Below are 57,914 nucleotides of genomic sequence, written 5' to 3'. Positions count from 1 at the left end.
CATCCTACGTACTTGTATTACAGGTATTATTATTATTATTATTATTTATATTATTATTATTATTATTAATATTATTATTATTATTATTATTATTATTATTATTATTATTATTACAGTGGCCCTCGGTTAACGAAACTCAATCCGTTCCAGAAGGTCGTTCGTTTTGACGTTCGTTAACCGAAACCATTGTTTCAATGGGTTTTTGGGTAATTGGTTCCAGCTCACCGAAAATTTCCTAAATTCAACAAAAATGGTAGAAAAGTTCACTTACTTTGAGGTGTGTATGTAGAAGGCTCCTGGATGATGATGATGATGATGGGATTTAGAATGGGGGTGGAGGAGAAGGAAGAAGAGAAGGCATTGGGGTGGAAGAGAAGTCACCCCATGGTGCCATTTCACCCATAAAATTTTAGCTCTCTGGTTTAATTCAAGATTATTTTCTTTAAATCAACGCTGCACTGCATTATATATTGTCAATATATAAAATATATTTCAAAATGACCAATAATTTGCTTGGAAACACAGAAAAAAAGCGTTTAGTTGAAGAGTCTCAAGCAAGATGTTACCTCCAGTGAAAACAGAGAGAGACTGACGCCTGTTTGCTGTGTTAAGAGGCTGGATGCCGCGCATTAAACTAGTCACTTTACCTTCAATTTTGTTCAATAATTGTTAAAATGACTAAAAAATTGAATATTAAACTTTTAAAATTATTGAATAGTATAAACTTCTTGATATTTACAAAAATAGTAAGGAATTTAAGCCCTAGAACCGATTAATGTATTGGCGGACTGATACTAAAGCTGGTTGCCCGGTCAGTGCAAGCGAAAACATGTTGAGGTCGGTTCGTAAGAAGTTCGTTAAGCGAATTTTTTTTCGTTAACCGAATTGAAGATCCTTATGGAAGGCAGTTCGTTAATCGAAATTACGTTAACCGAGGTGTTCGTTAAACGAGGGTCACTGTATTATTATTTTATAATCATTATAATTATTATTATTATTATTATCATTATTACTATTACCCAGTACTAATACTAAAAAGATGAAAACTCGAGTTAATGGAATGATGAAAAAATACAAAAGACAAGTAGATGAAAGATATGGAGAAAAATTGCAATAAAATTTTAACCCTTCAGTACAAAGTTCATTCTATTTTTGCATCTCATCTGGCCCATTTCAGACCTACACATGTACTTTGCACTCTCAGAACTAGAGACCTACAGTATTACCCCGCTTTACGCGGTTTCACTTTCCGCGATTTCTCATTTACGCGGTGCCTTGCCAGAACCGAACTTTCACTTTCCACGGTGCATCTAATCATATACACGGGAAGCGGCGCGGGCAGGATGCGCACAAGGTCGCCCAGTCCTCAAAACATTACCGAGTTCTTCACCCGCCACCCACCACAGCTGGCCTAAGTCAGTGATAGTGATAGTGAGGATATGGACTTATATGGACTTTGAGGGGTTTGACAAAGAGGCCCTGCAAGCCTATGTGGTGGATAGTGATACAATTAATACAAGTGATACAGGTGAGGGCCAATAATCTGCCCTCTGCCTCGGAACCAACCCCGCATCCCTGTGTGCCCAGCCATCTTTTCTACTAATGTAAGTGTTAAAAAAACTAATATTATTGATATTTCTCTTAATTATTAATTGTGTGTGCATACCATCATAAAATTAAGATGTAATTTTTACTACAACATAGGTATTGTGTCTGAAAAAGTGGAGTTTGGGGGTCGGGCCAGTCTCTGTTGGAATTAATCCCATATGTTCTGTTGTTCACTTTACACGGTTTTCACTTTCCGCGGTACCCTGTGGGTTCAATTGACCGCGTAAATCGGGGTACTACTGTATTTATATTCGAGATATAGGTAGAGGTTTTCTGCCGTTTCAAATATCGCAGAGGGGTCATTAGCCAGTTAATGATACCATATGTTGCCAGCAGTAATAATTTTCTCTGAAGGACATTTATTGGAATGTACATCTGGGTGGCTTTAGAGTGGTAACGATATATTTGGTAACCTGGAGAGTGATACCCATGCATTTAGTAGCCTGGAGAGTGATACCCATGCATCTGGTAGCCTGGAGAGTGATATCCATGCATTTAGTAGCCTGGAGAGTGTTACCCATGCATCTGGTAGCCTGGGGAGTGATACCCATGCATCTGGTAGCCTGGAGAGTGATACCCATGCATCTGGTAGCCTGGAGAGTGATACCCATGCATTTAGTAGCCTGGAGAGTGTTACCCATGCATCTGGTAGCCTGGGGAGTGATACCCATGCATTTAGTAGCCTGGAGAGTGTTACCCATGCATCTGGTAGCCTGGGGAGTGATACTCATGCATTTAGTAGCCTGGGGAGTGATACCCATGCATTTAGTAGCCTGGAGAGTGTTACCCATGCATCTGGTAGCCTGGGGAGTGATACCCATGCATTTAGTAGCCTGGAGAGTGTTACCCATGCATCTGGTAGCCTGGGGAGTGGATACCCATGCATCTGGTAGTTCAGAGTGATGCCCATGCATCTGGTAGTCTGTAGAGTGATACCCATGCATCTGGTGGCCTGGAGAGTGATACCCAAGCATTTGGTAGTCTGGAGAGTGATAATACCCATTCATCTAACAGCCATAACTGTAAACATAAATGCACGGCAAACTGAGAAGAAAGAGGCACAGTGTTGGTGGAAATTAGTAATATAGAGGAATTAATGATGAAGATGAAGTTTAGCTTGACTATACCTGTAAACAACCTGTCAGCACTTGGAGGTGTTGGAAAAATACATTAGTGACCCAGACTATCATACCTATCGGAGAACTGTTATCATATCTGAAGGTTGGACCCCAGTCCACACTGTAAACGTTCTTGGGTTGTTTTACCAATCCTCCAAGGCTTTGTATCTCTTTGGGGACCCAGTTTTTAATTTCATTCATCCATCCCAGTCTCTGCCTTCCTTGTCTTCTACCCAAAATTTGCCCATTAATATTCCTACTATTATTCCTTCATCCGAATTATGTGACCAAAGTATCTAATTTTTTCTTTTCTGTACATTTCCAAGTATTTTCTCATGAAGTTTTTGCTAATCTTAGTACTGTATTTCTTCATTTGTTTAGTACTACATTTCGAAGGCCTCCAACCTCTTTTTGGTTTCCTCTGAAAGTGTCCATGCTTCTGACCCATACACCAGTCCTGCCATATAAAGTCTTTCAGCAGCCTTTTTCTCAAATTGAAGTTAATGTCCCTTTTCATTAGGTCTTTAGATCATTAAATGTTTTTGTTGTTGGCCTTTTCTTGTTATGCTTTTTTCACACATCTACCATTGCAGCTAATGTTATATCCAAAATACACAAATGTTTTTTATTTCCGTTTCCAGTCATAATTTTTATTTTAGATTTATCCCCAAATTGGAAACAACCAATACTTTCATGTTTGCAGCATTAATTTCAAACTACATTTTTCACCTTTTCTCCCCTAATCTGTCAGATTTTTGTAATGCCTCTTCACTATCTCTGGTAGGAGTAGTATCTAGTATCTTCTGCATTGTGTATATTAGATATTACTTTACCAATAACTTTTAGTCCTTTACTATCACTTACAACTTCTCTCATTAAGAATTCTGAATATATATTATATAATATGGAGGTAGAACACTTGTCTTTCTTCTCTTCTGCTGTGAACAAATTAGTAATTTAGTATTTATTACACTGCAGCCTCCTGTTACCAGTGAAAACTCTTTAAAATTCTAATATTTCTCATTAATGGTATTTTTTTAAGATCTGAAGTTTATTGTGCTTTATAAAACTTCAAAATAAACAAAGCAGATAAACAAATTTCTTAGGACCTTTAAAGCTCTTTCCTCCAGAATTTTTAAACCAAATATACTATCTAGTTCCTTTTTCTTTCTAAATCCATTTTGCTCTTCAGATAAGTCTGACTAGTCTAAACTTTATTTTACTAGAAATTATGTTGAATAAAACTTTTAGGCATAACTTATTAGGTTAATTGCTCTAAATTGGGTGCACACTAAGGCTCCTGTTTTTAGGTAATACGTACTGTAATTCAAATACTGTACAGTGGTCCTCGGTTAATGAACACAATTGCGTTCCAAATGCGTACATTAAAATTGTGTTAACCAAATCTCTTATTTCATTGGGATATTGGGTAATTGGTTCCATCACAGAAAAGTATACAGTACATATAAAATACTGTATACCAGTAATAGAATTAACAAAACATTAAATATAAAACTAAATACAGTACATACTCTTCTGTACTGCAATATGCTGTATAATAATAAATAAAAGAACAATAGAATACTGTATTTTAAATTTACTTTTGAGGTGTGTATATCATATTTTGTTTACATATCAAACAGCTGAGTGTAGAGGTAGTCGATGATGACATGCCATATTCTTTACAAGTGCATTGGTTCTAACCTCTTCATGTTTCATAATAATTTCTGCACTGTATATATTATCAGTATGATAACTAAATTTCAGAATATTATAATTTTAATGTAAAAATGCAAAAATATTCAAGAGACCAACAAAATCAATGTTCACTCCACTGTAAACAAAGTTAAACTGAAGCGTTGTTGGGTGATTCAATCAGCTGATGGGTAAAACTGTTTCTGTACTGTCTATATTATCAATATGTTAACTAAATTTCAGAATGACCATAATAATATAATAAAGCAGAAATATTAAAGACCAACTTCTTGATATTTACTCCACTGGAAACAAATGTAAACATAGAACCAATTACTGTATTGGCGGACTAGCCGATCAGCTATCGCTAACAAAACTTGTTTGTCGTGGATTTCGTTAATCGAAGATTTGTTCGTTAATGTGACTGAAAATCCTTATAGACTAATTCATTAACAGAAATTTCATTAATTGACACGTTAGATTAACAGTGGTACCACTATTTGATTTGTTTAAATCACTGTGAAGGTCTCCTTAGTACAGTACAGTATATAGAATTACATATTTTAGTCAAACATTTTATCACATTCTTGTCCTTTGTTTTATAAATTCTGTGAAGATGATTCCAACAATTTATAATTTATAATTTTGTCTGGAGCCTCAACCTGGTTCCAGTGGCATTTCTGTGTTTATTTTTTATCATTTCTTCCTCTATCTATCCTTATCATTATATAGTTCTTCTACACTCTGCCCATCTCTCTTTACTTCTTCTGCCTCAAACAGGATCTTATTTGTTTGCTTTTAACAGTTCCATCCCTTTTATTTCTTTTTCTGGTTCATTTGTTTAATCATTCTGTAAATTTTCAATAATTATGCTTCTGTCATCATCTTCAGTCTCTACATTTCCTTTCTCAATCACCTTTCTTAGCCTGTCTGCATTCCATTTGAATTTCTTTGTTAATTTTATATAGCCTCTCTTCTTTTTCTATTTTCCATTTATTTTCTTAAATTTCATTTGTCATCCACTTTCTTTTAACCTCGTTCCTCCTATGCTCTATAAAGTTTTCCCCAGTTTCTAACATAACTTCTTTGTAATTATTAAATTGTTGCCTGGTCCTTGTTCATCAAAGTCACCCTTTGCATTCTGAAAATCTATTTTGATTTTTCAATATATTCTATCCCTGCCGTGTTTTGAGCTTCCCAAAATCCTTATATGAATTTGTCCAGTTTTCTTTTAATTTTTGAAGTTTTGGTGTCACTAAACTCATAATTGAATTGAAACAGTTTATTTAGCCAGAAAAGCACAGATACAGAGTGGATAATAATAATAATAATATTAACATGGCTGAGCCAGTTGAGAATCTGAGCTCTCTTTTAGGCACCTGATATATACTATACATTTATCTCAAGGAAGTACAGGTACTCCCGACTTCCGACGAGTTGGGACCGACATCCAGGTCGTAAGTTGAAATGGTCATGAAGTCAATGCTATAACACAGATAATCGAAAATTTGGGTCTCTTTTTCTTCTCAGCACCACAAAACACTCACTTTTAAGCTTGACATTTTTAAAGTGAATTACAGATTTGTCTGTGCTGACTTTGGGACTCAAAATACATAATTTGACCACATTTAGTACCTGAGGTGGTGCGTGAAAGTGCTGGTGGACGTAAGTCGAGTCGATGGTAAGTCGGACTACCTGTATTATGGAACATTTAGTAACATCTGGAATAGTACAATAGCTTGGTGGTAATAAGAACATTTCATAATGTTCCACGGTTATCACTTCAATATTTAATTTTATTTTCAGTAATACCCTTTACGAGGTTTCACTTTCAGCGATTTGTTCGCGTGCCTGCAGAACGGACTTTCACTACGCGATGCATCTAACCATATATCGCAGAGTGTCTGGCGACGCTATTTTTTAGATTGACCTCCGCCTTCTCTCGCCAATGGCAGCGCGGTAAGGTTGAGCAGTGGATGTCTCTGTTTGCGTTATCAGTGGCGTCATATGACGTGTCGGACTGTGATTGGGCCATGCATCTCCTCCCTGCTGCTAGCTGTGATTGGTTTAAGTAATATGATGTGTCACTGCGGAGGAGGAAAGATCGCTGACCTAGTCGTGTCAGTTTCATCCTCCAGCCCACCGTGTAGCGTGCATCCATTGTTCTGTAAAATGGCTTCCCGGTTCACCTGAGAAAGCAACCCTTACCTGGACCGCTGCCTAAGCCAAAGAAGATACGACGTTCCTAAGCTGAAGTGAAATACAAGATCATTCAAGATTTGGAAGGAACGTCAAGCTGATCTTCTTGGCGCCATATGAGTCAAGAATCTCGATTCGTGCTATTAGAAGGATGCAGCCAAGATCAAAACACAGGAGAATCACAAAGTCTGCAGGTGCTTCAAGATCAAGTATTGCCAGAACAAGTGCTGCTAGAGGTTGAAAATTGCTGGTGAGAGTTAACGTCGTCAGGCCGACTCAACATGGCGGTGGACATGGCGATCCGTTCAAATCGCCCGTGAACTGGCTATGCAGATGTCACGTGGGGAATTACAGAGCCCAAACCTTCAGTGCTTCCTCTGGTTGGCTGCATAGGCTAAGAAGAGAACAAGATCACCAACATCCATGTTAGTGGTAAGCTAGTGCTGACCGTCTGGTGGCAGATTTTCCTCCGTTCTTCGTGGTTATGGAGGAAGGACAGTACACCGACAACAGGTGTTCAACATGGACGAATCCGGTCTATTTTGGAAAAAGCTGCCTACCAAGACCTTCATTGTCCAGTCTGCCAGCAAGATTGGGGCGGAAGTTGCAGAAGGAGCGCATCACTGTCCTCTTACCAATGCCTCCACTTGTAAACTCAAGTTGTCATTGATCCACCCAGCAAGCCGCTGCGCCTACAAGAACGTGGACATGAGCAAGATTAATGTCCACTGGCTGACCTCACGAAGGCATGGATGTTCTATGCTCTGTCACTCTCCTGGTTTGATGACTGTTTAGTTTCGACTTGAAGAAATTCTGCGAGCAACAGAATGTTCCATTTAAATTTTGTTGCTCCTTGACAACTTGCCAGGACCTCGCCACTACTTATGGATCATCACCCCAAGGTAAAGTGGTCTTCCTTCCTCAACACTACGACATTAATCCAGCCCATTGGACCAGGGTTGATATGCAATGTGAAGCTGCATACTCTGCAAAAAGTTTAAGCTCTGAACGACTGTACCAACACCAAGGATGAGTTGTATAACCTGGGTGACACCGATAGCGAGCAAAAGCGCGAGGGCGAGGACAAGGAACAACAGGTGGTGAATCAAAAGTTCTCGTCAAACAGTTTTGGAAAAAATTAACGTCAAACAAGCTGTGGACTTCTTGGGTGGAGGCAGGATCAGCTGTCTGTAGCTATGATTCGTCACGCATGGAGGCATTTGTTGCATGGTATCCCAGGTGAGAGGCGAGTCAGCCTGCGGTGGTGAGCTCAGTCTGTTACAGTGGCATTGGACCTTGAGAAGCTGCGCACAGTATTGGCGAGCTTCTCCGGGCTGCAACGAACTACCAGAGGTGATCGGAGATCCTGAAATGACTGCCGGCTGAGATGTTGGAAGATGATCCGTCAGTGAAGAGGCAGGTGGTGCGTCAACCCCAGAAGACACAAGTTAACGATAGTAATGTTAAGGTGCCATCAGAGTGTGCAGAGAAATTGAAGCTCTTCCTTTCCAATGACCATGACGATGACCCTATGATTCTTCTCCCGGCTGGTGCAGGCGGAGGTCGTACATCAAGGTGTATCAAGACAACATCAACAGTAGCCGTCAAGCATGCGGTTCTTCACCCACAGCCAGCCAGGCCAGTGATAGTGACAGTGAAGGTGACTTTGAGATTTGTCGGAGGCCTTGACAACTATGGCGGATAGTGATAGTGATTCACCTAGTGATGGTGATTCACCTGAGGCAGTAATCTGCCCTCTGCCTGGAACCAGCCTCCATCCCGTATGCGACCTCTCTTCTGCGTAAGTGTTAAACAAACTATTTTTCCTACTAACCTCTATATTAATTGTGTTCCATACCATCATAAGTTAGATAATATTTTTACTATAACATAATTTTGTGTAGTCAAAAAGAGTGAGTTAGGGGTCGATCTCTATTGGAATTAATCCGTGTATGTTCTGTTTTCACTTCTGCGGTTTTCACTTTCCGCGGTACCCTTGGTTTCAATTGACTCGTAAATCGGGATACTGTATTTATTATTTTTTTAGTTTATTTATTTATTTATTTTTATATATACTGTACATAAATTACAGTGGATTGAAACATAAGTATAATGGGAGCAGTACAACCTGGGTTGTACAGTAATAAAGTTGAACTAGAGGACAGAGCTGTCGAAGATTATGTCTAGTTGGCAATTATGTTTACTGCAATGGTAATTACTAATCTATTTACATGATAATTTCATAAAATGGTTTTGATGGTACAATAAAAGCAGGTACTGAAAATATAGTAAGTGTTACAAAGTGTTAATACTTAGACAATAGATATTTTTTAAGAGGTGATTTGAAGGGACATAGGCTTTGTCGGATGGGTGTTGTTCAACACCTTCACACCGTGATATTTCATGGAGGTCTGGGACTAGTACTATGGGGCTGGTCTTAGTAGCTCTGGGTGCCGTAAGTTGTATCTCTAGTTATTCGAACTGGAAATAATTATTGTCACAAGTGATTGATAGATTTGTAAACAAAGAGGGCACGCAGTAGGTGTTAATATCTTTGAATTTTAAAATTTCAATATAGCAAATTTTTCATTTGTGATCTGTTTTTTTTTCATGGAGTCATTGTCCATGCAACTCTGCAGTAACTAGAGATTGTTTTTGAAGAGCCAGAGGCCCCATAGTGTGACAGTTGTATAATAAACAAGATCATAATAGATTTTTATTGCTGAGAGTGAGTGACTGTCGAGTGATATATGATACTGCACTGTTTATTGACTTCACTGTGAATAGCTTGTATGTGGTTTCCAGTTAAGTTTCTATCAACAATAACTGAGGAATTTAGGTATTTTGTTCTGCTTGAGGACTGTATTACCAGGTAAGAGGTCCAAGTCTGGGGGTAAGTTTTTCCTTCTGGAAAGATCGTGGTATTGGGTTTTCTCAAGGTTTAAGGTCAGTTTATTACGAATTGGGGTTCTGACTTTAGTTAATTCAGTGTTCATAGTTCTCATCAGGAATGGAGGTCTGAGTTGTAGTATAGAGATTACTATCACTGCAAATTAGTTGTATTTATGAGTGAGTCGTGGATTATGTCATTTATGTACAACAAAGACAGTATCTGTCGAGAATGGAACTTGGGGGATTGTATACAAGATTGGGTGAGCAGTTTGGTGATTATTATAGCAGACATAATACATCCTTGGATAGATGATGTAAACGAATGTGGGACAGTCTCACTTAATGATCAAGCTTTAGGGATGATATGGACAGTATTGGCTTTAGAGACGATTAAGAATATACCGATTATAACTGACTGTCATCAAGGAATTTAAGATGTCATTAGTAGAAGGATAGCAGAGCACTCCTAGTGACCTTCTAGTTCTAAGTCAAACTGGGAGTCTGTAAAGATGTTATTGGCATTGCAGAGGGAATTAGTCTATTGTGCATGCTAGCTTTTCCAGTACTGTAGTATCTTACCTGGGATTGAGACTGGAAGTGTAATTCTTGAAGAGACCTTGTCCCAGATTTTATATGTTGCTTATACTTTGGTAATTTTCAGTTTACCCGGAAAGACACCACTAGTGGGGAGAGTTATAAATGTGTAGGAGAACAGGTAATAAGGCTACTTTCTTAATGATGCTCATTGTATTGTCGTCGGCTATTACTGCATCTTTGGACATTTTATGGTGGCGTAATTCATCTGCTGTGACGTGGATAAGAACAGCTCATTTTGCTTTTCGTTTTGCAGGTAGGCTCTAAATTCTGGTGATCAGGATGCTCTCACAAGATTTTTGCCAGCATTAATAAAATATTCATTGAAGGTTAATGAGGAGGGTTCGTACAACTGAATCATTTATTACAAAGGCTGAGTGGGGGCCAAGACTGAGGTTCATGTTCTGAATAGAATTTATGACATTCATCTTACTGTCGCCTGATGCTGACGGAGCTTATTGTATAATAGTTACATCTGGCATTTCTAACTGCTTCAGTTACTCTATTTCTTGGATACTTGAACATCACGAAGTTATCTCCCTGATCCAGCACCTTGAAGTGACTGGTAGCCAACCAGAGAATTTTTTTGAGCATAGGCGTCAATATATTATGGTACCAGAACACCAACATAAGCCTTCATAAAATAAAGTGTTTGTGTTGTTACACAATTTTAACCTCAAAGGTATTGACAAATTTGGAAGTTCTCAGAAATTGAATAAAGGCTTAAAATGAAAATCATAAAATGAATGTTCTAGTCTTATGAAATGTTAGACATAATATGTTATTCAATAGGAAATGACAATTATTACTGTATTCACACCTTTGGTTGTTAACGAGTTGGAGAAGGTCGGTGAGTGCCTTCGACGCATCATTATAGTAAAGCATTTGTGACATCTGAGTGATCGGCACTACCTACTCCTCCATGAATCACAATACCTTCATGTTCCTATTATTTAGTACACTAAACTGTATTAGTACATTCACTTGCTTGGAGTGGTTTATTCTCAAATCCCAGAGGTAGATGCATGACTTTCCTCCATGGCAAACAACTGTTAAACTGATTATTTACTTAGGATGCAGGATGAGAAGTGTGGGTGAGAGGGATGAGTTATTGGTACAATAATAGCCTCTCATGGAAAAAGAAATGAATAGATTGATGCCATTAGACCCTACCGGGTGTCTTCTGGAAATATGTCAGACCTTTCAGGGTTAATGTACAGGTATTTACACAGGAAATAAGAGAAAGCATAAAAACAAATATGAAAAAAAATATTTTTATTTTAAAATCTGTAATATAAAGTATTCAAGACACAAGTAATTTAAGCAAATAAAGCCTCCTCACCCTCCCAATAAAAGTAAATGTACATCACCTAAAATGATGCCAGGTTCTGCATTCAAAATGATTTGATACAGACCAAAATTACATTATACAGCTGTTCACTTACTGTCAAGTTGGGTTCCAAATCCAGGTCGAAGTCCAATTGGTCATAAGTTGAAAAAATGCTTAAATAATACAGAAAATTTATAATAGGTGTCTCTTTTTTCTCAGCACCATAAAACTCTCACTTTTAAGCCCAGCCATTTTAAAGTGAATTAAAATTTTTTTTGTCAGTTCACAGCACAATCATAACGTGGGACTCAAAACGGTCATTTGGACAAAATTTTGAATGTGACTGACAAGGCCGATATCCGGGTGGTTGTAGGTCGGAGTAGTAGAAGTTAAGGAGTAGCTGTAATTGCATCTGTGGTTATATAGGGTTACGACTGTGATGGCATCTGAGTCTTGGCTGTGATGACACCTGGGGTAGATGTCATCTATTAGGTTATTGTTCCTGTGATTATTTTATATTATTTTGCTTGTTTAACCCTTGCCTGAACTTAATAGCTCGTGCTCACTACCTCTCCGTGAAAGAGGAGATACTGACAGTCCAATGAAGCTTGAACCATTATATAAGAGTGCTATCTAAATCATCTGCCTTTTCTCCTTCAATGTTTTATAGATATCCATCAATTTTACTTCATTGTGCATAAAACTTGAGGGTTTCACTTTTTGCTAATGTCATAAACTGTTGATATCAACAGTAGTCAAATTGATTTGCTCTTTGTCCACCTTGTGAAAATCCACTTTTGTTGTACATATATAGATATGTGTGTTTAGTCTTACACACTACCAACACCACCACTTCTTGGAGCCATATATTAGGGTAAATAACAATGAAATTATACTATACAAATATGAATCACGATGTTTGTACCTGTAGCCAGGCGCATTGGATGTAAACAGACTTTGTGTCGAACCACAGAACTCTACGCTGTCTCACAAGCTAAAATTATACTGAACCACGGTGGTGCTGGACCACAGAATCTTGGATCATGGAGGTTCGGCCTGGTACTGAGACTGATCCGTCCACAATCTGCCCCATGATAGGGCCTTGTCTAGTTATTGAATTTGAATCTTTCCTGAACTAAAATGTAATTTATTTGATTCCTGACTATGTTGTTATATTGCTCGGGGTGAGACCCATGTATAGATGCCTAGGGTGTTATTCCAAACCATGTGTTTGCAATACAGTGTGTCCTCGTTAATGAGCGGTTCAATTTCACAGATTTCATTTAACGAGTTAGCTCCGTAAGGACTTTCAGTTCGTTTAACAAGTGTAAATTTATTACGACAGCTCATTTAGGAGAAACACTTTTTGGTTTGTAATGATCAGCTGATCGACTGGTTTGCCAATAATTGGATCTATGTTTACCTTTGTTTCCAGGAGCAAAGATCGAGAAAGTTGTGCTCATTTGCATTTTACATTAAAGTTATTGGTTCTGAAATTTAGTTAACATATTGATAATATTCAGTGCAATATTGGTTTAAATAAAAAATCTGGACCTGGATTTCGAAGATTAGGACAAAATTTTGGGGGTTCTGCTACAGCCTCCAAACATTCAAACAGGGTAGGTAGTTAGGCTTAAATTTTTAGCTTATAAAATGACAGACTAAATTAGCAGAATATAAATTACATTGCTGGAACTTTAAAGACAAAGAATTAATTAATGTATACATCATATATTTGCAAAAGAGTTAAATATTTTAGTCCTAAAAGTGTAGTACATTTTAGTACAAGCTTTAACCCGATATTTGTGTTAGATATATAACTTTCTAAATTTATTTTTACTCATTTACATGCACATTCCATTCCAAATACTATTGTTAATTCTATTACCAGTATACAGTACTTTGTATGTATTTAATTAATTTTAAGAATTCTGTGAGTTGGACCCAAATTACCATTATCCCATTGAAATAATAGATTCAGTTAACGAGATTTTCAGTTGACGGTGACTCTGTGGAACCAATTGGGCTCATTAATGGAGGGACCACTGTATTATCATCTTGTTTTCTTTACAAAGCAATTAATATTTCTCCTCATTTTACCATCAACCCATGTCCTAATTTCTCCCAATTTTTGCATTAAAATCACCCATTATAATGAGACTTTTTTAACTTTTCGATGTTTTTATGCGTTCTAATCAATCAAATTTCAGAGATTTCATCCTAATTATTTGTTATAGATGTGTTATTACCAAGTTCATGGCTTAGCATTAAACTTGACTAACAAAACTCTATCTGACATTGCCCAATATCCTTTACACTACAGTATTTCAACAAGAATACCAACACTTCATATACCACCTGAAGTAAGAATCTTCACCACTAATGCTCTTTGAACCTGTCCCTCTTACTTCACTTAATCCCAGAATATCCCATTCCAATTCGTTTCCATACAAATATTTGCATATTTGCTCGTCATATACTGTAATGTCTATGTCCTCATTCCATGTTTCAATCTTTATTATGTGGTTGTTTATTTTAACTCTTACTGTGTTTAATGTCAAAGGCTTTGTTTTGCTCTGACAGTACTTGGTAGATACCACTAAGAAAGTAAAAGAATCAAAGAATTAACTAAAAAGTTTTACAATTATTTAATCATTGTTTTAATTAATTTATGAGGTCAATTTACTTTTATTAATAATTTATTTAATACCTACAGATTGGGGGGGGTAAAATAGACAGAGCTGAAGACAAAGGTTAAATGAATGTTAAAATCATACAAAGTAAAAAAAAGAAACTGATAATGTTTTGGACTCACTACCCATAAGATGGCAGGTAGGGTTTGAGGGTATTAGTCTTTATACTGTAGTAGTGCAATGTAGGGTTATGTGATATTGGGTTCACACTCAGGGTGGGATGGAGAAAGGAAATAAAGTGCTCACTGTATACATATTGTATTGGATGTACAATGTAGCTTGTTGCTGGGTAGGTAGCATGGTAATAACTCCATTAGAGACTGGGTGGTGAGGGTGCCCAGAGGGAGGACAGCGGCTTGAGGGATGCCAAGGTTGCTGGCTGAGGCGGCAGCCCGCTAGGCTGACGAGGAGGGTGTTGCTGGCTGGTGGCACTGTGTAGAAGAGAGGCTGGTACAGCGGTGTCGGAGGCCATATATGGCAGGCGTGGGTAGATAGTTGACCCCCGCTCCGTGTGGCTGGAGGTGTAGGCTGGGGAATTCAAGAAGGTTGGGTGCTTGTAGGGGAGAGGAATCCTACACACACTAGAGCCAATCACTCCCACAAGGTGTGACCCTGGAGATATCATCCTCTCTTGCTATAAAACTGTGTAAGGACGTTGATCTCAGTCTTAACAGCTCTTTTCTTGATCATATTTTTTCAGTTGTTTTATTAGTCTGTGGTGTAGAGGTGGTTTGTACCTATTGTAGTTAAGATGGAATGTATGTATGTTATCTTCCTTCATATGGATTAATAGCTGCACTTAAGATAGAAAAATTGATAAATAGGTGGCTAGATAGATAACCTCATTCACTTTATTATAGACTTCTTTGATGCCAGAGGAATTCAGTAATCTTGTACAGGTTGGACCGCTAATCCGGAACCTGATACTCTGGCAGCCCGATAGTTGAGATGGTATCAGTAGGCTATATTATACAGTGTTCTCGCTCTGCTGATCTACTGTATCGATGGTTGCATTTTGTAGAGAAGCAGCATAATGGGAATCTGCATATAGTGAATACTTAATCTTATGGAAAAATTAGGCTATGTTCACAATGAAGTCAATAATAATGCTATAAAGTTTGGGAAAATCATTATAATACTCTAATACTGGGTAGAAATAAAATTAATGTAAAATAAAACTATAAAATCAATATACTATAGGAATAGCCATGTGTCTGTCTGTCTGTCTGTCTGTCTGTTTGTTGTGTCTGTTCTGGGCGAAGCGGCACAATCGCTTTTCATCAAACTTGGTGGAAAAATGTAAAACAATCGTAGGTGGAACAAACCTGGTCCATGCCGATGGTTTTAGGAAGGCATTAATTAACCATTTTATTTCTGATGGAAAGCGATGCAAGTCTGGGACTTGGAGCACCTCATTATGCTGTCACGCTGTCACTAGCGTTGACTTTCCGTGATCACTTGTAGTATAATATAAAACTATAAACTAAGACATGAAGAGCATGGGTGTTTTGTGTGGAGTGGCTGACTACACTCCAGCTGCATTATGATGTCTCCGCATGCCTTACACACACACACTGTGCCACATTTCACAACCATCACTGTGCATTATTGCTATAAAAGTTGTGAAAAATCATTAAAATACTCTGTGGCTTAGAAATAAAAATAAAATATAAAACTATAAAATAAAAAAAAAAAGAACATGGGTGTGTGTGGGTGGAAAATGAGCTGCCTGTTAACTGAGGAGCTCTCCCTCCCTCCTCCCTCTCCCTCAATTTGACATCACATACAGCAATACCAGGAAATGTGAGGAATAAATAAAAATAATACAGTAAGTCCTAAACGCGTCATTGGTTCCATTCCTGAAAACCTCGACTTTTATGAGAGGCAACGTTAACAAATCAATTTTCCCCTTAAGAAATAGATAAAATACAGTAGTTCGTTCCTGAGCCTCCCTTTGCCCCATAAATACATTACATATACAGAAATTCAATGTTATTTAAAAAAAAATATTGTATACTGTATATATAAATAAACTAAATAATTTTGTATTGTACTCACTGATGGGCGGAGGTGTTTGGTGGGTAGTGGGAGGAGGAGGAGCGCGAGTCACTGAGACCGGTGAGTGGCTACTCCTTCCAGTTAAAAATCTCCGTTTTCTGTAGCAAGGCTATTGTCTTACGTTGCTTCTTCCAACACTAGCATCAGTAGCACTTGATGGGCTCTTGGAGCCATTTTGAATGGTTACAGAACAGTATTAAGAGCAAAACACTTAAAGCATACATGAGCGCTGTGGTAGCTTAACAAAGACTGGCATCACATGGGGCGCCGTGACACTCCAGGGTGAGGCGTGAGCGCAAGTTAGAGAGGGTGATGTGCATAAAGTAGTCGTGGCGACGTTATACTGAATCGGCGTGACATCCAAATCATGGGTATCTAAAGAATAGCGATGTTATAGTGAAACAACGTTATCGGGACAGCGTGTTACTGAGTAAAAGTAAATTAAGAAACTTATGTATATCTACCGAAAATACGAGTTGAAAAACAACCATAACACCACAGCTTGGCCCAGCAGCCTGGTACATTGATATAACCTAGCTACTGTACAGTACATGACTATCACTGTTAAGCTCTATTATATCGGTAAACACTAATAACAACAGTAAATCCAGTGAAATATGGCAGAGAGGAGGAGAGTTACAACTGCAACGAAGCTGTAACTAGCGGTCACTCACTCGTTCCCAGGCTCCTGTTGCCAGTTGTATGATCAAAATACTGTGCATTATGAGAGAAATATATATCTTGTAGTCTAATTTGAAAATGGTGATGGGCTCAGTGATAAACAAATTATATAAACCATGCATTTACCCTCTGATAACATAGAAGCAACATTGTATCATTACTAGAGTGAATGAATCAATATTCCCAAAACAATAATAATTGATAACTCTTGGGCACCTGCATCCCGCGATGCTGACACTTTGAAATGTTGGGTGAAGGCGGACATATCTTAGGAAAAATTTTTGTCTTTTTTTGATTACTGAAATATTTTAATTTTGGAATTTATTTTGGGCAAATAATATTGTCCTGCTTAGTCATAGCACTAACACTTAGTCATAAAGAGGTCCAGTAAGCCTGGGGTAGATTTATGCTGATGTAAGTTGTATTGGTACCAGTAATAGTACATTTTATGCATTATTATTATTTTTAACTTTGGATTTGATGGTTGGGATTTTTGCTAATCGGAACATGTCTGGTCCCAAGCTTCCCGGATTAGCGAGGTCCAACCTGTATATAAATGATGTACATTAATTATGATATAAGCAAGTACCTTGTCATATATGATAGATGTACAGTCAACCCTACTTTATGTGGTCCCATTCCCGCGTTTCCACGTTTCAGCGGTGCCCTGCCAGAACCCAGGATGCTCACATTCGCGGTGGGTGTACCCCTTTACGGGTGAAGTATAATTTTTTAATTTAGCTCATAAATTCATACAAATTATCCGGCAGAATATAATTTACATTGCTGGAATTCTTACAATTTGATGATCATTTTGAATATAAACATCATAGATTTTGCATTAGACATACAAATTTTAGATATAATGTTTACTCTTGGTAAATATGTTATCTTTTGTGCAAATATATGATATTTATATTCAAAATATTCCTGGTCTTACAAAGTCAGCAATGTCAATTATATTATCTAACTTTATCTGATTTATTATTTATTACTAAAGGTAAACAGTCTGGTATTCACATTTATCTAGTAGGGACGTTGGTGGGGAGGAGGACCGGCGACCAACTATCTGTTACCGTGTGAAGAATTTTTTTATTAACTGAAGATTTTATTTTTAGCTCATAAAATTCATACAAATTACCGGTCAGAATATAATTTACATTGCTGGAATTCTTACAATTTGATGATCATTTTGAATATAAACATCATATATTTTGCATTAGACATAAATTTTTAGATAAAATGTTTAATCTGAGTAAGTATGTTATCTTTTGGCAAAATATAGCGTTTATATTCAAAATATTTCCTGGTCTTACAAGGAATCCAGCAATGTCAATTATATTATCCTAACTTTAATCTGAGGTATTATTTAATACAAAATGTTAAAATCTAAATTTTTCACCCAACATCTCTTGAAGGGAGAGTGGTGGGGGTGGGGGAGGTTGGGACTGACAGCGAGTTGGGAGGCAAGGTGGGGTACTTTGATTGACAGATAGTGTCGTGAAGAATATTTTTTTTTTTAACTGAAGATATTTGTTTTAGCTCATAAAATTCATACAAATTACGGCCAGAATATAATTTACATTGCTGGAATTCTTACAATTTGATGATCATTTTGAATATAAACATCATAGATTTTGCATTAGACATACAAATTTTAGATGTAATGTTTAATCTGAGTAAATATGTTATCTTTTGTGAAAAATATATGACATTTATATTCAAAATATTCCTGGTCTTACAAGGAATCCAGCAATGTCAATTATATTATCCTAACTTTAGTTTGAATTATTTATTACTATACCTGGTTTTCCCCCAACATTTCTCAGAGGAAGAGCCGGCAGTGTAGTGTGAAGGGAGAGAAGTCGTGTCCATTATTTGAATGGACATTAACTTGGCGACTGTATTTCTCTATTTCTCTTAAGTATTAATTTTGTGCATGTACCATCATAAAATTAAGATGTTATTTTACTACAACATAGTTATGTGTCGTCAAAAAGTGGAGTTTGGGGATTGGCCTGGACTCCATTTCAATTAATCCCATATGTTATGTTATTCACTTTCTGGCATTGTCTCGCTTTTCAGCGGTACCTGTGGGTTACATTAACATGAAGTGAGGGTTAACTGTAATCAAGTAGTTTTTCTGTAGATTAATATGTTCTCAAATACCTGGGTGACCATCTGTTAATACAGTATACAGTGGTCCCTCGATTCTAACACAATTGATTCCAGAAGTCGGATGTTAACCGAAAATTTAGTTAACTGAATCTATTACTGAGTTTCAATGGGATATTGGGTAATTGGTTCCAACTCACAGAAAAAATATACATACAAACTACTGTATACGGTAATAGAATTAACAAACTATTAAATACAAACTAAATAAAGTACTGTACTGTACTGTACAGTATACTGTCCAATAATAGATAAAAAACAATATTGTATTGTAGGAGCAGTCGATGATGACATGCCATAATGCCATATTCTTTACAGAGTGCATTGGTTCTAATGCCTTTTCATGTTTCATAATAATTTCTGCACTGTATATTATCAGTTAGTTAACTAAATTTCAGAATGACCAATAATTTTATGTTAAAAAGTGCAAAGATATTCAAGAGAGACCAACAAACTCAATGTTCATTCCACTGTAAACAAAGTTAAACTGAAGCGTTGGTGGGTGATTCAATCAGCTGAAGGGCACACAAAAACTGTTCCGTGTACTGTATATATTATCAATATGTTAACTAAATTTCAGAATGACTTATAATTTTACAGTAATATAAAAAATGCAAAAATATTCAAGAGCTCAACTTTCGTGATATTTACTCCGCGAAGCGAATGTAACATAGAACCAATTACTGTATTGGCGGACTAGCGATCAGATGATGTGCACAACAAAGCGTGTTTATCGTAAGGCTGTCGTTAATCAGTTTTGTTAGATTAATGGAACTGAAAATCCTTATGGGAGCTAATTAGTTAACAAAATTTCGTTAATTGAACCGTTCTTTTAATCAAGGGACCACTGTATATACACACAATCCGTCTTTTATGCATGTAACCTGTCAAATAAGCAGTTATCCTACATCTACTGCGGGGGGCAAAGTCTTTCCGGCATTGGCTCATCTGCCTCGGTATGCAGTAGGGCTAACCGAAAGTATTGACACCTTCTCTGGTGGTGTTGCTCCAAGCGTTACGATGTGGAATGTCGTCTCCCAGGTGAGGTGGGTTGGCACTTTTCAGGTTTGTCTCAAGACTATCCTTATACCTATCAGATGCCCGCCAGCATTCATTTTACTATTCGTTTGGTGACTGTAAAGTAGCCTCAATGCTCCTACAGTTGGTATCGAGCAAGAATACTGGCATTTGTTCTCTTTGTCTTCCCAGCGAACTTCGGAGGATGGAGCGAGACTACATTGGTGAAAGTTTTCAAGTGCCCTGAGGTGCCTCCTGTATGTGACCCATGTGTCACTGCCCTATAATGTGGGGAGGACCACAGCTCCCTACATCTGAAGACATGTTTTCAGAGTCTGCCGAAAGCTTGAGATGCACATCTGATCCGATGTTCAATCTCTTCATCGATGTCTGTGGTGGTGGTGGACAGGTGGGGCCGAGATACCGAAAGTGGGTAACATTAGAGTGTGAATTGGGTTAAGTTGGATAGATGGTACAGGTGTGTCTGAACCAGGGGCAGGATGAAATGGAATCTGAGTCTTAAGTACATTCACCTCGAGACGAAGTGTGCATATGCATCTACGTGGATGTTCAGGATCTCCTGTAGGCGTGGTCAGTGTGAGCAACATGGGTCAGGTCAACTGCATACTGAAATTCAGTAATGGAAGCTGCCGACACCATTGTTGCGTGTCTGGAGTCATCTTATGTTGAAAAAATCCTTCATCTGGTACTTCGTGTCTACCCCCGACTAAATTGGCTCTGGCATGAGTAAGGAAGGCAGCCAAGAAAATGGAAAAGAGAGTTGGTGCCAGTACACATCCGTGTTTAACCTCCCCAATTGGCCATTCATGCCATCGAGGTTACCTCACAATGGCGATGAATTTTGGTGGGCAGCCAAAAGCGTGAGGTCCACCAGAGGGCTACCCTGTTGACGAGTCGAGCCTTGGTTAGGGGATGAAAGCCATGTACTGGTCACGGCGCTGTTCTCTACTTTTCCTGTATCTGGCGGGCAGCAATCATGTCAATGGTGCAGCGTGATGGTCTAAAACCTCTGAGATTCTGGGAGGAAGTTTTCCGCCTCAGGAAGAAGTCTGTTTAGGAGGACTCGGGCAATAATCTTGCTAGCTACGGACAGTAGCGAGATCCCAGTAGTTGCCACAGTAGTTGATGATGGAGGCGTCTCTAAGCTTTGTGGATTTCCTCCTTTTTCCATGTATTCTCAGAGTGGAGACTGCTGGTAAGCAAAGGTCCTCCTGCTTTAAACACCTTGGCTGGGATTGCATCTGGCCCTGAGGCTTTGTTATTTTTCATCTGTTTGATGGCAGTGGCTACCTCATCCAGGGATGGAGGATAGCTGAGGCGGGTGAGTTCTGGATGCTGGGGATCTGCTGGGTAGTCATGACATCCACATTGGTGTTTTGGTTGAGCAGCAAATGGTAGTGCTCTTGTGCTGAAGGAGGCCTTTTCATCCTTAATTAAGGAATAACCGTTGGATGAGTGGAGGCTGCACCAAGAGTAGGCCCATAAAATTTGTAGTGAAATTGAAAAATTTGCCCTTCATTTAATCTATGAGTTTTGCATTTCACATGCTTCATTTTTAATTTTTTTTTTTTTTTTTTTTTGAAAAGTTTGCACTGGGCTGCTGCTTTTCTTCTTGTGGAAGGTATCAGCTTTAGTCTGAGACTGAGGGTTGTTCTGCCAATCAGTTAAATCAGCATGTTTATCATCAATGAGTACGGTACATTGATTTCCGGCTCATTTTCATCAAACCAGTCCTGGTGTATTCTTTCGATCTGGCCGATGGTCTCTGCAAGGTTTTTGTCATTGGTGTGGAATATTCCATTTGGCACTGGAATTTGTGTTGTTTGCTGTTGAGTTTATTAATCCATGTTAGGGCTGCTCTCTGAAAGCATGTGCTCCGCTGGATCCTCAGAAGATGATCAGTGTCACAGTGGTCTGAGCCACGCGTGGCACGGGTGATGAGACATCTTGGCGATCTATTTCTCTGACAATGATGTAGTCAATGAGATGCCAGTGTTTGGATCGTGGGTGTTGCCACGAAACCTTGAACTATAGGCCTACCGAAACAAGGTTTGTTGATAGTGAGGTTGTGTGTAGCACAATTGCTAGAGGAGTAGGCGATGGGATTACACTTGCCTCGTCCATTTCTCCTATGGTTCCCTGCCAAATGGCAGCATCTCTACTAACTCTGGCATTGAAATCACCTAGAAGCACAACCTTATCTTCTCTGGGGATAGAGGTTAGCACTATGTCAAGGTCGGCATAAAAGGCCTCCTTGATGTCATCCTCGCATCCAGTGTTGGGGTGTATGCACTGATGAAAAAGGCATGGCGTGAGTGATTTAGTGGGACTCGAGTGTAATGATGCGCTCATTGATCCCAATAGGCATTTCAATTAGCCTATGTAGGATGCATTGGCGGATGGTAAAAGCCAACTCCATAGATGCGGTTTCTCTCCGCAGCAGGCTTACTTACCAGAAGAAGGAAAGATCCCGTTCTGTGAGCCGACCCTCTTCAGGGAGCGGATTCACTAATGGCTGCTATGTCGATGTTATACCTAGCCAGCTCTTTTGCCACAAGGCGGTTTTCTTTCAGGATGTTTATTTGTGCCAGTATCCAGATGGGTCCTGACATTCCATGCAGTGACCATAAGAGGTTGCATAGCTTCGTTTTTGTTTGATCTGTCACAATGATTATGTTTTTGACCTCATGGATGACCTTACTGGGTGCAGTTGCCCAGTCAGGTTGGTTTTTAGGCAGGCTTTGTTTAGAGCACCTTTTCTAGCACCCTTCCATGTGAGGTGAGCAGAGTGGCTCCACGAAAGGGCTCTTGGTCGCTACAGACAGGACCGGTGAACTGCTGCCTAGATCCCAGTATAAAGACCATCTTATCTGTGCTGTCTATGTGCAGAGTTGTGACTATAGACCCTGGCAGTCATCTCTGCCTGTCCCGTCGCCACTCGTCCGTCACCATATTTGGGGTATAGGGGTTTTGGATGTTGATGTGAGGTATGATGAGCGGATGATGGCTGCTCGTGGAGTTGATTTATGTGGTGAGGCGACGCCAGGCTGCAAACATCTTGGCTCTCCCTTTTCCTGATCCAGTGGTGCAAGTGTTGCAATGACTGGAGAGAGGGAGAGTTGCAATGGACTGCTGATAGCCCAGTTTGTTGGGTATCACCATAGTAGCCTGTCCATATTGCATTGCCTTTGTCTGCCGGTTGTAGTCGTTGGGTTTCCATGGTGGTCACCTCTTCGCCTATACGCTGTTGGAACTGGACTCTGTAAGCATGTCTGCCTGATGCAGGGCTCCACTGCAGATTTTTCGTTCGGGCTTACTCTTGTAGCCTTGTACCTACCAAGGTTAATCCTCAAGGCAGTGGGGCAGTGGTTGTTGGCGCCAGGACATTATCCATATGCCGTTGGGCCTATGCTCTGTCTCTCTGGGGCTACTGCTGTTCCGAGATCCCCTGCTGGTCTTCGTGGGTCTATGAGGCACCCAGTAATCATGTGTTGCCACGAAGAGGCACAGCAGGAGTCATGATGGTAGGAGGCTGTGGACTGGCAGGGAAAGACTTAAACAAGTTGCTTCCTGTTCACCACGAGGGCTAGCCAGCGGTGGTAGCCTAGGCGAGAGGAAGCAAGCAGTGCTTGCACCTTACCACTAACTTAATGCTGCCACACTAGATACATTATACCACCTATGTGCACACACACACACATGCACATATCCACCCATCCTCTCACTGAGTGTAATTGAGTGTGTTGCTGACCACTGTCACATGAAGCAAAAAGGACCTAACCAGCAGTACTGAGTGTATACCTTCTCATGGAGCTTTATTACTCACTAAGTTTGAACCTTATTCACTTGGACCCCAGTTACTAAGAATAACCTGAACCAAATGATAAATGAGAGAGTAGATATAAATGAAATGCAGTTTGGGTTTATGTCAGGTAGGAGGACTACAGAGGTATTTATGGCCAGGTAACTTTAAAAAGAAATCTCCAGGAAAGGAGAGTAAATTGTAGACATAGAAAAGACATTTGACTGGGTACTGCACAAAGTAGTAAAGTGGGCAATGAAGAAAAGCTTGGGGTCAAGGAGCCTTGTTAGAGTGGTTATATGAGGGCACAAATACCTCTGTGAGGGTAAATGGTGAGAAAGTGAAATTTGAGGTAAAAGTAGGAACCCATCAGTGCTCTGTCTTGAGCCCTTTTTATTTATCATGATGCTGGAGGCAATATTACAGGACATTAGAACTGGCCTGCCCTGGGAGTTGTATGCTGATGACTTAGTGGTAGTGGAGAATTTAAGAAATGAAGGAAGGAATAGGATCAAAGAATGTGGTGAAAACAAAATTATTGATTAGTAGTGTGAGTTCTGTGACTTGTTATCTTGGTGACATGATCAGTGCTAAAGCCTGCTCAGTTGTAGAGTCAGAGTGGCTGGAGGAAGTTTAGGGAGCTGCTGCCTTTATTGATGGCAAGAGGACCTGCCCTCCGGTGAAAGGAAGAATTTATGCTGCTGGTGTGAGAAGTGTGAAGTTGTATGGCAGTTAATGATGATGAGATGACATAAGTATACTTCAGCTAGTTGAAATAAGAAGGGTGAGGTGGATGCATATTGTGACACTGAAAGGCATAATGTCCTGTTAGAGGGTGGCTGGGTATTGAGTGTTGCAAAAATATGTGTAGAGGCAGGCTGAGATGGGTTGGGTAAGTGGATGGAATGGATGTGGCCAATTGGGTCAAGAGGTACATGACCCTAACTGCAGAGGGAGGGAGGGAGCCATGGGTAGGGCCAAGAATGACATGGGGGAGGGTTGTAAGAAATGACATTAATGTTAGGAACCGGACAATGTGCTAAGAGACCATGCTGCATGGAGAGCTGCCATCAGGTAACTGCAGCTAACCCACAGATTTTGTGTAATTTTATGCATAATGTGATACATAGGCAGAGAGGGAATTTTGAACATTTACTGTAATAACAACTATATCACATTGTGCACAGTTATGTAAATTTCACAAAAATATTGCTGTTTCACTCCAACCTCACTATCATTACCTTAACATTTTAAAGTGCTGTAGCTAGGAAACTATGCAGATTCTGACATTTTTCATATCGACATTTAGCCACAGCTTTTTCAGGAGTACACCCTACAATTTACTGTATGCAATTGAGACTCACCCTGTGTATACTGGATTATGATACAATGAAAAACAATGAAATACTATGGAATGTGGCGATGCAACACCTTACCTCCTGAGGTACCATTGACCCCTCACCACTGTGGGGTCTAGCAGAACCACCTGGTACAGTACCTCTTAATGACTCTCTAAATATAGCTTATCTTTCTTTTTATTTTTTAGGTGTTTAATATTGTTTAATGTTTTTAAAAATTATATTAACCTTTGGGCTATGAAGAGCCAGTGAGTGATCTGTTGTAGCAGCTGTGATAAGCCATCATGTTGCCAACATTTTAATACAATATAATTTTTTAAGGTTGTAATCAAGTGATGCATTTGTAGACTATGTCCTATAAAATAAGTTATATAAAAGTTTTAAGTAAGCATTTGCATTTGTGTTCAGAAGTTTTAGCTAAAGTACTGGTTCACTCTTCATTCTATTTTTTTACATGTACAGTGGTCCTCGGTTAACGAACGTCTCGTTAACGAAAATTTCGGTTAACAATTACCTTTCATAAGAATATTAAATTAGGTTAACGAACAAAAATTCGGTTAACGAAATTTTTTACGAAAATGTCTAGTCATGCTTTGGCTTGCTCACCAGCTGGAAGATTAGTCCCCAATACAGAAATAGGTTCTAGGGCTTACATTACGTTAAAATTGGAGTAAATATCAAGAAGGTTGTACTATTCAATAATTTTCCAAGTTTTATACAGTATTAAATTTTGTCATATTAACACTTATTTAACATAATTGCAGTACAGGAACTAGTTTTGAAGTGCCAATCAGCCCTTGACTCACACAAGGCCTCAGTCTGTATCTCTGTTCAGTGGGAGAAGCATCTCTTCTGGGTCTCTTGAACACAGAGTATTTTTACGTTTTTACAGTACAATTATTGGTCATTCTGAAATTTATTTAACATATTGACAATATAGGTGCAGTGCAGTGTTGATTTAAAGAAAATAATCTTGAATTACACCTAGTGAACTTAAAATTTTATGGGTGAAATGACGGCATGAAGCATGGGGTGATTTCTCTTCCCCCCACCTCTTCTCTCTTCTCTCCACCCCACTTCTAATTCCCATCATCATCATCATCATCAAAGGAGCCTTCTACATACACACTTCAAAGTAAGTGTACTTTACTGCATTTATTTTTACTTTGTATGGAATGTTTGGTGAGCTGGAGACAATTACAAAATCCCATTGAAACAATGGTTTCGGTTAACAAAATTTTGGTTAACGAACAACCTTCTGGAACGAAATGTGTTCATTAACCGAGGACCACTGTACCTGTACTGTATAGTACGTACTAGCATTATTATTCTTAACACTCATAATTATAAATGAAAAATAAATCAGTATGATTATCACGCCAAATGATGCATGCAGGAGTTGGGTGTTTTTGCTGTGGGTGTTGTGAACAGTCTGAATACAGCTGAACTTTCATGTTTTTTTCCTACTTAACAATTTTGTAAAGCCTGTATAGTTTATGCAGTACAAGTGCAGCATACATTATAGTATAGTTGAAATTTAAATGCTGTACTTTTTTCCTAATGATATAATTTTCACATGGAAATATTTACAGAGTATTACTGTGGTTGTATGTATTTCCCAGTTTATCTTATCATGGAAGGTACAGATGTGAGTTAATTATGTTTACTGGATTTTGTTCACAATTAATGAATCTTGGATTGGTAAATTGTGAATTATAAATCCACTGATTGGGCAGAATTTACTGTGTGTATAGGACAGAAGTACATCACAATATTGGACTCCTGAGCATCCATAACCTTGTAAGACCAGACTGGGGTTGTCTCGGTACAGTACTTTTATCTGATTAACACCAGAATAATATTACAGTACTGTATTGAACTTGATATAAGCTCAGTGAGGCTGTTGCCTCATTGGGCCATGATTAATTACAGTTCTGTGTTTCAGGATTGGGGTTGTTCAGTTTGGTGATGTACATCCACTTACAATATTCTTACAGAAACTACACATGTTAGTGGATGTTTCTTGGGAACAAAGCCTACCTTGCTTGAATAATGTAGACAGTGTACAGTAAGTGTGAAAATAATGTGAATGTTATAGTCATTCCTGTGCTTATTTTTTATATTATTTCAGTCTTCCTACATTGTATTGACAAAGGTTTTGTGGTTTCTAATTATCAGGAATATTTGTTATGGTTTTTGTAAAAATTTTGGCTTAATAAGTGTAAGTCACTGAACCAGTCTATACAAATCTTGAAGCTTGATGCACTGATGAGTAGTGAAACATAAATAACTTTCTTACTTGTAGCAAAATGAGTTGTCAGTGAGGTGAAATAGTGATCAACTTCTCAGTGTACTTACAATGTTATTGCTTTGATTTAGTCCCTCTTATTATTTATGCAATTCACCAATTAGAACTTTAAACTACAGTACAGGTTGTACCTCTCTAGTCCGGCATTCTGTGGTCCGGCTCCGTGGTCGGAATGATTTTAGTTGTCTAATAGGTAGAAACAGCTTTTTTCTTTTTTTTTCTTATCTGAATTATTATTATTATTATTATTATTATTATTACAGGAGTATTAAATTTTGCTCAGGCCCCAGTGTGGGTCAGCGACCTATGCCGGGTGGGCTAATTCCTTAAAAAAACAAAAAACAAAGCCTGAGAATAAGGTTTGTTTACATCCGGCAGTTCGGCTGCTCTCTCTCTCTCTCTGATTGTCTATACAGAGTACAACATTTAACCCTTCAATATATAGGCAGTAAATAAGTTTGCTTTCATATTCTTATGTAGAGTAATGGCGATATGTTTTTCACGTATGCTTACATACTGGGCAGTCTCACTTTACCATTAATGGTTAGCTACTTATATTGTTCCATTTATTAACATTAAATAACATTACAGGTACTTCAAACAACCATATTAATTTTACATTAATTTTACTACAGCTAAAATCAGGGTCTTATTTTCTTCAGTTTTATATGTAGAACCAATCAGTCACTGGTTTCGTAAGCTTAACATAAACAATGCCGAGCGGCCGTCTAGTCTCCTCTAATATTCCATGTATTATTAATAAATTGTATTGTTAATTTTGCACACACATACATTAATTCAATAAAACAAATTCAGAAACATTAATTAAAATATATGAACAATAAATAAGTGTTGCTTTCATATTCTTATGTAAAATGTGATATGTTTTCGCGTGTCTACTTACATGCGATCTCTCTTTTTTTCTTTACCATTATCATTGCTACTTCTATTGTTCCATTTATTAACATTAAATAACATTACTTAAAACAACCATATTAATTTTACTACAGCTACAACCAAGGTCTTATTTTCTTCAGTTTTATATGTAGAACCAGTCAGTCACTGGTTTTGTAATCATGAAAACAATGCTGTGTCATTTCCTCGTGTGTTTTAATATTCTATTATTATTAATGAATTGTATTGCTATTTTACACACATTAATTCAATAAAAAGGACATTCAGTAATAAACAATAATGAATGTTTTGTACATAAGAGAAATGGCGCTGTTTACGATTATGCACGTCGTCTGCGTTGGCGGGCCGTTCAAACCCGTCGAAATTCAAGTTTCTGCTGTCAAAATTTTATTCTTTTTTTTTTGTGTGTTCCAATAAAATACGTTAAATTAAAACTTCGGCGAAATTTGAGAAGCTACTATCACGACATTTAACCCTTCAATATGTCTTCAAGACCATGACAGAGAAAGTGGTGCTAGTGCTTCCAAGCATAAGCACAAGTCACTATCTATCCAGGAAAAGGGTGAATTTCCATGGTCGGCACGGTCAGGTCGAGGTTGCCGGACTAGAGAGGTAAAACCTGTATTATCTTTATTATTATGATGCTGAAAAAAAAGTAGCAAGCGGTAGAAGACTTGTGGTTGACTGACAGTCAGGCATACTTCCTCTCAACAATTACCTTGCAACAGTTGGGATTTCTGTTTTTTTTTTTTTTTTTTACGGGCACTAGCCCACAGGCACAGGTCATTTATAATGATATAATGATGCACATCAAGGCCTGGGGCGAAAATATAATAGAACAATAATAATAATAATAAGAATAAGAATAAGAATAAGAATAAGAATAAGAATACAGGTTGTACCTCTCTAGTCCGGCAACCTCGGGACACCTGACTGCGGACCATGAAATTCACCCTTTTCCTGGATAGATAGTGACTTGGCAGCAGCACTGCACCACTTTCTCTTCATGGTCTCTTTGAAGACATATTGAAGGGTTAAATGTCGTATAGTAGCTTCTCAAATTTAGCGGTTTTTAATTCAACGTTTCTATTTGAACACAAAAAACAACACATTTAAAATTTTGACGGTTGGAAACTTCGAATTTAGACGGGTTTGAACCTGACCTACGTTCAGACGGCGTGCATAATCTGTAAACAGCGTCATTTCTCTTATGTACAAAAGATTCATTATTGTTTATTACTGAATGTCTTTTGATTGAATTAATGTTTGTGTGTGCAAAATGAGCAATACAATTCATTAATATCGTAGAATATTAAAACACACGAGGAAATGACACGCATTGTTTTCGTTGATTACAAAGCCAGTGACTGACTGGTTCTACATATAAAACTGAAATAGGTTGTAGCTGTAGTAAAATTATATGGTTGTTTTAAGTAATATTATTTAATGTTAATAAATGGAACAATAGAAGTAGCTAACGATAATGGTAAAGAAAAAGAGAGATCGATGTATGTAAGTGCGCACACTTGAAAACATATCGTCATTACTTTTATAAGAATATGAAAGCAACACTTATTTACTGTTCATATATATTTTTAATTAATGTTTCTGAATTTGTTTTTATTGAATTTGTTTGTGTGTGCAAAATTAACAATACAATTTATTAATAATACATGGAATATTAAAACAACGAAGAGACAAGGACGGCTGCGGCATTGTTTATGTTAAAGCTTACAAAACCAGTGACTGATTGGTTCTACATATAAAACTGAAGAAAATAAGATCCTGATTTTAGCTGTAGTAAAAGTAATGTAAACAAATTAATATGGTTGTTTGAAGTACCTGCAATGTTATTTAATGTTAATAAATGGAACAATATATAGCTAACCATTAATGGTAAAAAAAGTGAGACTGCGGCGTATGTAAAGTGCACATGTGACTATATCGTCATTACGCTACATAAGTGAAAGCAACACTTATTTACTGCTCATATATATTGAAGGGTTAAATGTTGTACTCTGTATAGACAAGCAGAGAAGAGCAGCGAACTGCGGATGTAAACAAACCTTAATTTCCAGCGGCTTTGTTGTTGATTTTTTTACGAGGGGATTAGCCCACCGGGCATAGGTCATGACCCACATAGGGGCCTGAGGGCAAAAATTTAATACTCCTGTAATAATAATAATTCAGATAAGTAAAAAAAAAAGCTACCTATTGGACAAATTAAAATGGTTCGGACCGCGGGAGTTTCGGACCACAGAATGCCGGACTAGAGAGGTACAACCTGTAATAAAATAAAATTAATAAAGATAAATGACAATTATAATATAAAAGAAAATATTAATACTGTACTAATAAAATTATAAATAATAATAACAATGAGCCATAAATAAAAAAATAAATAAAAATATCAGGTGAGAAGTAATGTATGTATATTGTGTTGTCAAAGTAATGAAAAATTGAGACCCTGCAATATTGTGAAAATGAGGCAGAAAGTCAGATGAGCAACCTGGGACTTAGTCACAATTTTATTATATATGGCAGCAGGGTCTACCATTAGACAATACATTATGCTTCCAGTATCTTCCCGGGAGGTAGTACCTCTGTTTGATAGCTGCTTACTACCTACCATTGAAACCTGTTAAGTTAATTTTTTTTCCATTTTCCTGCATATATTCTCTTCATTTATTAATTGTAAGCTTTGATGAGGTTGAAGGGAATATCTCGTGTTGTTACAGGTGAGTAAACATAAAGGGAGGCTAAAGATGAGGTAGGAGCTTGTGTGTCAGAGAAACAAGTATGGAAGATTGTGAGGAGATAAACCATAAGTTCTGAATAGGACAATGAACTCTGAAGCAACAGATTCAGTACGAGAATATGTGAACACTGTACAGTACATGGAATAGCTATATATCTCCTTATGACTGTTTTGTAAAATACTGTAAGTGTCTTGATTTTTATTCAGATTTTCTTCTACTGACTGTACATCAACTTAATTACTCTGCTCAATCATTAATATTCTTTTTTCAGCATCGAGTTTACTTTCTGCTGAAGGATAGAGTGATGGCTGGTCATCAAGTTGTTCTCTCCAAACATCAAGTACCGAGCTTCAGTGCCCTGCCAGTGTTCAGCAGGCAACACCACTAGACAAGCCATATTTCCCTATTGCCATGAGACTACTCAGAGTGGTGTCAGTATTGATACAGAAATATTATCCTTTGTTGGTGAGTCTTTTGTGTTGTATTTGTAGTATTTTGCCTCTCATTGTCATTTTGTTGTGAATTCATTGATGATCTAGATTTATTCTTCATCTGTAGTTGAGTGATGCATAACCAGTTTTGGAAGTGCTCTTAAGCGAGATAAATTTATATAAGCTGAACTGTATTACTGAAAACTGTAAGTACAGTTAACCCTTGCTATTCGTGGGGGTTATGTTCCAAGGAATAGGTGAATTTGCAAAACCTTGACTAGCAACTTACATTACCTTACTGCACTCCTGTATACCTATACTGTGTATGAAACTTAGTCACCAAGACAAGTAAAACCTCGTTAAATTGGACTTCAATATATCGGAATTTGCTTTTTGGACACTGAGTTGCTCTTGGTCACCAAATACCAAAAAGAAAAAAAAGAAATGGGGAAGACTAAAGGAAAATATTGTGAAAAAGAACCACACCTATTAGATATGTTACAGTGGTCTAATCAGATTTGCTATCGGCCTACTGAGAACTAAGACACTTGAGTGTGTAAGCAGGATGAGGCTGATCATGTGTTGCCATTCCTCAGGTTTTGTTTATTGGTTCAGTATTATATTCTCATATGATTGGCCTCTTGTGGTTTATGGTTCATCATGATTAATATAACATCTTCAGTAATACAGAAAAATACAATACTGTATGTAATTTGTAATATGACTTGAAAATAAAAGGATAAGCTGTATCAGAAGGTTATTTACTCAGGATGTATGCGTGTGAGAGCTTTCAGCGAACCAGCTTACAACAGGGGTCACTATAACACACTGTATAGTTTTGATATGAAGATACCTTCTAACAACGTTATTTACTACCTTTGAGTGATACATGATGACTCAGTTTGGCTACTGGTACACTTAGACAAATGATTAATGAATAAACAGTACTGTATATGCAGATACATAACACTGTACACTACTATTACTTATTAAGTGATGATAAATATTCTACAACAGTATTTATTAAGTGGTGATAAATACGAGTTTGTATTGTACTAATTTACGACCGGTAAGTGTTGAACACAGATGTTGTGGTAGCCAATCAGCTGTTTGCTCTTTATAAACAAATGACTCATGGATTGTTCAGTGGTTCTTTTTCAGAGCTGAATCCTTTGGATAATAATGTAATCTAGTGATCACGTTATTTGCTCCATATCCATGTTTTATTTGATACATCTCGTCATGGTAAACAATGGATTGGCTAATGCCTGTTAGCATTTGTCTACTGGCATCAAATTCATCAGAAAGCTCTTTTCTGATTGCAGTTTCAGGTTCTGTTTGACAGTCTAGATTATACTCAACATTGTTATTGTTGGATGCGAGAGTTAGGTAAGGCATCAACTCTATCATGTTCACTAATGCCTATGTGAGAGGGATCACAGCAGCTTGATCCTGACCCCGTCAATAAGACACATATACTTGTGTCTGGCTGGGCGGGGTGACAATCTGAGTTAAGGATATCAGAGCAAGTAGTGAGGAAAAGGGAGTTAGTGATGATGAGACTGTCAGTGGCAGTGTCTTCAGCAAGTTCAGGGCTGTGAGTATGGCAAATAGTTCAGTTTGCAGAGTGGATGCCCATTTACTAATTCTAGCTCCTTTCTCTCTAATACATTACCGTTAGGTTGAGTCACAATGTCATTGTTAAAGAGCCATCAGTGTAGATGGTCTGTGTGATGTTATTTTCAGTCTGCAGGTTATGTATGTGGTTAAGAGCTCTCACTTTGGCAGTGTGTTTGGAGATAGGATTATCAGTTGTTTCGACGGGTCTACGTGGGTGTTGTGATGTCGGAAGGAAGGGCAGGGGAGTAAACCTGTGCTACCCCCCTGCCAGCTGCTCCCAGATATACATTTGTCTTCCACATACAATATACTTCTACACTTATTTGTTCTTATTTTTTTATTTATAGTACAGTACAGTGTACAGTTTTCTCTTTTATTCATAAGACAAATTCTGTGGTGGCTTTCGTATAACACTTTACAGTAAATAACAATCATCGGTGAAAACAGTTGTTGTTAACCATACTTAAGTGTGATTTTCAACCCAGAGAGTTTGGCTTCATATTTTTTACTGTTGATGTAATATTCTTTTAATAACCTTGTTATACACTTCAAGACCTTAGTTGTTGAACTGCATTAATAACATAACAACAACGACTTTCTTTAAACAGTACAGATAAGCAGTGTTATCCCCCTATATATTCGCTTTTCCGGACTTTTGCATTTTCGGACTGGGGTCTGCCCCAATTAGTCCGATTATCGGATTCTACTTACCTTTGTATGTGGAAGTTTGGAGTTTGATGAAGTGTTCTTTACAGTAGGATGAAATCTGGTGACTGAAGCATAGGGAGATCATCAGGATCACTATTGGAGGAGGCTGATGCAGTGGTGGTTGATGGAGAGGTGGCGGGGAGGTGGATGGTGGGCTGGTGCTTGGCGGGGAGGTGGATGGTGGGGTGGTGCTTGGCGGGGAGGTGAATGGTGGGGTGGTGCTGGCGGGGAGGTGAATGGTGGGGTGGTGCTTGGTGGGGGAGGTGGATGATGGTGGGGGAGGTGGTGTGTGGCGGAGAGGTGGATGGCGGGGTGGTGCTTGGTGGGGAGGCAGGTGGTGCTTGGAGGGGGGCAGGTGGTTCTTGGCGGGTAGTTGGGTGGTGGAGCGGCGGCATCAGCTGACCAAGTAGGTGAGGAGATGAAAAACATCGTGATAGGTAGTTGTTTCTTCTTGGCTTTGAGGTCATTAAACACTTCGTGGTAGGGAATCAATTCCTGGTTGATTTCTTGGATAATCTTAAGGCTCCATTCCATGGAAGGGTCATGGTCAACAATGAAATCAGTTACCATCTTCACATGTCAAAATAGTTGACCAAAATTGTTCAAGCCCAACCCTTCTTGTTGCATCACTAGCACTACCATAGGCTGTCTTTGAGGGCATTTCACACAGATAAAGTTTTGAGTACAACACAAGAGATGCTGAGTTACTGGCAATGGTTGAGCATAAACAAAGGGAGAGGAGGAAAGGAGATGCTGCGGTAGCATGGGGTGACTCATGCGCTGTGGGAGAGGCTCCTAAGCTAGCCACCATCTGCTTACGTGAATGTCGAAATCGTGAATCACAAATCCACGAATGGCAAGGGTTAAATGTAATCTATTCACACTAAATATTTGCTGTTTGAGAAAAGATTGGTTGTGTTCATTTATTTGATTTATAATGATAAGTCATCCATTTTGTAGCCAGTAATTAATGAGACAATTCCTATTTCGTTGTTACCCCACTGGAGCTAGTTATAACTATAGAACACTGTGTAACATGTTAACTTAAATTTGGTGTTGAGAAGACTTTTCCCTAATTGTGATAGAAAAGGATATAATTTTACCCCTTAATGTGTTATTTTATAACCTAAGTTTGTCTAAAATGACAATAGTGAAAATGCCAGCCAATAGGGCTTAGTGCCCAGGGATGATCTGACCTGATGATGGCTGGTGTAACAATCCAATGAATAGCTTTGTTTCCTTAAGGAACTCTAAGCTCCTACAACTGCACTTTATTTCTTACCATTTTCCTGGGTCTCTCTTGCTCAGTTGTAAGCCAAGATTTCAGGATCAGTTCCACATGATTTTCAATTCATACTGCAATTTTTTTTCCAGGTTACTCAATGTGAAATATTTTTGTCATTGATGGTGAAATTTTTGGATGGTGACCGGCCAATGGCAAGCGTGGCCTTGCTTTGGAGGTGCTTCATAAATTGGCTACAACCTAGCTATTGCAGTCTTTCTGTACCAACTATGACATGAAACCTCATGCTACAAGATATTCCAGGTAATGTATATTCTACTGTGCCATATTGTACTTTAATTTGGTTATTTTTTTCTGCATTGAAATACCTCTATGAATATTATTGTTGTAATGCCTCAATTCACTCATGTTTTCATATAATTGTTATGCATTACACACAAAGTTCATCCTTGATGAATTTCTTGCAGGATATAGTAAACAGCTTGGGTGCATTTGTGCAGTCACTTTTCATATCACCACAATCAAGTGTTGCTGCTCAGTTGGGAGGTGGCAGTCAGAGTGGGGCACAGGGTCAGCCTCCCGCATTGTTGGCTGGCATGCCGTGGGTCGAGTGTCTCCCACAGCCAGCATTCTTCTATAGGGGTGTTTACCTTCCCTGTGTAAACATTCCCACAGGACAAGCAAAGTCTTCATAGTAAGTCCATCGGTCCATTTCTCATGTTGACAGTTTGTCCTGGAGTGCAAATACTGTCGTGTTGTCTATGATGCCTCACTCCCTGAAGCTCCTCTGAGGATAACCTGGAGTGAAGAGCCTCCCATTCTATCACTACAAATCTCCTTTGGTTCTCTTTTCACCTATCTCTTACTCTGTTCTCTCCTTAATATATCACAGCCTGACTGACCGAGCTTCCCACTGATTAGGGCATATGAAAATTTAACCAAACAAAGCTAAAAAATATAGTTACTAGACACAGCCAGAAATGTACAACATTCAGAACTATTAAAAATAAAAAACTGAGCAAAAACAAAGAAAATTGCACATTAGTACACTTTTCTCTTCTTCACTTCACATGCACTGATTTACAATCAGGTTGGATATTTTACACCTAATTTCCTTTTCCTCCTTAATGAGAACTGACTTAAACTCACTCACTGAGGTCATTGAAGTATCCTAGTCTGACTCTGGATCAGATTCATCAACAGGCTGAAACAAAATCCAGTCACTGCTACTGTCTGATGGCTTCCACACATTCATTACTCACCATAGGGTACAGTACTTACAGGGTGTAGGTAATGAATCACATTTCAGTTATCAGAAACAATATCTTAAGCTTTGGTCATTAATTAATTTTATTACTTACAATAGGCTAAACATTACATCAGTGATGTGATGGTTTTACGTTATCTTACCTAACATTTCTTGCTCTGTTGTGGCGTGCATTTGATGAAGAATTATTTCATTAACAAAATTCTCATGATTTTAATTGTTATATCATTAAATAATTTTATGGCTACTATGTATGCTTACAAAATTAAAGTTTTTGTAATTTTACTTAAAATTTTAATTATCTGTATACAGTGGTCCTCGGTTATGAGCCAATCCGTTCAACATGTTGCTCGTTAACATCAACAAACCATTGTTTCAATGGGTTTTTGAGTAGTGGTTCAGAAAAGGCCTAAATTCAACAAAATGTAGGCACACTACTTTGAGGTGTGTATGTGAGGCTCCTGGATGATGATGATGATTAGAATAGGGATGGAGAGAAGGGAGAAAAGGCATTGGGGTGGAGAGAAGTCACCCCCATAGCTTTCATTCATAAAATTTAGTTCTCTTGGTGTAATTCAAGATTATTTTCTTTAAATCAACACTGCATTATATATGGGTTATGTATAAATTCAAAATGACCAATAATTTGCGACACAGAAAAAAACATTAGTTGAAGAGAGTCTCAGCAAGATGTTACCTCCAGTGAAAACAGAGAGAGACTAATGCCTGTTTTGTTAACAGGCTGGATGGCATAAAAACTAGTTTCTTTGCCTTCAATTATGTTCAATAATTGTTAAAATGACTAAAAATATATTTATATACTTTTAAAATTATTGAATAGTATAAAATTCTGATACTTACTAAAATAGTAAAATTTAAGCCCTAAAACCGATTACTGTATTGGCTGACTAATACTACAGCTGGTGGACTGCCAAATGAAAAAACATGTTGAGGTCGGCTTAAAAAAACTGGTTAATGAGGCATGTTAACTTAAAGTTAAGAATCTTATGGAAGGTAACTCGTTAACACGAAATCTCATTAACCGAGGCATCACTGTAATATTCAAGATAATTACATGCCAATGGATTAAGCCATTGGATAAGAATATATTGGCTAGAAAGTACAGAACTTTTTGGGTTGGTGTGACAGCCTATATAAAAGGTTTTAAGTAGGCAGAGTCTTCGTACAATAAATTTTTTTTAACCATTTAAGGCTAGGAATGAAGTTAATTTGTTTAATGGATAGGTAAAAATGTCATATTATCTAAAAAGATTTCCACATACTGTGTCCATTATTTTATCATGTTTGTTTACAGTTTAGAGATGCTGGACAAGCTTGAACCTCCAACAATACCTGATGGTTATGGCGTGAGTGTTGCCTATTACTGCCTTCTTGACATCATCGATCCATACACTTGGTCATGATGGGTCCACAAGCCTCCAGTGATAGTGCAGCAGGTAGAGTCTGATGGCATATTGTTACTTATTGTAACAAAATGGAAAAATCCAACCTAAGTATGTCTATTATCACCTGACTCAGTTGTGCCCTCACCCATCTTCTGATCTACTCTGTCCCATTCCCAAATACTGTACCAGGTTGTTTGGAGTCTTACTAAATCTAATCAGATGAGTGTGTTTGTCTGATTTTGAGGATGACTATGATGGAACTTACAGTAAGTCATGTTTTACTTTCATCACTGATTAAAGTTGTTCCCATTTTGTGTGTTCTTGTCTTGTATGTTTCTTGTTTTTGTTGTTCAGAGTGAGTGAGCTGTACAACCCTAGTGATGAAAACGCATAAGGTCCACGAACAGTTGGTGAACTCTGCCTGGTGGCCTACTAGCTGCTCTTACTATCCTACTAGAAGCTTGTACTGATGAAGCTGCAACAGAGAATATTCTTAAGGCTATCCAGGTCTGTTGAACATAGAAATCAATATAAAAAGTAAATATGTATTATTACATTTTCCTCTTGCAACCTTGTCCTTTCTGTGATAATGGGTGGTTGGGCAGGTGGTGACTTCTTTGTTTCTTTAGATTCATCAGCTATAGGGCTACCCCATGTTCTTGGAATATTCCATTCACCAAAGGCTTATCTATAGGTAAGTGCACCTGATATTACAGTGATACCCTATAAGCCGAAACAATTGGTGCAACTCTTTATGGGATAGAGATTTCAGATATGAGATGACTCAAACCAATACCACCTCCCGAATTTTCAGGTATACAGTAATATCTCGTTAGCGGAATCCCTCAAACCGAACTCTCCGATAGCTGGAATTGAAATTTCCTCAGAAAATCATTCCCAAAGCTGGAATTTTCAAAAAATTTACAGCTTTAGGAAAATTTTTCAAGTTGAAAATTGAGAGAATTTCTGAAAATGTCTTATAGACAAGCAAAGCAAAATATTTTTAGGGAACTATTATAAGTATAATAGGCTCTCACAATAGCGTCAATAGGTGCCTGAAAAACACCATTATTAGCAGCGTTATTGTGACATTAAAATACACGTAAAAAGGTTTATTGGTGCTGCCACCCCAAGAATTTCACCAAATTTCCCTTAGAAGCCCTCCTAACACTTTTTGTTAGCAGAAATATAAATTGTTATTCAATCATCAAAATAAAGAGTTTGAGTTATATAACACTTAGCTTGGGGAGTTTTTGAGGTGCTTGGTGTGATGATTGTTCTGTAGTCTGAGGGCATACACTTGCATTGTCTTTCATTCTACAGGCTAACCATTCTCAAAAAATGCTCTGTTATCACTAACAACCTGTTTCTATCATTTGATCATTCATAGCTCGCCTCGCATTTTCCATCACTAAAATATTTCTAAGTTCCTCTTAATATTTCACACTGTAGACTCAGGACAGTTCAGTTTCCTCACAATATCAATGTTCCGTACCACTTTCAATGGGCTCAACAATCTGTTCTTTATCCTTGACCGGGTAGGCACTCTTCTTGTGGCTTTGTCTCATAGCTTTGGTCTTTCTCATTCACTTTAAAAGTTCTCTGGAGTTCAGGCAGCAAATCCTCCCTCCACCAGCTCCCCTACCCGGCCAATCAGGAAATATTATTGTTCACCGATCCTAGCAACCACTGGTTATAGGTAATCTCTCCGTGAGCTGGCGCTGTATTCCACAGGCGTGTGTGTGAGAGTGGGCGGACTGGACCTCGTCATCAACATGGCGCAATACCTTCTTTGATGCACTCCCTTCAAATCTCTCCGTTATTCAAGAGAATCCAGACTTTATTATAATGGGTATCTATTGTAACTAACGTTATTGTCAAAAACATTATTGTGGAAGTCGTTATTGGCGAGAGTCTACGTAAAGTATAAATGAGAAAAGTTGTATCCCTTCAACATTACATTATATAACATTTTAAAATATGGAGTAAGAAAGCAAAAGGTGTGGGTGATTAGAGATGGGTGGAAGGAGTGGTAACATGCACCAGTGTTGTCAAGCTATAAGCTCCTCAACAGCTGATCTTTTGATCGCCTCCATGCAGTCACACAACAAGACCCTCACTGGTTGCTTGTTGTCTTAATTCCTCCCAGAATTTCAATGTGGCTTTAGACCATCATGTGTACGACGATCTTTGCTGTCTGCCAGATACAGGAAAAGTACAGAACAACAGTGACATATACATGGCTTTCATCGACCTAACCAAGGCCTTGACTCGATCAACAGGAAGCCCTCTGGTGCCCAAAAATTCATTGCCATTGTGAGGCAACTCACAATGGCATGAGCGGCTGTGTCCTGCACTGGCACGGCTGAGTTCTTCCCCATCTAAACGGGGGTTAAACAAGGGTGTGTATGGCACCAACTCACTCTCCCATTTTCTTGGCTGCCTTCCTTACTGTGCAGTGCCAATTTAGCCTTGGGGGGTGGACATTGAGTACAGGATGAAGGATCTTTTCAACATAAGACGACTACAGGCAAAAACAAAGGTGTCAGCAGCATCCATTACTAAACTTCAGTATGCAGACGACTGACCCTTGTTGCTCACACTGGATACAACCTACAGAAGATCCTGAACACCTATGCAGATGCTTATCGCGCCGCCTTAAGGTAAATGTACATAAGACTCAGATTCTCTTTCAACCTGCCCTGGTTCAGACACACCTCCACCATCCATCCAGCTTAATGGTACTACCCTCTCTAATGTTACCCACTTTGGTATCTCGGATCCCACCTGTCACCATCGCGATATCAACGAACAGATTCAGCATTGGATCAGATGTGCATCTCAGCCTTTGGCAGACTCTGAAACTGTTTCTTCAGCTGTGAGCTGAAATTATCTGCAAAGTTACCGTATATCGAGCAGTAGTCCTCCCCACCCTGCTATATGGCAGCGAGCCATGGGTCACATACAGGAGGCACCTCAAGGCAAGCAACCTCACCAACATAGTCGTTCCGTCCTCTATGTTAGCTGAGAAGACAAGAGAACAAATGTCAGTATTGCTGGCACCAACTGAAAGAGCATCGGGCTACCATTATCCATGAAGAACTACGCTGGGGCTGGCCTGTTACCCATGGACGATAGTAAATTAAAGCAGCTACTTAACAGTCACCTAACGAATAGTAAACGGCGCGGCGGGCAACTGAAAGGTATGAGGATAGTCTTAAACAAACCTGAAAAAGTGCCAATCGACCCCCTCACCGAAGTCGATTACTCCACATCGTAAAAGCTTGGAGGAGCACCACAAGAGACACTGTCAATACTTCGAGTTAGCCAGACTGCAAATCGAGGCAGACAAGTGCCATCGCCGAAGAGACTGCACCGCCCCTCCACACTCGATGTAGCCCCACATGTGCAACAACATTCAGAACAACTCTGCTGGTCCTGATGGCCTTTAATCACCTCAAACTCACCAATGAAGGTGACATCCCTTGTAACTCTTATCATTGTATCATAGCTGGATGATCGCTATACACGATTCTGAGTGACAGCAAAGTAGTAGTAGTAGGTAAGACCACATAATAGCTCAGAACACAATAAGGGAGGCGGATACCAGTGAAGTAAACAAGATTAAGATCCATTATAACAGAATGACAGCATATGGCGTGATAAGTTGCAGCAACTGTTGCTGCAAGTACCAGAGAATTTGAAAAAAAGTAGCTATAGCACAGGAGGTGGGCAACTCGAACTGGTTAACTACGTTACCGATAAGGGCAAATGGTTTCAATCTCAATAAACAAGAATTTACAGATGCCAATGTCTGCAATGGTAGGCCAGTAAAGGTTTGCCTCCCAAGCGTGGTGTGGCTCTTCCTATGACGTCGATCACGCCATGGTGCAAGAAAGGGGGCTTCAAATGCATGAGGCACGTTGAAGTAAGGGACCTTACAGCAAATATGTTGAAGGAGATCTGCCGGATGTCAGAGTAGAACCGACCTCCTTCCATTGGACGGTGAGAATTTAACATAGGACTTCAAACACATCCAACGAAGCCCGTGTTGACGTCAATGCTCGAGGATTCTGGACGCGGGGACAGTGAGCCTTCTTCGACATCAGGATTTTATCCCATGGCCGTGATGTCAATCAGAACTTAGCTCTCGTTGCTGCACACAGGAGGAACGAATGACAAGATAAGGGCATATGGGGAGAGAATCAGAAAGTTGATCAAGGCAGCTTCACTTCTAGTGTTCACAACCTCTGTGGATGGGACCAAGTAAGATGTTTCATGACCTCACGTGTTCTATCCGGAACAGAAGCAGCAGCCCAGAAGTTATGTTACAGCCTGGATGAGATGTCAACTGTCCTTCTCTTAGTCGGCTTTGCTTGCCTCGGGGAACGAGAGCATTGGCCCCAAAGCCGACAACAGTTGCAGATATTGACTATGAGGCAACAAATGACAGATCTGTGGCTCAACTAACTCAACACAGCTAGGATAGCTACTTATGTATTAGGATATTTAATTTTAAGGTAATAAAATGGTGGCGTACATGTATGGCTATAAGGGAGGATAAATATTAAAAAAGTAGTAGTTCTGTAGTAGTGTTAGAGTCAGGTGGTGAGGTGACATGCCAAGATTACATACACACATTAACAGCTCTACTAAACCTTTGTCTTATAATATTTAATGTTATAATTTATATTTTTAAAATTAATTGATACATGACTGGGCTACATTTGCACTTAGACAACTGATCAGTGAATAAACCAGGGCAAGATGCATTATACACTAGTGATGTCATGAAGCTTAAACTAAATTAGGAGCAACAACATAAATCATAACCTGTATCCTAATTGTACTTAGTTAATTACTAAAATTATTATGTCTGGTGCAAAATAAGGTATGTTTATACCAAATTGCTGTCTTACAAGAATTCCAGCAATGTAAGTTATATTCTCTTAAGTCAAGTCAGTGACATTTGATAAGCCAAAATTTAAACCCTCTGCCTTTCATAATCCTTGAGTAAGCTGTTAATCTTCCCTCCTGGCTGTCAACACCCCACCTCCCTCCTCCCAGCCAGAGGTTGAAGGATCCATTGGGGGTAACGGCGATCATACCACCCCTCCCCAAAGGGTCGTATCACTGTTTGTCTACTGTACTGACTCATTCATGATACAATATTGTTTATTTGTTTTTCATTAATTAGTACAGATACATTACTGTAATAATCTGTACTTGTTAATCTGTACCCTTCATATACAATAGAGTGCAGTATAGTACTTTGTATATACAGTCAACCTCGCTTTACGCTGTCCCACATTCGCTTCCACGCTTACGCTACCTTGCCGTAAACCGAATGCTCCACATTCTGCTGTACCCCTTATGCAGAAAGTGAGCAGGGAGCATAAGGTCGCCCAGTCATCAAAACATTACCGAAGTTCTTCACCCGCCACCCACCACAGCTGGCCCAAGTCAGTGATAGTGATAATTATAGTGAGGATATGGACTAATATGGACTTTGAGGGTTTGACAAAGAGGCCCTGCAAGCCTCTGTGATAGTGATACAATTGATACAAGTGATACAGGTGAGGGCCAATAATCTGCCTCTGCCTCGAACCAACCCCCATCCCGTGTGCCCAGCCATCTTTTCTACTATGTAAGTGTAAAAATCCTAATATTATTGATATTTTTCTTAATTATTAGTGTGCATACCACCATAAAATTAAGAAGTTATTTTTTACTACGTAGGTATTGTGTCTGAAAAAGTGGAGTTTGGGTGGCCTGGTCTATTTCAGTTAATCCCATATGTTATGTAGTTCACTTTACGCTGGGCCTCTGTGGGTTCAATGACCGCGGAAGCGGCGAGCAGCTCCTAAATGGGTGTCTTTTTTCTTCAGCACCACGAGAACTCTCACTTTTATACTTGCCAGCCATTTTAAAGGGATTAAAAAAAATTTTCAGTACACAGCGACTCAGTAACGCCGACTTGAAAAATACGTAATGTAAAATATTTTATACTATCATGGCCGTCTTATGTCCGGGTTGTCGAAGTCGATGAGAGATTGTATACATAATGGAAGTCAATGAAATGTAGTTCACGTATGGAATTACTGACACGACAACTTTTGAAGTAGGCATCCTTTCCATAACCGGATTACAGTACAGTGGTCCTCGTTAATCAATATCACAATTCGCTCCAGAAGGTTGTTCATTAACCAAAAATTGCTAACCAAAACCACTGTTTCAATGGGATTTGGGTAATTGGTTCCAGCTCACCGAAAATTATACGCATAAAGTAAAAATGCAGTAGTACAGTCGCTTAACATACGTAATAGGTAACCGAGATACCGTGAATGTTAAAACTTGTGCTATTGCTGCCCTCCTAAAACACCCCTGGCCCCCATGCCCTTATTTACCATATATACCTGTGTGTAGTTCGAGTTTTAAGACCAAATTATTTGGCCAAAAATTGGGAGTCGACCTCTAAACGGGTAATACAGGTTGTACCTCTCTAGTCCGCATTCTGTGGTCCGAAACTCCCGTGGTCCGGAACGATTTTAGTTTGTCCAATAGGTAGATAGGCAGGTTTTTTTTTTTACTTATCTGAATTATTATTATTATTACAGGAGTATTAAATTTTTGCCCTCAGGCCCCAATGTGGGTCAGTGACCTATGCCCGGTGGGCTAATCCTTAAAAAAAAAAAAGCCAGGGAAATTAAGGTTTGTTTACATCCGCAGTTCGCTGCCTCTGCTTGTCTATACAGAGTACAACATTTAACCCTTCAATATATATGAGCAGTAAATAAGTGTTGCTTTCATATTCTTATGGAGTAATGACGATATATTTTCACATGTGTGCACTTACATAATGAAGCAGTCTCACTTACCATTAATGTATTTTACTTATATTGTTCCATTTATTAACATTAAATAACATTACAGGTACTTCAAGCAACCATATTCATTTTTTATTAATTACTACAGCTAAACTCAGGGTCTTATTTTCTTCAGTTTTATATGTAGAACCAATCAGTCACTGGTTTCTGTAGCTTTAACATAAAAATGCCGAAAGCCGTTCTGCCTCCTAATATTCCACGATTATTAATAAATTGATTGTTAATTTTGCACACACAAACATTAATTCAATAAAACAAATTCAGAAACATTAATTAAAATATATATGAACAGTAAATAAGTGTTGCTTATATTCTTATGAAAGTAATGACTATGTTTTTACGTAAGATAAGACTTACATATGCGATCTCTTTTCTTTACCATTATCGTTAGCTACTTATTGTTCCATTTATTAACATTAAACATTACTTAAAAGAACCATATTAATTTTACTACAGCTACAACCAAGGTCTTATTTTCTTAGTTTATATGTAGAACCAGTCAGTCACTGGTTTTGTAAACAACTAAAACAATGCTGTCATCCTCGGTGTTTTAATATTCTACATATTATTAATGAATTGTACTGCTCATTTTGCACACCTAAACATTAATTCAATAAAAAGACATTCAGTAATAAACAATAATGATTCTTTGTACATAAGAGAAATGACGCTGTTTACACGATTGTACGCCGCCTGCACGCTGGCGCCGCTCAAACCGTCTAAATTCAAGTTTCCGCCACAAAATTTTTATTTATTTATTTTGTGTGTTCCAATAAAATACGTTAAGAATTAAAAACTCGAATTTGAGAAGCTACTATATCGAATTAACCCTTCAATATGTCTTCAAAGAGACCATGACGCGAGAAAGTGATGCTAGTGCTTCCAGGCATAAGCACATGTCACTATCTATCCAGGAAAAGGGTGAATTTCCTTGGTCCGCATTTTCATGGTCCGCACCGGTCAGGTCCGAGGTTGCGGACTAGAGAGGTAACGACCTGTAGTTTCATTAGGTTGAAAATATTTACCAGTAACTACCAGTAAACAGGGAAACGAGGCACCAACACACCACCAGCTGTGAGTGTCGGACAGTTGCCAGGGCAGATCTTTTAGGCCATCATAGCAAGCCCAAAGTAGCCAAATGCATGGTATGGTAGCACAGGATGATGTCATAAAGTATTAATTTTTTAGTTTATTTATAGATACATAAATTTTGTTCATTACATTTGAAACATCAATCTTTGTTAATTAAATTTGAAACAAAAGAAAACTACTATACCGTATTTCTAAATACCGGTATTTTCTAAATTATTACATCACAAGTATATTTTACCTTAACTGACTGAATGAATATATTCTCAAATAAATATGGAAATGTAATATTTTGTTGAAATGACGACGATTACAGTGGTGGGATAAAATCATGACTAAAACAATTACTTTGCTTTCTTTTCATGTAAAGATTACCATAATTGCTTTTGAATGGTTTTCTGTTAAAAACTGTTGTATTACAATAATATTCTATCCTAATTCACTTGAATAAATACTAAGATACCATATTTCTGAATATTTTCATTAAAACCATCAAAATCATTTTCCTTATCATCGCCTTCAGCACCAAACAGCTCCTCCCAGTCTTCTCCTTGAACAGGGCTAGAGGGTACATGTTTTTCGAATGTTTTCAGTTAAAAAACTATTACATCCCATGTATATTTTACCTAAACTGCGCCTGAATGAATATATTCTCAGAAATAAATAGTAGTTTTGCTGAAACGTGATGTATTTCAATGTAAAATAGGATAAAATACATGACGAAAACAAAAGGACTTTACCTAACCTTCTGATGTTCAGAGATGTTACTCGTTTTTTAATAGTTTTTTGTTAAAATACTGTTATATTGCAATGATATTCTATTCATACTGTGTGATATACTACATTCACGGAAAAATTTGCGAAAGCGTCGTATTAAGTGGAAAGTGGGATAAAATCGTGTGAAAACAATGACTTTAAGCTTTCTTTTGTTCAAAAGATGTTACCTTAATCGCTTTTGAATGGTTTCAGTTAAAAACTGTTGCATCACAAGTGAATTAGGATAGAATATTGATGTACAACAGTTTTTAACTGAAAACCGTCAATCGATTCTGTTAACATCTTTTAACAACGAAATCACTTTCATCCAATACATCGTCATTTCAGCATTTCCATATTCTCAGAAATAAATAGTAGTTTTGCTGAAACGTAATGTATTTCAATGTAAATTGGGATAAACTACATGAAAACAAAAGACTTTACCAAACCTTCCGATGTTCAAGACATGTTACCCGTTCGGTTAAAATACTGTTATATTAGTGATATTCTATTCATACTGTGCTTGATACAATACATTCACGGAAATGTAATATTTTTGCAACTACAAGGCTGATGTCAACACAAGCATGGTTACAGCGAGACTGACTGAGTGAGGGTGACGACGCGCTCTGTGTGTGTGTGTGTGTGAGGTAACGGAAGCGGGCAGTGTTCGGTGCCGCGCGCGATTTAAATGTACGTACTTCAATTACTTCAATGTACAGAATATTCCTCCGGCGGGGCAATCTGCGTATTTGCGAATCAGTGAATGCTAAACCCGTGGAAGTGAAGGGCTGACTGTACACTTACTTCGGGGTGTGTATGTAGAAGGCTCCTGGTTGATGATGCTGATGTGAATTTGAAGTGGGAGGTGGAGGAGGAGAAGGGAGAAGAGAAGGAAGTGGGGGTAGAGGAGAACCATTTTACTTCTTCATGGAAGGCGAGTCACCTTCCATAAAAATGTCAGGAACTTCTGGACTGACAGATTCTCCAGCAGGAAAATCCTCTCTCTTTTTTGAAGTGGAAGGCTGAGGGGTAGCATCTTTCTCCCGCTGCCTTTTAGAGAAGAAACTGTCAATTTTTGTTTGTATGGCATTTCTCCTCCTCATCATTTGCTGATTTTTGAAGGAGACCACTCTGTCCTCAACATTACACAAAATAGGTTCTGTTGTTTCCACATCAGGGTGCCTTGAAGCCAGTTCCCTGAACTTCTCCCAGTAGTAAATCACATCTTTCAACTGTTTAGCTGACATATGGTCATCACTTTCAATTTCCTCCTCACCACTGTCAGCCTCTACCTGTAACATCTCATCCAGTTGCTTCAAGTCATCAGGAGTAAGTTCCTCCTCATGAGACATCACAAGCTCTTCCGTATCCTCCTCCTCCACTTCAAGGCCCAATGACTGACCAATGGACACAATCTCCTGGTCCAACTCTGTTTCTTCCTCAAATCCCTCAAAATCATGGACTACTGATGGCCACAGTGCTTTCCATGAAGAATTGAGGGATCTAGTGGAGACTTCTTGCCATGATGACACAATCAATTTTACAGCCTCCAGGACGTTGAATTGTGTCTTCCAGAACTGTTTCAGTGTTAGTTCAGGATCGGTGGAAGTTGCCTTATAACACCTCCTGAACATTTTCTTCATGTACAGCTTCTTGAAGTTGCTGATCACAATCTGGTCCATTGGCTGTATAATTGATGTAGTGTTGGGAGGCAAAAACAACACTTTGACAAGGTCAAATTGAGCCTCCAAAGTGCTGGCAAGTTGAGGGTCATGACCAGGGGCATTATCCAAAAGGAGAAGAGCCTTTAAAGGGAGTTTATTGGTTGTTAGGTAGCTCTTCACAGAAGGGCAAAACACCTCAACAGCCCATTCATTAAAGAGCTGTCTTGTCACCCATTCCTTACCCTGGGGTTCTCAGAGTGGTAGACAAGTATAGGCTTCAGTCGGAAATCCCCTGAAACATTGGCACCAAGCAATAGAGTGAGACGGTCCTTCATGGGTTTATGCCCAGGTAAAGAGGCTTCAGCTCTGGTGATGAATGTCCTTTTGGGCATTTTCTTCCAGAACAGCCCGGTTTCGTCCACATTGAACACTTGCTGTGGAAGATAATTTTCTTCCTCCACCAGTTCCTTGAACTCCACTACAAATTTGCTGCTCCTTCTTTATCTGCACTGGCAGCCTCACCATGCCTAATAACACTGAAAATGTCACTTCTTTTCTTAAATTTTTTGAACCAGCCCTTGCTGGCCCTAAACTCTTCAAACTCTGTGCCAGAAGAACCAGGTTGCTCTTCTTTCAAATGTTCGTAAATTTCCCTGGCTCTTTCACAAATAAATTCAGTCGAAATTGAATCCCTTTCATTTGTTTTCCTTAATCCAAATAAGAAGTAACCTCTCTGTTTCTGCAATTATAGATCTACCTTTAAACACTCTGGTAGATTTGTCTCCCACTTTCACTTTTTTGAACTTGTCTTTCTGTGCAAGAATTGTCGACACGGTTGATGCCGACATGCCATATTCTTTACTAAGCACATTTGTTCTAATGCCTTCTTCATGTTTCTTTATGATTTCCTGTTTTACCTGGATTGAAATCGCCTTTCTAGATTTCTTTGGACCCATGCTGGATTCGATAAAAATTTCAACACTAAAATTTTAAGTTTAATTGCTGTAAATAAAGATTATTTTATTTAAATCAACACTGCACTGCGCTATATATTGTCAATATGTTGAATAAATTTCAGAATGACCAGTAATTGTACTGTAAAAACGTAAAAATAGTTTATGTTCAAGAGAGCCACAAGCAAGATGTTACCTCCACTGACCAGAGATACAAACTGACGCCTTTGTGGGTGAGTCAAGTGGCTGATTGGCGCACCAAAAAATTGTTTCCTGTACTGCAATTATGTTAAATAAGTGTTAAAATGACTACAAATTTTAAAATATAACTTGGAAAATTATTGACTAGTACAACCTTCTTGATATTTACTCAAATGGGAACGAATTTAAGCCCTAGAACCGATTACTGTATTGGCGGACTAATATTCCAGCTGGTGAGCAGGCGAAAACATGTTGACATGATTTCGTTAACCGAATTTTTGTTCGTTAACTGAATTGAAGATTCTTTGGAAGGTAATTCGTTAACCAAAATTTCGTTAACCGAGGCGTTCGTTAACCGAGGGATCACTGTATTCATTGTTTTTTATTTTTGGGTTTGCAAAGGCTAATGTTACATGATATAATAACAGATAAATTATTTGTTATTGATTAGTGTAGCAACTAGCCATACTCATTGTTTGTGTGTCATGTACTTTGATAGAAGCCTTAATAGAGTGGGCCATGATGGAAGGATGAGAGGAAGGATACACCTGAAAAGAGGAGTGATAGATATCCAGGAGGCAGCAGTGTGTATAAATGGCTAGAAAGCTTGATGGTGAGTGCTCTTTGAGGAAGGATGTGCTTTTCATGACTGGTGCTTGGCTATTTGCAGTGACAGGAATATACCAAATCGATACCTTTGGGCTGTATTGTAGCAGGTGAATATAACAGAACACATCTGTTTGAGAAAAAGAATGCTAGAATGACAGCACAGGAAAAGAAAGTCAGATGTTTACTCTTGCTTCTGGTCACTGTGCTGGAAGGAAAGGTTTTGAAGAGTGAAAAAAAAAAAAAAAAATTAGAATATGAAATTTCTTTCTTTTGCCTTTTTTTGTCTTTATGAAATTTGTATCATTCCCATTAAATGGGAAAATGTCACTGGGGTGATAAAAAAATGTGGAAAAAGGTCTTTAAAGAGGAAACAGCATTCATTTATTGCTGTAGATCAATGTACATAATGTTTGGGCTGTGGTTTGTTATTGAACTATCTTACTTGTTAACACTTGCCTGAATGAGTGTAGGGTTGTTGCTGGTAACCTTGATGAAGCTGGGTGAGTTATTACGGTAGGTAATCTCACGGCTTGTCACCTTTGATACAGTCGTAGATTGGTTGATAGTTGAAATCGTCACAGCCGCCCCGGGTAGCACTTGTAATTATCTTAGCTTATAAGTTACACAAGTGCACACAGGTTCTGTTATCTTCACTCGTTGTTCCTTGGTTTAATGTAAACACACGTGGTGATTTTCTAGTTATATTGGATAGTCTGGTCTTACAAGGTTGGTTGTTGCCAGACTAATGAGCATTAGCTATTAGCTTGTAATTAGCTGATATAATTAGAGACAGGTACAGCCTGGAGAGCTAGGCTCTCAACATGTCTTTATGGTATCGTGTCTGGCTGTGAACTGGTGAGAACTGTGGGAAACTGTGTGAACTGGCTGACCTCTCTGCGTCTGGTTGTTGGAGAGTAATCTATACGTCAACACAGACATAAAATCTAAACAGGCCTACTCACACACGGAGGGCTGAGAAGTAGATTTATGGGTTGTATACCCGAGAATGTGTGAAACAACAAACTGTCCACCTTAGGAGTGGAGGACAGAACAAATGCTTAATGTAGCTGTATGCTCAATAGTCTTGATGGTAGAATGTATATAATGAATATATGCCCTTAGCCCATATTTATATAATATTAATTGATAGCGGCTAGTACAATAATCCCTTAAACTTGTGATTATTTCTCAACAGACATTTGCTAGTTTAGCCGGCAAGCTTGAGCTGACAACACCACGAGATGCCTTCATCACTGCCCTGTGCAAATCGTGCCTCCCACCACACTACACACTAACAGTACTCAATAATGCTAGCGTGGCTGCTGCAGCATCATCCTCCGTGTCCCGTGGTCATCAGCGCTCGCCAAGTACCGAGTCGCAACATCAATATTATGACTCAGAGGTGAGTACTGGTGATTCTGCATCAGTCTGTCATAGAAGAAAAGTTGTTAGAACGTTAATATAACTACCCTGGGATCTTAATGAACTCAAAGGAAAATGGAAAACACCATAAGTAACTGTGCTTAGTGCAATTGGAATATTTTACATGGATGTATTTTTATTTACTGTTGACCTATTATATCTAACACAGATGTGTACAAGAGGTGTTATTCTGGTGCCAGAAGAGGTGCTTTTTCTCAACTTTTGTCTTTTGAAATTTTTTCACTGTCAGTAGTATGATGATCCTCCATTTTTTTTCACCATTTGAAATACAATTTTCTGTCCTTGATTTACGTGTCTGGGTTAAATTCCACGTAGTATGTGGTGCCTTTACTGGAGACTGTCAGTAGCTCTCTTTAATATATTACATCACTTATGCCCATAGGAATGCCCCTACTTGTGGACACACCGTTTAGAAGTATGTAACACTCTGTCGTCTGTGGGATATTATAGAATGCAGTTTTTCTGTAATTTTTTAGCTTGTGGTATATGAATACCAATTGTTATCATAAGAAAAATAAATTACTTCCTAATGACAGTGACATTCGAGACTTTCTTAATTTATTTCTTGTAAGTCTTACCCTCTTGAGAATATTTTTGATACGCAGATATTGTATGATAACAATTTTACCTTTTGTATTGTTCCAAGTTTTCATAAATTTTTAGTACCTGAGATAACTCTTTTTTAGTTATTTAATTAAATGTCCATGTTTTTTGTGCAGGTGGCAATGTTGTGTGTAGTTTTGAATGTACAGTATTTGCCCCTTTTTATACCCCATCAGACTGATGAGGAAAGTTATGGATCTGAAATACTAATTCTGACTGATTTTCTTGGAATACTGAAGGCTTTAGGAAACAGTGTGACAGGCATTATAGACCTAGATTAATTTTCCCTGGCAGGTCCGTCATCAAGTCGTAGCTGTGGGGACGGCACTGGCGACACCATCACTGCCAGTTGGGGCACAGCAAGGACCAGTGATGCTGACCAATAAGAACCTGCAGTGTATGCGGGCAACCCTGTCAATGGCACACTGTCATGGTGGTGTGTTAGGGGCAGCATGGCACCTCCTCCTCACAACCCTCCAACACCTCGTGTGGATACTGGGTCTCAAGCCTTCAACTGGTGGAAGCTTAAAGGTACTGTACTGTACCAGACACAAAGACGAATACAGAACCAGAGATCTTTATGTGAGATGTCTATTCCTTGTTTTTGCTTTCAATAAATTTGTAGTAATAAGTGGACTACAATACTGTATCATACTTGTGTTTGTGTAACTAGCTATACCATTATTAGTGGTCTACAATGTCACACTTGTGTAACTAACTAAACCATTAGAAATTTTTCAAGTTAGACCCAAGGAGAGGAGGAGGTATACAGTAAACTCTTGTATATTAACCTGGTGAATGTAGTGAATAATGAATCTGTGGAAATTAACATGTTAGGATCAGGGTTATACTAAGGGAAGGGACCCAAATGTCTGCCACTAATTAATTAATGACCCTGTTAGTCCGGTAAGCTCGCTCTCCTGCTTGATCATGTCTCTTGGTTAGTTTAGCATCTTTTATTTCAATATTTTGTTTGGTAATTCTTGATAATATTTTTGTTTTTTAAGGGGGATATCATAGTGACTACTGGAGATGACAACTCATGAGGTCTTGTCCAGGAAGTTCAGGGATACAATTAAAATCTTGGGAAAAATGAGCTGCATTCCAGACCCCAGATTTCTGCTTCCCAGCCCACTAAATTTAACAATAAAAACCCCAAACTACCTTATTACAATAAAAAATTTGAACTCCAAGACTTTGTAATATTTATTGTTAATATCCCCTCCAGCATAATTTTTATTTAAGAAAATATTAAATATCTCTCCATTGTCCTTCACCAAGCAGCTCATTATAAATACAGACCCATTGTCTAGGAGGTCTTCAATATTCAGATATCCCTACATAAAGTTGGCAAGGGTTGGTTTACTATTTGTTTGGGATCACCTGAAAGTTAACCACCCTAATGCTAACCAACCTGACTGAGTTTAGGAAATATATGTAAGACTTTGACTGAATGTGAAAGATACCCGGTATGTTGATTAGGTAAATGGCTAGTTAGACATGTGGAAATTGAAGGTTTTATGTATTATTGTGCCACAAGTCTTGTCAAGTAGAGTTACACCTCACTGGATGTTTCAATTAAATTATTTCTGTTTTGTGATTCAGAAAATTTCTAATTCTAGTATCAAATTTGAAGTCAGAAATGTTAGCCCATACAGTGAAACTGGTCTGAACTTTTGACATTTTTTGGGTTTCCGTTCCATAATGTAACACGTCTGCAGTCAACTGCTGAAGGAAGTTAAAGGGGTTGAGTATAAGACTGTGTCTAATTTCTGTATATTGTAATACACTCTTACATATCTTCGTAGGCTGGGAGAAGCACTGCAGAGACCAATGCTGTGATCACAACAGCAGTCATTGCGGATCTGCCGGTTCTCTCATCGATGCTAAGTCGTCTGTTTGAGTCTTCTCAGCATCTCAATGATGTGGCTCTCCATCATCTTATTGATGCTCTCTGTCAACTCTCCAGGGAAAGTATGGAGCTGGCTTATACCAATAGGGAGCCATCACTGTTTGCTGTTGCCAAACTTCTTGAGACAGGTGAGAAGCTCATTACTGAATGTCCGTTTTCTATGTAGAGTTTCACCACTCGATGATATGGATGCTGTTATTGTATCTTGATTAATTAATTTGAAACTCCTAAGAACTGGCTCTGAACATCCTCATTCTTTATATAATATTACTGTACTGCAGTATAACTTGGATTTGAACACTTAACATTTTCTCAACACATTTTTAGATTTCAAATGAACCAACTTTGTAGTTCCTTGACCAAAATGGTAAGATAATCTACAAGTACCATCTGGTAGTGCAAGGAGGAATTAGCACACATAGTATAAGTTACTGACATATGCTACTTGTGAAATGTTCAGACGATATATAGTATCATCATTTTTTCAGGTGTTGTTAACTTGGGACGAGTGGAAGTGTTGTGGAGACCAGTGACCAATCACCTGCTGGATGTGTGTCAGCATCCGCATGTGCGTATGAGAGAATGGGGTGTAGAGGCTGTCACATACCTGGTGAAAGCAGCTCTTACACACAAACACAACCCACCACTTAAAGATAATCAGGTGAGGTAAACTTTTAAGTTAATTTAATGTATTTACTTTAACATGAAGATTGCCTAGATATATCAATATATCATGGAAAGAGAGGAACATCATGGTAGATTGATGGCATTAACATGCAAAAATTTGTTTAGAGATAGTTGTTTTAGTTGCTTGCAGACGGTGAGAATTGGAATATGATGACAGAAGAGTTTGAGTATTGAATAAGATGATAGAGAATTTTGTAAGTGTGAGAAAAAGAAAAGTGATGAGGATTCTGACAATATGGTGAATGAAAACTGTTGGAAAAATGGTAGGAAAAGAAATGTGTTAGAGTATACAGTATGAGGGATACAAGTGGGGGTTGAGTCAGCTGTGTTTTCAGATAACATTGCTTTAGTGGGGAATTTAGAGGGAAACTTGTTTATACAGTATTCCCTTAAAGCTCACGGGAGTTAGGTAAAATGAACCCCAGGAGAAAGTAAAATCAGCAAGTTTTTCATGCCGGCTCTTGGAGTATGCAAAATACAGTACAGTACATATAAATAGCTATATGCACATGTATAACAACATTATGTACACATATCCACTAAACTATGAGGGTTTAAACAACACAGCCCTCGCTCCTCTGTGTCTGACAACTTCCATTACTGACTGCGAGGGGTCTCTTTGGTCTGTACTGCTCCCTGCCCCACGTGAGAGAGGAAGAAGGTATTGCATGGTCCCATTGTTACATACAGTCAACCCTCACTTTACGCGGTCCCACATTCCGCGTTTCCACGTTTACGCGGTGCCCTGCCAGAACCCAGGATGCTCACATTCCGCGGTGGGTGTACCCCTTTACACGGGTGAAGTATAATTTTTTTTAATTTAGCTCATAAAATTCATACAAATTATCCGGCCAGAATATAATTTACATTGCTGGAATTCTTACAATTTGATGATCATTTTGAATATAAACATCATAGATTTTGCATTAGACATACAAATTTTAGATATAATGTTTACTCTTGAGTAAATATGTTATCTTTTGTGCAAAATATATGATATTTATATTCAAAATATTCCTGGTCTTACAAGGAATCCAGCAATGTCAATTATATTATCCTAACTTTAGTCTGATTTATTATTTATTACTAAAAAGGTAAACAGTCTGGTATTCCCACACATTTATCTAGTAGGGACGTTGGTGGGGGGTGGGGGGGAGGGAGGGAGGGACCGGCGACCGACCATCTGTTACCGTGTGAAGAATATTTTTTTTTTTATTAACTGAAGATTTTTATTTTAGCTCATAAAATTCATACAAATTACCCGGCCAGAATATAATTTACATTGCTGGAATTCTTACAATTTGATGATCATTTTGAATATAAACATCATATATTTTGCATTAGACATAAAATTTTTAGATAAAATGTTTAATCTGAGTAAGTATGTTATCTTTTGTGCAAAATATATGACGTTTATATTCAAAATATTCCTGGTCTTACAAGGAATCCAGCAATGTCAATTATATTATCCTAACTTTAATCTGAGGTATTATTTATTACTAAAGTTAAATATTCTGGTTGTCCCACACATCTCCTTGGGACGGTTGGTGGGGGGTGGGGGGAGGGAGGGACCGACTGACCATCTGTTACCCTGTGAAGAATATTTTTTTTTTTATTAACTGAAGATATTTGTTTTAGCTCATAAAATTCATACAAATTACCCGGCCAGAATATAATTTACATTGCTGGAATTCTTACAATTTGATGATCATTTTGAATATAAACATCATATATTTTGCATTAGACATAAAATTTTTAGATAAAATGTTTAATCTGAGTAAGTATGTTATCTTTTGTGCAAAATATATGACGTTTATATTCAAAATATTCCTGGTCTTACAAGGAATCCAGCAATGTCAATTATATTATCCTAACTTTAATCTGAGGTATTATTTAATACAAAATGTTAAAATCTAAGTTTTTCACCCAACATCTCTTGAAGGGAGGATTGGTGGGGGGTGGGGGGGAGGGTTGGGACTGACCGCGCGGTTGGAAGAGGGGGGAGGCAAGGTGGGGTACTTTGATTGACAGATAGTGTCGTGAAGAATATTTTTTTTTTTTATTAACTGAAGATATTTGTTTTAGCTCATAAAATTCATACAAATTACCCGGCCAGAATATAATTTACATTGCTGGAATTCTTACAATTTGATGATCATTTTGAATATAAACATCATATATTTTGCATTAGACATACAAATTTTAGATAAAATGTTTAATCTGAGTAAATATGTTATCTTTTGTGAAAAATATATGACATTTATATTCAAAATATTCCTGGTCTTACAAGGAATCCAGCAATGTCAATTATATTATCCTAACTTTAGTTTGAGGTATTATTTATTACTATACCTGGTTTTCCCCCCAAATTTCTCAGAGAGGAAGAGCCAGCAGTGTAGTGTGAGAAGAGGGGGAGGGAGTTGAGTCCATTATTTGAATGGACATTAACTTGGCGACTGTATTTCTCTATTTCTCTTAAGTATTAATTGTGTGCATGTACCATCATAAAATTAAGATGTTATTTTTACTACAACATAGTTATGTGTCGTCAAAAAGTGGAGTTTGGGGATCGGCCTGGACTCCATTTCAATCAATCCCTTATGTTATGTTATTCACTTTACGCGTTTCTCGCTTTCCTCGGTTCCCTCCGGGTTACATTAACCGCGTAAAGTGAGGGTTAACTGTATAATGAAACTATAAAAGTTGTGGACAATTTATTTAAATTCTCTTATGTGACTGAAAAACAAATAAAATATAGGTTGACAACCCTTTATCCGAAATTCCGAAAACCGAAAAGCTTTAAAAACCGAAAGTTTTTTGTGGGTCATTTTTTTTTTTTTTTTTTTTAAGGATTAATACCGGGCATAAATCACTGACCACATCAGGGCCTGGGGGGCGAAAATGTAATTGTAATAATAATTATAATAATAATTATTCATAGTAAATAAAATTATTAATTAAAATACTGTTCACCAAAATAAAATAATAATGATTACAATAATAATAATAGTAATAATAAAATATAATAATAAAATTAATAATAATAGTAAAGAAATACAAGAATTAAAAAATGATCAAAAGTGAGAAATGTAACCTAGACCTATGAATTATTATTACAGTAATATTATTATTATTATTATTATTATTATTATTATTATTATTATTATATATACTGCTCTTATAACCCCTTCGTATATAGGTCTAATTCC

General features: G+C 38.1%; 1 protein-coding gene across 1 annotated transcript; it reads left to right on the top strand.

Annotated features, from left to right (window-relative positions):
* The first annotated feature begins 12,351 nt into the window (after positions 1-12,351).
* On the top strand, positions 12,352-55,186 carry LOC121877002 (protein MON2 homolog). Its single transcript, XM_042382586.1, is given in 10 exon segments — positions 12,352-12,495; positions 35,693-35,919; positions 37,808-37,893; positions 37,896-37,940; positions 38,259-38,322; positions 38,324-38,405; positions 51,256-51,462; positions 52,401-52,637; positions 53,915-54,146; positions 54,507-55,186. Coding segments are annotated over 10 exon segments (1,506 nt in total). The 3' UTR covers positions 54,689-55,186.
* Positions 55,187-57,914: the final 2,728 nt, after the last annotated feature.

The sequence above is a fragment of the Homarus americanus genome, unplaced genomic scaffold (assembly GCF_018991925.1).
Source record: "Homarus americanus isolate GMGI-L3 unplaced genomic scaffold, GMGI_Hamer_2.0 scaffold41497, whole genome shotgun sequence".
Lineage (NCBI taxonomy): Eukaryota > Metazoa > Arthropoda > Malacostraca > Decapoda > Nephropidae > Homarus > Homarus americanus.
The sequence above is the reverse complement of the archived record's forward strand: the minus strand, read 5'-3'. Positions and strand labels throughout refer to the sequence as shown.